Raw genomic sequence first — 72,089 nt, 5'->3', positions numbered from 1 at the left:
GTACACAAAAACAACAAATAATCTCATTTAAAAGTGGGGTACAGAACTAAATAGAGAATTCTCAATAGAGGAATCTAAAATGAATGGAAGACACTCAAGAAAGTGCTCAACATCTTAGCCATTAGATTAATGCAAATTAAAACAACTCTAAAATAAATAAAAATCACCGAAGGTATTTTATTTTGGTGGAGAGGATGTGGAGAAAGGTAACCTCTCCTGCACTACTTGTGGGAGGGCAAACTTGTTCAGGAACTTTGAAAATTAGTATGGCAATTCCTCAGGAAAATTGAAACCAGTCTACCAAAGATCCAGCAATCTAGTCTTGGGAATCTACCCAAAAGATGCACATTAATACAATAAAGACATCTATTCAACTATGTTCATAGCATTATTTGTAATAACCAGAATCTGGAAGCAACTTGAATGCCCCTCAACTGAAGAATCAATGGAGAAAATGTGGTACATATATACAATGGAGTAATATGCATCAGATAAAACAAACAAACAAACAAACAAAAAACCTGGAATCATTTAATTCACAGGCAAATGGATGAAACTACAAGAAACCATTCTGTTTGTGGTAACCCAGTCAGAAGAAGTGGAACATGGTGCGTTCTCATTCATATATGGATTTTAGATATAGAGCAAATTATCACTAGCCTACAATCCACACTGCCAGAAAAGCTAGAAAATAAGGAGGACTCTAAGAGAGACATACATGGGCTCCCTGATAAGGGGAAAGGGACAAGATCTCCCAAGCAAATTTGGAGAATAGAGGGCAGGGAGGAGAGATGGAGTTAGAAGAAAGAAAAGGGGATAAGAGGAGGGGAGAGAAGGACATGAGGGAGCAAGAAGATTCAGTTGGGGGAAGAATAGAGGAGAGCAAGAAAAGAGATTTCATAATAGAGGGAGCCATGATAGGTTTAAAGAGAAATCTGGCATCAGAGACAAGTGGAAAAAATATAAGTGGAATTCCTTTAGTTACTTTCAAATAGAACCACTTTGGTATTCAATTGGCTGTGTGCTATTCTCATAGTAGCAATCATTTAGTTCAACTTAGTTCTTTTCTTTAGTGCCCCAGCTGTGACAACCTCTGACTCTCACAAATGTATGTGTCTGCTTTAAACTGTGGTGTGCCTGGGCAGGCAGCCCTCAAAGAAACACATTGATTAAAGGGTCTGGCATCTATTAATAGAATCACAGATTGAGACCGAAGTGTTTTAATTCAATTATCCTTCAAGACCTAAGGAAGTGACTTTTATTGATCCTCCCAACTGTCACTTTGGATACTCACAAATGGAAACAAAATATTCTTTCCTCTCTCTGTGAATCTTTTGTGGTAACTATAATTATTGAATATTTGCTGTGTGTCAGGCAATTTACAGTCATTCTAAGAATAGAAGGCAAAAGCTTAGTAATAATATAGATATATAGATAATATATTTGTTATTAATAGCTAATAATAATGGGAATTTCCCCCATTTTGTAGGAAAATGGAAAATTAACTAGTATCCTTAGTATTTCAGGAAAGCAACTTTATAAACTGCATATCTGAAAATTCTATATCATATACTACAAAAAATGTATGTTCTATGTATATTTCAATATGCATATATTGAATATGTGTATTCAAACCCTAACCCAAGACTACTTGGCTACTTCAAAAGAGAACCATGAGGCAGCAGGATTTTTTTGACACAAATAGAATTATACCAGACACAGGATAAGCAACATGAATACTTCAGCAACCACTGATAGCATCATCACTAAAAATGTAATTTTTCTCCATAATATAAAGATATAGTTTATTTCTTTTCATCTTTCTTTGTCTCTTTTTTTATTTTGCATATTGATCCCAGTTCCCTCTCCTTCCTTCCCTTGCTCCCTCTCTTTCACCCTCCTATGCTCCCCAAGGACCCTCCCATGAAATCCCTCCAGACTCCACAGGTAGGGTTACGCTTTCCAGGAGGGGTCCTCAAAATCTGTCAAATCATTTGGGGTAGAAACTAGGCCCTCCCTCCTACCTGTAGGTTAAAGGAGTAACCGTACATGGGAGTGTGCTTCCAAAGTCCTTTTGTGCCCCAGGCATACATCCTGTTTCCAATGTCAGAGGTAACTTAGAATGACCAGGACACTGAAATGATAGCCATGTCCAGGGGGTCAGAGTAGGTCCAATGATGGATTCCCAGCTATCACTCTGGGGGTCCATTAGCTCCTCCTTGTTCAGGTCAGCTGTGTCTGTGGGTTTTTGTAGCCTGGTCTTATCCTCTCACTCTCCATCTGGATTCCAGGTATGCTCAATGTTTACCTGTGGGTGTCTGCTTCTGTTTCTATCAGTTACTAGATGAGGGCTCTATGATGGTGGGTAAGTTAGTCATCATTCTCATTATCAAGAAAGGAAATTTATGGTAGCCTTTCCACTGTTGCTCATATTGGTAGTTGGGGTCAGTCTTGTAGATCTATGGACATTTCTGTAAAGTCAGTTTTCTCTTCAAACCAATAATGTATCCTTCTTTTATGGTATCCCTCTCTCTCTCTCTCTCTCTCTCTCTCTCTCTCTCTTTCATATCTATTCCTTCCCTGATTCAATCTTCCTAGTCTCATGTGCTTTCCTCTCCTCCCCTTCCCCTTCTTTTTCTCCTAGTTCCCTCTCTACACACTGCCACCCCCACTCTCAGTATGCTCAGGATATCTTGTTCCTTTTCCCCTCTGTGAGAAAGGCAATGTTAATAGCAAGGTAAATAAAGTACGGTTTGGGATCTCCATTGCTGGGCCACGCAGTTAACAAAATGTATATGAAGACAGTTTCCATCATTCTGCTGCATAAAAGAAACACATGTAAGCTTCAAAGACAGATATTACCTCAGGGTAAAGGGTGGGGAAAAGATGTTCAAATCAAATGGACCCAAGAAGCAAGCAGGTGTAGGTATGCTAATATCTAACAAGTTAAACTTCAAGCTAAAATCAGTCAATAGAGATGAAGATGGTAATTTCATATTCTTCAAAGGAGAAATTTATCAGCAAAAAGTTTCAATTATGAACAACTATGCCCCTAACACATAGTTACCCACATTCTTAAAATAAATGCTAATAAAACTCAAAGCTCACATAAAACCTCACACATTTACAATGGGAGACTTCAACACCAGACTCTCACCACTAGACATGATCACCAGACAGAAACTTAACAAAGAAACAAAAAAACTAAAAGAAGTTAGGTCCAAATTGGGTTTAACAGACATCTATAAAACATTCCAACAAAACACAAAAGAATATAACTTCTTCACTGCTTTACATGGAACCTTATCTAAGATTGACCACATACTTGGCAATTTAACAAACTTCCACAGTTACAAAAAATTGGAAGAGTCCCCTGTATCTCATCAGACCACCATGCTTCAAATTTGGAAGTAGAACACACCCTACAAACTCATGAGAGCTGAACAATGTGCAATTGCACCATACCTTGGCCAAGAAGAAATAAAGAAAGAAATGAAGGACTTCCTAGAATTCAATGAGAATTCAATGAAAATACATGAACTTATGAGATACCTTGAAAGCAGTGCTATGAGGGGAGTTCATTGCACAAAGTGTCCATATGAAGAAAATGGAGGATAGTCACATTAGAGAATTAACAGCACAACTGAAAGCTTTAGAACAAAAAGAAGCAAACTCACCCTTGAGGAATAGACACCAGGAAATAATCAGTATGAGGGCTGAAATAAATAAAGCAGAAACCAGGAAAACAACATAAATAATCAATGCAACAGAGTTGGGTTTTTTTTTTTTAATTAACAAGATGGAAAAAACTTTATCCAATCTCACTAAAAAGCAGAGAGAGAACATGCAAATTAACAAAATCAGAAGCAAAAACCTGTAATCCACAAGATTTGAAAATACAAGGGAAATAGATACATTTCTGGATAACTATTCCAAAATTAAATCAAGAACAGATAAGCAACTTAAAAAGACCTATAACCCCTAACGAAATAGAGACATTCATCAAAAGCCTCTCAACCAAAAAAAGCCCAGGACCAGATGGTTTCAGTGCAGAACTCTACCAGAAATTCAAAGAACAGCTAATACCAATACTCCTCAAATTGTTCCACACAATAGAAGCAGAAGATTCATTATCAAATTCTTTTTACGGGGCCACATTATCTTGGTACTCAAACCACACAAAGACCCAACAAAGAAAGAAAACTAAAGTCCAATATCTCTCATGAACATTGATGCAAAATTACTGAATAAAATACTGGTAAATCGAATCTAAGAACCCATCAGAAAAATCATCCAACATGACCAAGTGGGCTTCATCCCCGGGTTGCAGGGATGGTTCAACATATGAAAATCTATCAATGTGATCCACCATATAAACAAACTGAAAAAGAAAAACCACATGATTATCTCACTAGATGCTGAAAAAGCCTTTGAATAAATTCAACACCCATTCATGATAAATGCCTTGGAGAGATCAGGGAGAACAGGAACATACCTAAACATAATAAAAGCAATATAAAGTAAATCAATAGCCAACATCAAATTGAATGGAGAATAGCTTAGGGCGATTCCTCTACAATCAGGAACAAGACAAGCCTGCCCAGTCTCTCCATATCTCTTCCATATTGTACTTGAAGTGCTAGCTATAGCAGTAAGACAAGAAAAGGAGATCCAGAAGTTACAATTTTGAAAGGAAGAATCAAATTGTCACTGTGTGCAGATTATATGATAGTTTACATTAGCGACCCCAAAACTCTACCAGAGAACGTATACAGCTGATACACACCTTCAGCAAACTAGCAGGATACAAGATAATCTCAAAATAAATAAATAAATACAGAAATAAATAAATTAGTAGCTCTATTATATACTGACAACAAAGGGGCTGAGAAAGAAATCAGAGAAACATCACCCTTTACAATACCCATAAACAACATTAAGTATATTGGGATGACACTTGCCAAACTAGAGAAAGAACTATATAGCAAGAACTTCAGGTCTTTAAAGAAAGTAATTAAAGAAGATCCCAGAAAATGGAAAGTTCTCTCATGTTCTTGGATAGGTAGGATAAACATAGTAAAAATGGCAATCGTGCCAAAAGCCATCTACAGATTCAATGCAATGCCCGTTGAAATCCCAGCACAATTCTTCACTGACCTTGAAAGGATAATAATCACCTCTATATAGAAAAGTAAAAGACCCAGGACTTCTGTGAGGCAAAGAACAAAATTGACAAGACTATAGAGCAGCCTACAGACTGGGAAAATATCTTCACCAATCCTACATCTGACAGAGGGCTGATCTCCAATTATATAAAGAATTCAAGAAACAAGTCACCAAAACACCAAATAACACCATTATAAAATGGGGTACAGAACTGAAGAGAGAATTCTCAATAGAGGAAATAAAAATGGCTGAAGAACATTTAAGAAATTGCTCAACATCCTTAGCTATCAGTGAAATGCAAATAAAAACAACTCTGAGGTACCATCTTACTCCTGCCAGAATTGCTAAAATTAGGAACACCAATGACAACTTATGCTGGAAGGATATGGAGAAAAGGGGAACACTGTTTCACTGCTATTTGGAGTGCAAACTCGTACAGCCATTTTGGAGATCAGTATTGTATTTCCTCAGGAAAATGGTAATCTAAACTGATTACAGGACCTGGCAATTCCACTCTTAGGCGTATATATATATATATATATATATATATATATATATATATATATATGTATATATGTATATATATATACATACACATATATATACATATATACATATATGTATATATATGTGTATGTATATATATATACATATATACACATCACTGATACACATCCATTCAACAAAGACATCAGATCAACTATGTTTATAGCAGAATTATTTGCAATAGCAAGACTCTAGAAGCAACCTACATACCCCTCAACTGAAGAATGGATAAAGTAGATGTGGCATATTTACACAATGGAATACTATTCTGCCGGAGGAAAACAAAAACTACCAAAAAAAAATTGAATCTTAAAATTAACAGGTAATGGATGGACCTTGAAGAATACATTTTGAGTGAGGTAAACCACTCACAAAAAGAGGAACATAGCATGTACTCACTTGTGTAAGGATATTAGACATAGAGCAAAGGATCTCCAGCCTATAATTCACACCTCCAGAGAAACTAAGTTGCAAGGAGGATTCTTAGAGACTCATACAATATTCCTCACAGAAGAGAATAGAACAGATCTCCTGAGCATTGAGAGTGGGGGGGCTGTGAGTGGAGAGGGGGTAGGATAAAAAGAAGGGGAGGAGAGGAAAGCATGTGGGAATGGGAAGATTGAGTCAGGTAAGAAATGACAAGAGAAGAAGAGACAGACAGACAGAGAGAGAGAGAGAGAGAGAGAGAGAGAGAGAGAGAGAGAGAGAGCATATAAGAGGGAGCCATTATGGGTTTCAAGAAAAAAAAACTGGCTCAAGAGAAATGTCTAATGTCTAGAGACCTACAAGACTGACCCCAACTAACAATTTGAGTAACAGTGGAAAGGGTACCATAAATGCCCTTCCCTGTTAATGAGATTGATGACTAACTTATCCATCATCATAGAGCCCTCACCTGGTAACTGATGGATACAGAAGCAGACATCCACAGCTAAACACTGAGCTGAACTCCAGATCCACATTGGGAGTACAAGACCAGGCTACAGACACCCACAGAGACAGCTGACCCGAACAAGGTAGAGCTAATGGAGGTAATGGAGACCCAGACTGACAGCTGGGAAAACAGCATTGAACTAACTCAGACTCCCTGAAAGTGATTTTCAGTTAGAAGGCCTGGGCAGTCTAAGGGACCTCTGACATTGAAACCAGGATGTATCCCTGGTTCACAAAATGACTTTGGGAACTCTATGGAGAGATACTCCCTTAACCTAGAGGCAGGAGGGAAAGCCTAGTCCCTACTCCAAGTGACTTGACAGTTTTAGATGACCCCTCCAGGTAGGCACCACCCTACATGTGGAGTGTGTATGGGGCAATGTGATGGCAGGGTCGTCAGGGGAATGGGAGGGTGTAAGAGAAGGAGGGAGGGACGGATGGAGTGGTAACTGGGATTGGTATGTAAAATAAGAAAAAGAAAAGATAGTATGGTTTATATGTGATACTTCCAGTTAGAGGACATATATGAACCATTGTGATTCGTTTGGACTCTGTTCTTTTTCCTTGAAAGACTTACAGAAGTACAGTAAAGGTGACTTCATTGAAGGATTTTAGTCTTAACAAGACTTTGGGGAAGGAGACTCTCCATTCTAGTCATTCAAACCCCATTAGATCAGGATGTTTCTTTTAAAGTTTCATCCTCAAACTACAAGCATAGCAGATTTGTACTTTTCTGCATGACCCATGAATTTGTATAACTTCAAGTGACTCCATCTAATTCAGTGAACCATAGAAGACTTTCCAGAAGTGTAATTGAGCTGACATTCAGAAGGATGGGAAGATGTAGCCAGACAAAAGAAACCTGTTTGTGAACAAGAGAATTTCAGACAGATGAATGGGCAAGTCTCATGGTAAGCTCTCTGTCTCTTCTTTCATTTTAGTCTCAATGTTTATTGTATGTTAGTACCATGTGTTTGTTTGATGTGTACATAAAAGTATGCTTGTTTTTTGCACAGAATAGGTATTAGGGTAGAGGACAACTTTATGTCTCAGTCCTCAACTTCTAACCTTCCAACCTGTTAGAAACAGGGTATCTTATTCACCATAGTGTCTACTGGGTTACCTGAGCTAAGAACTTCCAGGGATTATTCTGTCTCTATTTTCCATCTGGGAATGTATGTCTTTGGATTATTGATATTCATTACCACTCAAGGTTTTCATGAATTCTGAGGATCCAAACTCAGGTCCTCATATGTTGATGGCTTGTGTTTATCCACTGCTCAGTCTTGTCAGTTATAGAAGATGTTCCTAGTGAGAATAAGGTATATCTAAAATATGGAAAGTACTGTATACCTAAAGTAAAATATTGAAATTGTAAAGTGAAAGAAAAGAACTGGGCTTGATCATGCAGGACCTGGGGACAAGGTGAGTGATGTATGGGTTAATATAACTACAAAGGGTAGTCATTGAAATGTCACTAGTGTAGAAGGTTTGGTTCTCATTGTACTATTCTAGCTAATATGCCAAGTATGAATCATAAGACATATGGACAGGAATTCATGGAACTGAAGAGGTAAAATGTCAGAGGCCATGACCATTGCAGCAGATGACAGACAGTGTTCAGATATCAGCCCAACAGAGAATTGATTCCCAGATGGAGGTTAATCCTGTCCAAACAAGGCCTACAATACCATCAACTCTGAAACTGGTTATTCACTTTTGCTAAAGCAGGTTGATGTCTCCTCAATACCTGCATTGTAATCTCATATGATATGTATATGTAATCTCACGATTACATGTCAACCTTATGGGCACTGTGGATAGTCAGAAAGATTACTTTTCACTAAATTGCATGATTTTGATATGTAAAATGTATCTAATAAATGCTTCATAATTGGATGTATTTGTTCCATGAGGACTGTAGACAAATAAAAAGCAGGTCTTATTCCTTTTGTTCATACTAACTATACACAATTATATCATTTTTACTTCAGAGCAAATTCAAACTAATCAAAAGGCTTTTTTTTTTAAGATCATAAGTTTGTAACTTTACAGCTATACAGGTATCTGCCAAGGTTGCTACATAAACCACCCTAAGAAAAACATGCCACATCTTTGATTGCCAAGTCTGACAACAATAAACCCACATCTCAAAGTTTTCACCATGCCCCCCGAAGTCTTGAAATCTTTTCCCAGTCATAATCCTGAAATCTTGAAACCCTTTTGTTGTCATGGTAAATGGCTTGGCTCTTTATTTGCTAAGCCTAGGAATGTGCATTTTACCAATGAGAGGTAATACTTAATTTTTCCTTATTGCTCAAAGCCTCCTGGAAAGGAGATAAGTTTGGAGGCTAAGAAGAAAAGTAGCTAGGAGAAGGAGCTAGGAGGAATTCTAGAGTTAGAACAGAAGAATTAGAATAAAGATGGAAGAATGCATAGCCTTGTTCAGAACAGATGGTATAAGAGAGTTCATTTACCCTCAGATACCAGAAGAAAAAATTCCTTTTGCTTGCTGTAGTGTCCAATCTGAACCCTGAAGAGGACCTTGGGGCTGGATCCAAAAGGCCCTCCATAGTAAAATATACAAATATCAATCATAGTTGTGACATAACAAAGCTTTGATGATTATTAAAATACAATTTTCAAAGTTAAATTTTAGCACTCACAAGTGTTATGACAGTGTAAGTACACTAATGTACAATGCATGTCTATTTTTTGCGAGATAGTCTCTATAATCTTTTTATGGCATGATTTGTTTTATGTGTATGGTGTACATGTGTGTGTATGTTCAATTGTGTCTGAGTGTACTCATATGTGAGTAAACTGATGCACATATATGCATATATGTGTAGGCCTAAGATTACTGTTCGGAACCTTTCTTAATCTCTGTTCCATTTTATTCCATGATATAGGTTTTTACTATGGGGCAGGCTGACTATGAGATTATTAAATATCCATGGCTTTCCTCAAACTCATGATCTTTTTGCCTCAATATACTAATTGTTGGGGATAAAACATGACTTGAATCTGTTTTTGTGGTCTACTACCTGGTAAAGTCTGAAGAATGGTTTCTATATTATTTAGAATAAAATTAATTTTGCAGGTATTGGAGTGATTACATGGTATATATCAGAGCTATTAGAGGAGGATTCAGTTTAAATTATTTTCTGTAGAGATGAGCACCAGTTGCTTGAAGTATGATGCCCAAATTCACACAATGAAAAATATAAAATGATTTTTATCTTTTTAGTAGCTGCTTTTGCATCTTGAAATAATTCATATGTTATCATATTGAATATTGGATATATACATATCCAATACACTTAGAAAGACTAATAAAGGCATATATACATGCATATATATATATATATACGCATGTATATATATATATATATATGTCATTTTCTTTTGTGAAAGCACTACTTTTGTTATGTAAAAACTTTTATCTCTTTCTACACTTCTTTTTATCTATTTACTTTTGTTAAATTCAAAAATTGTTTGAAAGCATAAGATAATTACATAATTTTATTCTTTTTTTTTCCTTTCTCCCCTTCTCATGCACCCTCTTACCTCAAATTCAAGTCCTTGTTTTATTTACCGTGGTTTTGATGTTTATATCTTTATTTTTAATATATGTATTATATATGTTTATGTGTATAAGTATATTTACATACTTATAGATTTATAAATACAACCTGCTCAGTTATTTCATGTTTCCTATATCTATATGATCTCAAAGATCACCATTTGGTATTGGATAACCAATTGGGGTGCTCATTCTTAGAGAAAGTCATTCTACTCTTCTCAGCATTCCCCAATTTCTCTCAGATTTTTATCTAGATCTGACTCCATGAGCTTCCCTCTGTACATTTTAGCATGCCCATTGTGTCACCCTCTTAAAATCATGTTTAACCTTTAAGTCACTCCTGATGACAATTCTAAGAGTCACAATCTCACAGCAGAATTGCTGTTCTTCTGGTTCTTACAATTTTTCTAGTCCCTCAGTCAGGCTGATCTCTGACATGCAAGTACAGGAATTATTATGTTGTACATGAATCAATTATGGCTGGCCACCATACAGTTTCTTGTTCTCTACATTTTGATTGGTTGTTGCTTCCTCTAATTATCTCAAAGGGAAGTTTCTTTGATGAAGAGTGAGAACACTAAGGTGAGTTGAATAAAAATGCCTCCCATAGGCTCATAGATTTGAATGTTTGTTCATTTGTGAGTTCTACTACTTAATGTAGATTAGGAGGTTATAGCAGGTGTGGTCTTTTTGAAGGAAGTTGTTTCACTGTATGGTGGGCTTTGGTGTTTAAAAAGCAAAGCCAGGCCCAGTATCTCTCTTCCTACTTCCTGTGGACTCTCAGCTACTACTTCTCAAGCACCCTGTCTGGCTGTATGTGGCATGCTATGTACTATGATCTAAAATGACAATTGACTAACCCTCCCAAACTGTAAGCCAGCCACCACTAGATGATTTCCTTCATAAGAGTTGTTAAAGTCATAGCATCTCTTCATATGAATTGAACAATAACGTGTGTGTGTGTGTGTGTGTGTGTGTGTGTGAATATAAATATAATATTTAGAATGCAGGTAGGAATTATTTGGTTTAGTAAACTGTTAGTTTCTGTTCTTCCCAAGATTTTTGACTTCACAATGCCTGGATAGTTTGCTAGGTTTTTACTACTAAGCATGTTTTTTTTTTCATGTTAGGTTGGCCTTATTTTGAATTAAAGACCTATTCATAAACATTAAGGTTGGTTAACCTTTAAGGTTATTATGTCATGCTGGCTATTATTGTAGTTCATAGGCATCATAGCTGGGTAGGATTTTTGGTTGTTTTTTCCACTCAAGACAGGGTTTCTCTGTGTAGTTTTGTATAACAAGCTGTCAGCAAACTCACAGAGATCCACCTGTCTCTGCCTTTGAGTGCTAGGATTAAGGGCGAGTACATCACGCTAAATGGGAAAATTTCAGTTAAATATATATGTATATATGTTTATATGTATTATAAATGATTTTAGGTAAATAGAACACAATTTAACTCCTCATGACTTTCTCACATGTTCCTTAATGTCATTTCACTTTTTTCTGTATTTATCTCCCTCCACCTACATAATTACAGTTCCCCATTGTCCTTGTTTTATTTAAATTTGTGTGTAGCTTGTTATTATTTTTGAGTAGATTTTTTTAAAGTTTCTTTTGATTATTCCATACACAGTTAGTATATTTTCATTAGTTTTACTCTGTCTTTTCTCTCCAACTCTTTCTGAGCAACCCTCATGTTGGATTCACAGATCCTTTTCTTTTATAATTATTATGCACTCATATGTTTTTACAAATATATAAATTCAAATTGATGAGTCAATTTAGTGTTTCTTGTATAAGTATGATTTTTAGGTGTGGTCATTTGGTATTAGATAACCAGTTGGCAGGTTCATCCTTGTGTAAGAGTTTGAATTAACTTGTTATGATTTTGGAGGTAAAAGAAGCTGCTTTGAAATTGTATGCAGCTGTTTTTTTTTAAATTTATTCAGCTATTCTGTATCTTCTTTTTGTTAAATGTCTGTAATTAAAATAGAATCCCATCACTTTTTCCCCCACCCCCTTCTTGTAGTCTATCCCTGCTACATGCACTTAAATTTTTCCTATGATCCCCATGTTCATAGCCTCTCTTTTACATATTGTATTTGTTACTTAGGTGTGGGTGTGTGCACAAATTTTATACATCGAAGCCCCAGATGCAATTATACGATATGTTACCATAGAGACCAGGAAAGCATAAAGGTACCATGAGAGTGAAGGTTTGGAGGAAAGTAACAGACCTGAGCTCATATTTATTTGCAGTAGCAGATGCCCAGTCCTCATCAGCATGCTATGACAGACATTTTGCTTCTTACTTGACATCACACATTTTTCTTTCTGACATCTACAGTTCCTTTAGAATCTCTGTATCTGTCCTTTGAAAATTATTTCATCCCTATTGATAGCATCAGTGTAAAACACTTATGAGTCTTCTCTCTCTTTCTCTTTCTCTTTCCCTCTGTTATGAAAAAATTTATTAATATAATTTAACAAATATATTAACATCACTTTGATGGTGATTTTCAGTTAAGTATGTTATTAATTTTACATTGTGACTTAGCTATTAGTAACAATATTATTTTCCTAATTTGTTTCTAATATTTGTGTTGTATATATCTTTTTTAAGTTGAAAATAATTATTATGTAACAGTGAGTATTTTCAGAGCAAGACAATTGTAGGTAGCTAAAGATAAAAGTGCCTTCCAAAACAACAATATGATTCACATATAAATGAGCATGCAAAAAAACCTACAGAGGTTCAAGCTAGGCAATATCCCAACACTAAAATGGTGAAATAGTCACAGAGCTCCATGCCTAATGTAGAAGCTAAATGCAACTGATATCTCCTGAGAAAATGTTTTCTTCAAAGGAGTGTATATGTATTTAAATTTGATTAATTGATTTACATTTCTACGGTAGCCACTTTGCAGTATCTATTTCCTATGAAGTATCATGAAAAGTAAATCGTTCAATACTGACTGTAGCAAGAACAATGCTTAATAAGTGTCATTTGATCTAAATATTTCTTGAATTAAAGAGGGAGTAAGGGAATTTTAAACAATTTAACTAGTGGATATCTTTTCATAAATTTACTTCAGTTTCTCATGAAAATCATAATTTCATAATCAGGGACATTGGTTAGTATTACTATTAATGCCTATGCATAGAACTGAAAGGAAGAAATCATCTACTTAAAGAATGAAAACCGGTTAGATGCAGATGGAAACCTTCTGAAGTCATCTTTTGATGCTAAAGTAGGTAGTTTGGGTGGAAAGATGCTATGGTGGTACCTTTGACTAATAACAATATAAAATAGGTGAACCTGGAGCACATTAGTTACATGAAGTAGGCCAAAACCACATAATCATCACATTAGAAGCTGAAAAATCCTTCAAAAAATTCCAACACCCCTTCATGATACAGGTCTTGGGGAGATATAAGCAAGATATGTAAACATAATAAAGGCAATTTACAACAAACCAAATAGTCAACATTAAATTAAATGGAAAATCAAAGCGATTCCACTAAAACCAGGAACAAGACAAGACTGTCTTCTCTCTCCATATCTATTGAATACAGCAGTAGAGGTTCTAACAAAAGTAGATCAAGTGAATACAAATAGGAAAGGAAGAAGGCAAACTTGTGCTATTTGCAGATGGTATGATAATATACATAAGAGAGTCTGAAAATTCTACCAGGGAACTCCTATAGCTGATAAACACTTTTAGTAATGTGACAGGATACAAGATTAACTCAAAAAAATTACAAGCCTTCCTATATAAAAATGATAAAAGGACTGAGAAAGAAAACAGAGAACATCACCCTTTAAAATAGCCACAAATAAAATAAAATATCTTGTGGTAACTGTAACCAAACCAGTGAAAGACCTGTATGACAAGAAATGTAAGTATTTAAAGAATGAAATTGAAGAAGATATCAGAAAATGAAAAGATCTCCCATGCTCTTGGATAGGTAGGTTCAACATAATAAAAATGGCAAGCTTACCAAAATCAATCTACAGATCCATGTCATCCCCATCAAAAGCCCACCACAATTCTTCACAAATATCAAAAGAATGATATTCAACTTTATATGGAAAAAAAGAAACCCAGGATATCTAATAGCTAAAACAATCCTGTACAAACCAAAGAACTTCTGAAGACATCAAAATTCCTGCCTTCAAGCCCTAGTATAGAGCCATATTCATATAAACAGTTTGCTATTGGGAAAATCAAACAAACAAATAAACAAACAAAAAAACAGACACATGAACCAATGGAATCAAATTGAAGACACTGACATTAACCCTCACACCTATGAAGAGTATGTGCTTTTTGATCTTGAAAATGTATTTAACATCTTCATGAACAGAGATTACATGTAATCAGTGCAAATGAAAGCCATACATGCAGTAATTGCAGAATTTTCAGTGGTGGAGTCCAGGAATTGGTGCCATAATTGTGATGGTATCTGGTGGCTATGCATGTCTTCATCACCTCACCAGAGCTGGTCAGTATATTTGTAATTGTTCTTTATGTGTGTGCCTGTTGGTTAATTGACTTCTGACACTGAGGTACCTTCATCCATGCTTGCAAAAGAGTGAGAGTGCTAACACATTGTAGAATGATCATATCTAAAAATATCTGAACAAATTTAGAAATTTCTCCTTGCTTATTCCTTCTTTTATCTATTTTGTTAAAATATTAAACCATATTAATCTTATGATTAAATGATTAATCTGAAGTAGTCTGTTATGCCTTAGTTAATGTCATTAAAGTATAGTTAATATCTTAGTTAATTCTACAGATTTATTTTCACTTACCTTTGATGATTGAGGGTTTTCTATAATATTCCAGGCACATAGTAATTTACCTTTTGTAGAAATGTCTCAGTTATTACAATTTAAGTTAATATATGAGAGCAGGAAGTAACTCTTTAAAAGCCTTTCCAACAGCACATCTCCTATATTAGAAAACCAAGGCCAGGAGGAGAAATGAGCAGTCTCTAACTATATTCATTAGAGGCCAATTCCTCTATCTGGGTTCAGTGGTTTCTCTTCATACCTCTTGCTTTCTCCCAAGCCATCAATAGCAGGCCCTAACTATTAGAATCTTTCCTTTTAATGAGCTCAAATTTATCTTTCTGAAACCTTCTTGCTTCACTGGTCCCTAAAAATGAAGGGACTTGAAGGATGAGGTTAATCTTTCTTTGATATGATCACTATTATTTACTTAGTTCAGCTTTTCTGTCATGTCTTCCCAAGCATGAGCTTTTATCGTTTTTTTCAAGCTTGTCCTCCAGTCTTGTCACTTTCTCAGTCAACTGTTCTCTTCTTGACAGTCTCCTGTTTGTATTGTGCTTTAGTTTTCCTAGAAACAATTAGAGGTGAACTGGATGCTAATGTTGTGTTTTCATTAGCTATAAACTGTTGCCAAAGTCCCCACAAACAAATGTTGGAATTTGATATGTTCCATAAAGTTTACAAGGAACTTTGTTAAGCTGGAGACATTGGGATGAAGATTGTGTCTACAGACCTCTTCTTATAGTAATAAATACATTCTTACAATATATTATCTTTCTCTTCACAGAGTGTTCTTTTCTAACATTTCTTAGAATTTCATAGAAGTCATTTTAGCACGTTTACCCTTATTTCAACCATGTGTATATTTTTTAAGGCTATGGTACTCAACTGGGGTGATCTCTAAGCCACACTGTATATTATAGTCACCATGGGTCTTTGGTTCTGAGTATCTCACCATTTGTGTCTCTGTGAATTTGTGTCAGTTCTTCCTGTTTCTCATGTTTTGTTCCTTAAAATGAATATATGAATGTAAAGGGGGGATAAAATATTTTACTGAGGTTTTGTGGTGGTTAAATTACATCTGAATCAACAGAGAACACCTTTGTTTTTTAGTTATGTCACTATATATTTCATATCATTTTTAAGTGATTTTAAGTGTTTTGAAAGCCTCCAGCTCTATCTCATGTATAATGGAAGTCTCAGTTTTATTTCTTTAAGATATCCCGTCTTTGACAGGTCTGTGTGTCCTCTACTTAATTAGTCCTTGATTTGGATTGATAGAATCAAACATTCTGTACCATTTCAGGATGCCTAAGAAGAGATTCCCTTGAGCAACTGTTATAAAAGCCAGCCACCAAGACATCTCAACATGATCTTTTCCAATAATGAGCTGTTTCTAACTTTATCCACATCATAGGCACTCAGCCCATTAGCTGGTTTGAAGAACAGGTTGGAACACTAAAGACCATTATGTGTGATCATTGATTTATTTTAAAAGCTGCATCTGGGGATTTTCAACCCAGCAGGTAGCAGCAGACAAACATAGATGTCTTTCTTCAGTTGAATATCAAGATGACCTAGTTTAGGTTAAACTAAGGCACTTGAAAAGATATGGTTTCTTGCTTTCAAATTTCCAAAACAACCTCTTGCCAAACACCTTAAATTAGCTTCCACTCAAGTACCATGACCCATGACCTCTTTATTAAAAAAAAAAAAAAACAAAAAAAACAAAAAAAAACACTTGTTTTCCTTTTATCCTTTTCTCTAGTCATGGCTTGTCATGGTCCTTCATAGTTGAGGTCAAGGGAGTAGCTGACTCAGGAATTTTACAATATGATATAAGTATTGACCCTTTTGTCTATCCCCTGATATAATAAAAAAAAGACTTCTAAAGTTTGAGAAAGTATCATCTCCATACTCACTTCTTGCTGAACACAGGGGTGGTAGGTTTCTCAGTTTTTACTAAATTATAAGCTTCTTTGAACAAACATAAGTAAACATATGACTGGTAATTTCTCACTGCAGTGAACAATATACATGGAATCATCAATACTTCAGTAAGCACAACTCAAAATTACCACCTGGTAGTTGCACGGAGACTGAGCACTGGTGCTACTACCTATGGTTCCTGTACCTCATCCAAGCTTGAAAACCTTGATGTCACAACAAAGCATGCTTTATGTTATTGTGAACATTGTAGAGTGATCTTACAATGGCTATCTAATATTTTAAAGGGGACTATTAAATATTTTTAAAACCTCTTTTCTTCAAATTATTAGCAGACCCATTCTATAATGAATAAAATATTCAGAGAAATTTGGCCTTATAGGAAGATTTTATGCCTAAGCATCTCAATATTTTAAAGTTTTGTTTGTTTCTTTGCTTTGTAGAAAATGAGCCATTTATCAAGAATAAAAAAAAAATACTTCACAAATTATTCAATGGTCTATCTAGAAACCATATAAAGACGGTATTAGTTCCATTTTAAAGATTAGTAAATTAAATTTTAAGGAGATTAGTTTTCTTAAAGTGATCCACTTAATGCAGGGTGGAACCCAGTTTCTCATCTAGGAAGGGGGCATTGGCACTTATGATCTTTCTCTGAGAATACCTGTTCCTCAGTGGAGGAAATTGGGCACTCCTTGGTTTCTTCCCTCACTTAATCTTTTTCAAGTTAATAGCACTTTCAAACCAGCTGTGTGCTATATCTTCATTCACATGAAACAGAGAAGTGGAATAATGATGAAATCCACTGTGGAGGACTGTGGAATGAAATGACTTCTTGAGCCTAAAGATGTTCTTAGCAGAGTTTGGTTTACAGAGCCACAGAGACAAGTAACAACAAGTAATGAAAAATGAGTCCATGAATTTGAAAGAGAACAAGGAGGGCATAAGAAAGGGTTTGAAGTGAGAAAAGTATAAGAGATTTAATTATAATCTCAGAAAATAAAACTATAGCCATGATTGTAATTCAGTATAATTCAGTATAATTCAGCCCTTCCACACCCAGGAAGACTCTTTTGGGTATACACACTTCCTCTGTAGCAAGAAAGTCATTACTTTCAAGGGAGCAAATGCTGGAAATGTGAGCCATACCATCACTCTCCCCTTCCTAATATTCCTTGGCTGTTCAAAGCATAGGACTTCTCAAGGTGGCCTTGTTATCTTAGCCTTCTTTTGCCCAGTGCCTTCCTGACTGTTCAGTTGTCAGAGTGAAACTGACAAGCTCTGATAGACTGAGAGGTTTCCCCAGGGAATCTCTAGCCACCTGTTCTCTGCCATTAACAATCACAGTGTGAGTGCTGTGCAGTGGCTCCTCACAAGTGAGGCAGGTCCTTGCCTCACATCCAGGCTTTCCCTGGTATCTGCAAACTGACAGGGCAGCACAGCATGTCTCTCTTGTACAACAGCCCAGTCCAGCCAAAGATCCTAGCTACCAAATTAGGATTCTTCAGGCCTTCAGCTGTTCCCTGCTGTTCCCATATCTCTAACTTGCCTACTATATTCCTGCATATTCTGTTTTCATTCGGATGTCAGAAGGACTCTTAGGGAAAATCCCAGTCAAACTGAGAAGGACCATGTGAAACTTTGGGGTGAGAGGACTCAAAATGGATCCTCATTTTCCCAGGCAAGGTGTAGATTTTGCTGTTAGAAATTATTAAATAGCCTGTCTAAAATGAGTAATATAAAACATGATGTTATTTATGTTTAAACTGAGAGTAGTTTTTCTTTTTTTCCTTTTTTTGAAATAAATTTGTTTTACATGTCAATCTCAGTTCCCTCACCATCCCATCCTCCCCTGTTACCCCCACCAAACACCAGCTCATCCCCTTTCTGCTCCCCAGGTAGGGTGAGGCCTTCCATGAGACTTCAAAGTCTGTCATATGATTTGGCGAAGGTCTAGGCCCTCCCCCATGTGTCTAGAGAAAGAGAGTATCCCACTTTGTGGAATGGGCTCCCAAAGTCCATTCATATACTAGGATTAAATACTGATCCATTATTAGAGGCCCCATAGAATGCCAAAGCCTCCAAACTGACACCCACATTCACGGGGTCTGGGTTGGTCTGCTGATTTCCCAGCTATCAGACTAGGGTCCATGTGCTACCCCTTGTTCAGGTCAGCTGATTCTGTGGGTTTCTCCAGCCTGGTCTTGACCCCTTTGCTCATCATTCCTCCATCTCTGCAACTGTATTACAGGAGTTCTGCTAGTGTTTCGCTGTGGGTGCCTGCTTTTGCTTCCATCAGCTATTAGATAAAGGCTCTAGGATGGCATATAAGGTAGTTGTCAATCTCATTATTGTGGGAGGGCATTAAAGGTAGCCTCTCAACTATTGCTTATATTGTTAGTTGAGGTTATTCTTGTAGCTCTCTGGGCATTTCCTTAGTGCAAGATTTCTCCTAAAATCTATAATGACTCCCTCTATTATGCTATCTCTTTTCTAGTTCTCTTCTATTCTTTTCCTTTCTTAATCTTCTTGTTCCCTGATGCCCCCCTCTCCCTTCCTCTTTTCCCCTTCTCTTTCTCCTCACTCCATCTCCCCTGCCTAAAACGTTTGGTGATATCATCTTAGTCCTTCCTGTGAAATTCTTCTTTCCAGTCATTCTTCACAATAACAGCTTATAGACTGCAGCTCTGTCCCACGCATCCAACACTGGTAATGCTGATTGCATGCATTAACCCTCTACACAAATTTTTTAATCTATAACAGAGAAAATTGGTATCATTCTCACAGGTGGTTTTGAGAAAAAAAAAATGGCCATGATTTCCAAAAGATAATGCCATATGATTGCATACCTGGCTCTGATATCCTGTCAGTAGAGGTTTTCCTTATTCCATCCCCCTTCTCTATCATGATACTTTGGGGTTCTCCATTTATGAATTTCTCAACACCTGTCACTTTTGGAAGGAATTTTGTTGTTGAACTTATAATTGCTTCAGTTTCCTGGGTCTGCATCTGTTTCTGTCCATGTGCCTCAATCAAAACCCCCTCTCTTGTCCTGTATTTACTTTTTTCTGTTCCCCTTTGCCCCCTACTCTCCACTATGTTCACAGCAGTGCCAGAAACAGATAGGTAATAAATTAAAATTGTGAATGGTGAAGAATGAGTTTTTTGTAGTTGCTGCAACAAACTGTCATTAGATTGGAAACTTTTAATAGCCAGCATTCATCCCCTTAAGAGTTCTTCAAGACCCAAAGCTAAAATAAGTAGCACTAAGCAAAAGTCAAGGTGAGACAAGGCTGTACTTTCTGAGCTTTCTGGCTTATGGCTGCCATTGCTTGGACAGCAATATTATCCCCTCCTGTACTGAGTGTGCTAATCCCCTCTGCTTTTTCATAAAGAGGCATACAACTACATGTAGGCCCATGCATGCTCCAGGAAAATCAGCTCATCTCAAAGTCCTTAAAGTAATCATTTCTAAAATGTCCTTTTTATTCCTAAAGTAAGGTTGACAGGTTGCAAGGATTGGGATGTGGATATGTTTTTGAGAAGAGGCATATTCTTTCCTTTGGGTTAAGTCTCAGCAGATCTTCCTTCTACCTTCCCTTTGATGTTCTGTTATCAGTTAATATTTACTATCTTTTTTCCCTATTATTCTATTTCCTATATTCTTCTTTACTCCTTTTCCCCTTTCTTCCTTTCTCTGTTCTCAAAGAAAAATTTAGAATATAAATAATCACTTCAATGACTGCTTTGTCCTACGTTTCCCTACTGGCTACTCAAAATGAAATGGTAGGCAGCACATCCACCAGAGCCAACACTAATGTTGAGAACAATATGCACTTGTAATATCATTTTATTTTAAGGCTATAATTACCATTAGTTTGGAGCACTTAACAGTACTCTTCTTAATAATGCTTAGTAAATCCATAAGTAATTATCACAGTTAACCTGTGTTTTGGTGAAGAGGACCAAAATAATTATAACAGTAATCTAAGATGCCAATTGCTAGGCAATTATTCAGCCACCCCCTAATCATTAACCCATTTTACCTGCATGATGAAGTAGATAACATTTCAATTAGAAATCAGTGTATATTACTTAATGTCCTTGAAAAGTAGCAAGATAGGGGAGATATCACACACACACAAATCTACACCAAAAAATCTTCACTAGTGTTTAATTGATTAATCACATTGTATTTAATTCACAAGATGGTAGGGTAGTTTGAATGGCAGATTATTTCAATTAATTTAACAAAATTTTAACCTCAATAAAGACACACAAAAGAGGAGTAAATTCTCCATTTTCAGTAGAAATGTAGTCACTCCTCAGACAACTGTTATGATTTGAGTGTAGAAGGATTTTACAATTGTAGAGATCAAGGAAAAAAGGACAAGAGGGTTTAAAGTCCCAATATGGATGGAGATCACAAATTTCCCTAGACCCTACACCAAATGACTTGACAAATTTTGATGATTCCTCTGGGAAGGCATAACCATCCCTGTGGAGTGGTGGGGGAGGATAAGATGGGAGGGGGCACCAGGGGTATGGGAGGGATAGGGAACTGGGATTGATATGAAAAATAAGAACTATATACATATATATACATATACATGTATAAACAAATTTCTGTGTTCTAGTTTAGGACTTCTAGGAAGGTGGCATCTTTTGATGGAGAGGTTGACTACAAATATTTCAAAAAGGCAGGATAATATTATTCAACAAGAATAATCTAGATCAGATCTGTCTGTCTAAAAAGAGGTTTTAGGATTAAAAAGGCTAATTAGGCATCATTAAGTAGGCACTTGGCACTTCTTTCTCTTATTTATCTTGTTGGGCACAGGGGTAAGCATACTCAATATTGATGAAATGTCATGGGCTCTGAATGTGATCTCCTGATGATCCAGTGGACTCATTTTATTCTGGCACTAGGGCCTGTATTTATACAGCAGACAGTGAGAATGTACAGTATAAAACTAAAATTGAAGGTGGTTTTGTTGAATAAAGAAGAAATCGAGAATCTGTATTCACTGGCTCAGAAATCTCAGAAGGCTAACACAATCCTTTCACCTTGCTTCCAACTATTGCTTGTGATCAGAAAAACAGAAAGAAATATATTGCTAAGGTTACAGAGGGTTGTAAGGAACATATGAACTTAACATTCTTATGCTGGCAACTGAGGTAAATGTTTCTCTTAATCATAACAGTAACAACTTTTCATTTCTTTGCCTAACTACTACTTCTATATCTGCTAGTATTGTGAACAAAATAGTGAAACATCAAAGCCCTTTAGAAGCAGATGAAGTCCAAAGTGTGATTTGTTGACATAAATAAGGCCTAGGTAAAGAACCCCATTGCCTGGATTAGGCTCAGATAAATGGCAAGACTTCCCCTGATCCAAGTACAAAAGTTGACAGTGTGTTACAGCCTGAGACTGCTTCTCTACTGTGAGTAAATATATATGTACAATTATACTAGTTTTCTGTCTTCTTCTTCCATGGAATACTTTTTCCCCAAGCCAACTCCCTAGAACAAACTAAAAACAATATTCTACAGCTATCCTAAAGTTCCTTATCCTCCTTCGATGACTGGTTAGCCCTTCTTCCTTGTAGCATACATAATAAACACACTGCAGCTCTAACTCACTTAGTAAGTTTCCTCTGTCATAATGAGCACATCCTACATGATCTCAGGTGTTCTATGTGTATGTGTATGTGTGTTGCTGTACTTCATTTACATATACTGAATATATAAAGATTAAGTTGTTCTTATTTTATAACCTTTCTAAGTTTGCTGCTCAAGTATGGCTCACGGAGTTGAAATTTGGATTAATGTTTCAAGCTTATTGTCTCCTCCTTTATAAAATATTGGTGCTTTTCTTATCATTTGCTGCAAGGAGTAAATTACTTAATGATATGTGGAAATTAAGACAACAACATTCTCAAATATGCTCAATACATGGTAGCCATGGTTACCACATGTCTTTATTGTTCAAAGAAGGAGGAGCATGCATTCCCAGTTCCCTGCATGGAGGCATATCTAAAACACTGATCCAAATGATTGTCTTAGAATAAGATGTTACTCACAACAGGGACTCTTTTTACTGAAAAGATGGACTAATGTGCCCCTTTCCACTGTATGCTCCTTCCTCCTGGCTTTGTGCCTTCAGTTGAAAAAGCCAGTTTATAGAGTACATGAAGTGTATGCACAGTCACACAGTTTTTTTATATTTTCCTCTTTCATCAAAGAATTTTTCCAAATAAAATCCCTAGAACAAAGAGACGTAGAGCAGTAATCTACAGCTGCCTTGAATTTTTGGGCCAGATCGCCATCTCTTCAAGCAAATGCATCAATATTCCACTTGGCATTTATGAGAAAGAAAATTTAAAGATTTCCAGTTCCATTCTTTTTAACAAGAACTCAAATTCAACACCAATGCCCTGTTTTATCTTTCTTAAAAAGAGTTGTCTGTGGACAGGAAAAGCATAGTATCTTGGAAAACAAAAAATTGAAACAACTGATCTCTCTGTTTTCTTTACTTGAGAAAGGGTGATGACTTTTCTATCTTGTGCCAATCCTCAAGTGGGAAATGAAATAATGTGAGAATGTCAAAAAGACAATAGTAAGTTTATGCATTGGTTAGATGAAGTTAACTTGACATAACCCAACATCACCAAAGAAGATTGAATTTCAGTTGAGGAATTAACGTTATCCCAGTGGTCTGTGGGACATTTTAGTGAGTCATGTGGGAGGGCCCAGGCCACTGTAGACAATGTCATCCCTGGAAAGGTGGTCCTGTGTTGAATAAAACACGCAATCTGAGTCAAACATGGGTGAAAGCCATTAAGCAGCATTCCTCTATGGCCTCAGATTCTATTCTGTTCCTATGATGAGTTGCTTTTCTGCCTTCACTCAGTAATGGAGTATGATACATTGGTGGACTTTCACCTTCAAATTTCTTTTGATCAGTATTATATGACAACAAGAGAAAGGTAAACTAAAATGATTCATCTAAGAGATTCAAAGTGGGGAGGGGCAAATAATTGATTTGGTCTAGGATAAATCCCAGTTCATAGGAAGAAGCATGTATACAAGTTTTGGATCAGAGACAATACTCAGACCATGATGGCTTCCTTAATTGCATTTTGCCATTGGGGAGTACAATTAATTGTTTTGTTTTGCTTTGCTGTTTTGGGTCCTGTAAACATAATGATATTTTATTTTATTTTTTAATAAATGTATTTACTAATTCCCATTTTCCTGAGGAACTGCCATACTGATCCCCAAAATGGCTGTATGAGTTTGCACTCCCACCAGCAGTGGAGGAGTGTTCCCCTTTCTCCACCCTCTCCAGCATAAGTTGTCATTGCTGTTTCTAATTGTAGCCATTCTGGCAGGAGCAAGATGGTATCTCAAAGTTGTTTTGATTTGCATTTCCCTGATAGCTAAGGATGTGGAGCACTTTCTTAAGTGTCTTTCAGCCTTTTTGATTTCCTCTATTGAGAATTCTCTTATCAGTACTGTACCCCATTTTTTAATAGGGTTATTTGGTGTTTTGTTGACTAGTTTCTTGACTTCTTTGTACATTTTGGAGATCAGCCCTTTGTCAGATGTAGGATTTGTGAAAATCTTTTCCCAGTCTGTGGGCTGGCATTTGGTCTTGTCCACTGTGTCCTTTGCCTTACAGAAGCTTTTAAGTTTGATGAGGTCCCATTTATTAATTGTTGATCTCAGTGCCTTTGCTCCTGGAGATCTGCTCAGGAAGAAGTCTCCTATAGCAATTTATTCAAGACGACGTACTACTTTCTCTTCTAAGAAGTTCAGTGTGGCTGGATTTATGTTGAAGTTTCTGATCCATTTAGACTTGAGTTTTCTGCATGGCAATAGACGTGGATCTATCTGCAGTCTTCTACACACCATCATCCAATTGTGTCAGCACCATTCATTGAAGATAATTTCCTCCTGCCATTTATCATAAAAGGGTGTTGAATTCTGTGGAAGGCTTTTTCAGCACCTAACATGCTTAGCTGTCATGGCAGTGCAAATTAAAACAACTCTGAGATACCATCTTGCTCCTGACAGAATGGCTAAAATTAAAAACACCAATAACAACTTATGCTGGAGAGGATGTGGAGAAAGAGGAAGACTCCAATACTGCTGATGGGAGTGCAAACTTGTACAGCCATTTGGTTATCAGTATGGCACTTCCTCAGGAAAATGGGAATCAGTCTATCACAGGACCCAGCAATCCCCCTCTTAGGCATACTTTCAAATGATCCACATCCATGCAACAAAGACATGTGCTCAACTATGTTCATAGCAGCACTATTTGTAATAGCAAGAACCTGGAAGCAACCTAGATGTCTCTCTCAACTGAAGAATGGATAAAGAAAATGTGCAGAAAAAAAGTAATGGAATCTTGAAATTCACAGACAAGTGGATGGGACTTGAAGAAGCCATCCTGAATGATGTAATCAAGTCACAATAAGAGGAACATGGCATATACTCACTCATATTTGGATTTTAGAACTAGAGCAAAGGATCACCAACCTACAATTCACACCACGAGAGGAACTAAGAAATTCATATAAAGTTCCTCACAGAAGGGGTAAGGGACAAGTCCCTCCAGAGCACATGGGAAGTGGGGGGGCAGCAAATGGAGAGAGAAGTAAGAGAAGGGGAGGAGTGGAAAACATGTGTGACTAGGGAGATTGAGACAGGGTAGGAATAAAAGACAGAAGAGAGAGAGAGTGAATGAACGTAAAAGAGGGAGCCTATTGATTTGAAGAGAAAACTGAACCTAAAAGTCTAGAGATCTACAAGACTGCCACCAACTAACAATTTGAGCAACCATGTGTGGATAGGCTACCATAAATGCCCTTCCCAGATAGTGAGATCAACATCAAACTTATCCACCATCATGGAGCCCTCATCTAGTACCTGTTGGAAACAGAAGCAAACACCCTTAACTAAACACTGAGTCCAACTTTAATACAGATACAGAGGGAGAGGACAAGACCAGGTTGCAGAAACACATAGAGACAGCTGACCTGAACAAGGAGGAGCTAACGGCCCCCCAGACTGATAGCTGGGAATCCAGCATGGGACTGACTCAGACCCCCTGATTATGGGTCTCATCTAGAAGGACTGAACAGCTTGACCTCAGACAATGGAACCAGGAAGTATTCCTGGTACACAAAAGGACCTTTTGGACACATCTCCCACTTCCTAGAGACAGGAGAGATGTCCTATTCCCTACTTCAAATTACTTGAGAGATTTACATGACCCCACCTGTATGGCATAGCCCTTCAGGTGGAATTTTGGTGGGGGGATGGGAGGGGAAGGTGGTCAGTGGGCTTGTGAGGGCGGAGAGAGTGTAGGAGGGAGGGAAGAGGGAGAGGGAACTGGAATCGACATGTAAAATAAAAAAAATAAATTAATATATTTACTTATTTTATATCAGCGCCACAGTTTCTCCTCTCTCCTATCCTCCCATTCATTTACCCTTCCATCTCACCTCTGTTCCACACCCAAATCCTTTCCTTCTTTGTTTCTGTTTATGAAAGGGCAGTTTTCCCAGGAGTATCAACAAATTTTGGAGAAATTTGCAGCAAGACAGCACCTTCCCATGTATTAAAGCTAGCTAAGGTGACCTAGTTTGAGGAGTAGGGTCACAAACACCTATAAAAGATTCAAAGCAGCCCCTGTTGCCACTGTTGGGAGTCCCACAAGACTAACATATATGCTGAGTGCCTAGGTCAGTCCCATGCAGGCTCCCTTATTGTTGGTTCAGTCTCTGTGAGCTCCTATGAACCCAGGTTAGTTGATTCTGTGAGTTTTATTGAGGCGTCTAAGGATTGAATGAGCTCACTTAATTTTTAAAGAGAATAAAGAAGAAATGTGCAGGATGAGAATCTGGGAAGAAAGACCTATTGGATTTTACAGATTATGTTGCAGTGTATAGGTGCCTCAGGAAACACTCTACACAAGACCATTTTCAATGCAGTGACAGGCGACCTCTGAATACATAAGGGGTAGAGAACACCTATAAGTAAAGAATATTCAGAAAGGACATAAAAGATAATAAGATAATTATATCTACTTTGCAACTCAGAGAAAGACATTTTGAAGGGCTTCATTTATGTTACGGTTTAAATAAAGAAGAAAAAAAATTATGGTCTCTTTGTTGATAAACTCAAAAGAAATTTTTATGTACTGAATTACACTAAAGCAGTGTGTGTGTGTGTGTGTGTGTGTGTGTGTGTGTGTGTATTATATATGTATGTATGTATGTATGTATATACAAGGGCCAAGTGGGTTTCCATACATCATAGTTTTAAAAGTATAAAAGTGAATTCTAGTTTATAGTCTGGTAAATCAATGGTAAAAATCCCACTATTCATTGAAAGTTAAAAAAAAAGGTGGGCCTTTTATCATAAATCTCTAGAGTATAAGGTACAAACCCAGACTCAACAGCAAAGGAATCCATTGAAATCTTTGAACATAGTATCTTATTTATTATTACTCAAGTCTCATAGCAACTCGTATCTAAATCTCTCTACAAAAGAAGAACTAAAGGTCTCAAATTAGGTACTTTCCTGAAATCATCAGGTGTCCTCCCCCTGTCCTAGAAGAATAGCTCTGAGTGACAAAAAGCTGCAGTAGTGACTGAGATGATCAGAGATGGGGCTAACCCACAGCATAGTTCTCCATTTGATAGCAATTTACTTTACTTGAGAGAAAGATGGATCTGTTTTCTTGACTTAAAACATTGACTATCCAACCAAGTATGTTATACCAGCATGCTGTAATAGTAAACCTTGATCTAATCTATCTTGATCTATCCAAACAATTTGTTGTGAATATCATGCATTGTTTGAAAGAAAGAAGACTCAAGGTTAATTTTGCATAAGGATTTCTTCCTCTATTTACATTCAGATTCAGTTTCTTGAGTCGTTCCCCAAAAGGTGTTCTTTGAGCTAATTTTATCCCAAAAGGATAAAAAGCATTCAAATGTCCATTTCTTTTTTTAAGTTGAAGTGAATGTTTACTATTATTTTTTATTATTTATTTTTCTTATTTTACATATCGATCCCAGTTCCCTCTCCCTCTCTCCTTCACTCTCTCACTCCCTTCCTCTCTCGTACCCTCCGATGACCCCAAACACCCTCTCCTCCCATTCCTCCCCCCCACTCCACATGTAGGGTGATGCCTTCCAGGAGGGGTCATCTAAATCTGTCAAGTCATTTTGTATAGGGACTAGACCCTCCCTCTTACCTAGATGCCCCTCAACTGAAGAATAGATAAAGAAGATGTGGTACATTTACACAATGGAATACTATTCTACCCCCCCCCCAAAACAAAACAAACAAACAAACAAACAAAACAATGGAATCTTGAAATTCATAGGCAAATGGATGGAACTTGAGGAAACCATCCTGGATGAGGTAACTCAGTCAGAAAAAGGAGAACATGGTATGTTCTCACTCATATATGGATTTTAGACATAGAGGAAAGGATCACCAGCCTATAACTCACAGTGCCAGAGAAACTAGGAAACAAGGAGGATTCCAGAGATTCATACGAAGTCCCTCACAGAAGGGGAAATGAACAAGATCTCCTGAGCATATTGGGGGGGTAGTGAGTGGAGAGAGAGCTAGGAGAAAGAGAAGGGGAGGAGAGGAAAACAACTGTCACTTTTCAAGTGTGTCTGATGGGGAAGGAAATTAAATACAGTTGCTTGAGATTGAGGTGAGACTAAGTCCAGTCTCTTAGTAACTCAGACTACTACTGAGGCACTACATTATTTGCTCTTTGGAATTAAGTCTCCTTTTCATCATTACTGGGCTCACATGAACCCCCCAAACAGCCATGTCCTGTGGCTTCTTGCTCTGATCCAGCTGCTGCCATAGCCATCAAAACTAGATAACTGTCAAGACTCAGCATTCCTGGAGTACTCTTCAACCTGGCAACCCAAGCTCACACCCGCCCCAGAGATCCTGACTACATTAGCAGAGGCCTCTGGAAGAAACAGCAGAGGAGAAAGAGAGAAAATTTTGTTGTGCAATATGCACTAGCTCAAGTTTTTGAAATCCAGTTCACTGGTTTCCAGAATAACATTGAAGTGACAAGGATGAGGCTGCTTTGACATGTAACCCTGAGGTGTCTTGATGGGGATGGACAGCTTATTGTACAGAGGCCTAATTGAAGCTGGTGGCTTTATAAATGAAAGCCAAGTGCTCTAAGCTAAAGGGAAAGAAATGGTCCCTGGGCTTTACTGTCTTGATTTCCCCAACACTAGCCAATGAATTGCCATTTTAAAGGAGCTACACTTGCCAATGAGGTTTCTGTTGTTAGAATTAACTCCTGGCATCTACTATCCAAAGTTCCTAGCAAGATGCAGATTATATTAAATAAGGCAAAGAGGCCTATAGCTTACCTACAGCTGCTCTAAGGTACTAGGCAAAATAACCCTGGACAATAAGGCATTCTAACTTCCTGAACCTAGAGCCTTTCTGCAGAGGGAGTACCCAGGGATCAGAGGACTACAGAAAAATCTCTCTCACTCAAAATCTGTCCAATATTTTAAACTAATTTGAGTATTATATCAGGTGCACTGCATAGCAGTTTGTACTCCAGATATAGAGATGCAGAAACAAATGAAGCTTGAATTCCCAAATGATACTCAAGGATGGTGAGTAACAGAATGGAACTTGAACAAAGCAGTGTTATAAGTATTAAGACATGTCTGCAGTGAACTGAGGATAATGGGGATTTATTCACAGAAAGTCCAATGGTCATGCCAATAAATGGTAATAACAAATGATAACAATGATGAGGAGAATGAGATATATGATCATATGAGAGAGTTTTAGTCAGTCTTTTGAGAAAGCAATGTTTGCTTGTTTTGGATGCTCCCCGGGCACTTCACACCTTTCTCCTGTTCTAGCTGGGATAACCTCTATGCTTTCTCCCGAATCAAGGGAGGTTCCAATGGTAAAATGTAGACATCTTTACACTCTGAGTTATAAAATCCATGAATAGAGAGAACATTCAGGCTATGGATAAAATCTCTTAGAGATGATGGAGTAGAGGAAAGGACCCCATGAAGAAAAAGAAAGTCGAGGAAGGCCATTGCTTTGGGATGGTATGATGGTGAGACCTAGGCACCAATGGCCTATTGAAGCACAGAGAAGATGAGGAAAGAAGCAGCCTGAACGCTATGGTCCTAATGTTCCCTCCAAATGGTCATGTGTTGTCAAACTGAATTCCAGAATTGTGACAATCACATTTCAAGTGGGAAATTTGTAAGTACTGAAAAGGGTGAGAATGGCTTTTGAAAGAATAGTTTTCATCCTTTTTTTCTTCCCAGTGTGATACCACTCTTCCTTGTTATGATGAGAAAGATAATCCCTGGAACTATAAGGAAATAAATTCCTGTTCTTTATAAGTTTTCCAATCTAAGTAATTGTAGAAAAATGCTGCAATCCATGTAGCTGGGACCCTGACATTGTAACAGGTACACTAAATAGACAAATTACTGCAGTAGATTATGTCACAGGGATTAGTGAGTAACCAATGACCTGAGGCCAAATGGAAGGTTCCCTGATCTACTTCAACTGCATTCTAGCAATTAAGGTTTGGAGCCATCATACAAATAATCAACCTCATCTTAGTCCAGTGCTTTGAGAGAAAGAGGACGAGAGGCTATGGCTAGGAATAGATATATAGATATATAGAAGAGATAAGATTATCTTCAGGAGAATATAGTGCCCCCCTTACTTTCCTCCCTTTTTTGCCTTGCCCTACTCACATGACCTTTGACTATCTCAGCATGTTATGAGCAGATGTGTTCCAACTGATATTATTAGGCTGGTCTTCTGAAATTCTCTAAGTCTGTAGGAGTACAAAACTTCTTACAACTAACTGATCATAATCTTCCTCCCCTTGAGCTAAGATCTCAAATACACAAATAAAATGTATACATCTCCAGCTCCAAATCTAATCAGCATAAATACCTAGCTACCAATAATGTATATTTATATAAATACACACATATATATATATATATGTATATTTGCAAGAAACAACTGTTATGCTTATGTGACTTTTATATGCTATCGTTTTATTTTTGAGGTGTTTCTCTTTGTTTATTATCACATAAAAAAGTAACTGATAACCTCAGTTTTACTCTCATGAAATAAAACTGGTAAAATGAACCATGAAAATGGAGTCTTCAATGTGTTACTGATACTTATTTTTGAGATGTATGTCTTCCTCTGGAACAAAAAAAAAAAAAGAAAATAAGTTCAACTGAGGATTTTCTCTCTCTGGGAAAACTCACATGGAAAGCAATCACTGAGCAGTACCCATCCACATTAATTTTATTTAGTAAGCAAATAGTGAGAATCCAAAAGATTAGGACAGAAGTCCCATTGCAAAAGTTTGGAAGAAAGAAAATAATTATTTTTAAGGTTCTCTGTCTTTACTCCTAAATGCAAACCATCATAATTGCTACTCTATAGTAAAATTATGTGTTGCATTCATCTCAAAATTATTTACTAAGCATCATTTGTATCCAAATTCTAGTCTCTGTGATATACTGGTGGTACAATAGTGGGAATAAAAAAGAAAAACATACATGGAGCATATGTTTGATGAGATTAGCAATGCTACTAAAGTAAAATATCCACAATAATTAAACAACTACAACATTTTTAAATTGCCATAAATTTAAAATACATCAAAGACAAATGTGTTTGGCATTATTTTAAACTATTAACATTTTTACTAGATACTAAGATAAATCAAGCAGCGTTAGTCCTAATGGTTTCAAATATCATCATTAGACAGTACACTGGTCTCATTGGCTTGTGTTGCTCTGTTTTAACTTTTGATTCTGTCTCTATTTCTGCCTTTATATGTCTATCCAATAGAAAAATGGGTGGGGAGCAGTCATTTTATTAAATGAGTAGTAAGAACTTGAAAGTGTTTCTGACAATATGATGGCAAGCCAATCATCAGCTGGATGGTATTACATGAGGATTTTAGTTTTTAGCGCTGAGTCTTTTGTCTGCCATTCTTGATGAGTCAGAATGAGGTCTCATACACATCAAGGTGATGATTTCATAGAGGAAGGCATTTATGTAAATCCACCCAGCTGTTTTCTCATTCTGAGGTGAGGAATGTGTATGAAAAGGGGCAGTGTTGAACAGCATGTTGTCCACATAATCTTAAATGGAAATCTGTGGAATGTAATCCAGTGGATCACAACAGAGGCTGTCTGGAGTCCCATGGGATATAGCATCTTAGTCCAATATTTTAGTGTATTAAAGTAATTGGGATGTATTAAAGAGGGGTACAATATTTATATGTAGGTCACTGGGTTTGGAAAAGTCTCAGCTGCAAAGTAATACATTTGTAACTAGATAAATAAATCCTACTCACCTCCAAACCTCTGCAATTATTTTGCTTCATTTTCAAGAAAGTCAGTCCCAAAGAATCATATACCTTGTCTTTCTACTGTATTGAGCTATGAAAACTTGCTTCCATGTTGTAACACTGACATTGAAAATGTTTCAAGGTAATAAATTTGAGTTTAGCCTCCCATTTTAAGGTGCAAACTTTACACACACACACACACACACACACACACACACACACACACACACACACACAACCTACATTTCAATAGTAGCCAAAATTATGAGAATAAAATCAGAGAGGCAGCACTGTTTCATGGAGTTATTTTTAATAAAATAATGGCTATTTGCTTTGAAAGGGACCTTTGTCTAATGACTTCATATAAGTATAGGACTTAAATGAATGACAGATATAAGCCTCATTTCAGAAATTAGAACATTTTCATATTGTTTTTTTCTTTCTGTCAACTTGGGTTTGGCTTAACTGAAAACTATCTTACTGTGTTGGTATTACTAGCATCAAAAGATGAAAGGGTAACCACATACAGTGTTTAACAGTGACAGACAATACTACCTCCATCTCAGTTTCAAATCATAGTAAGTAGTGATATTACCCTTTACAGATAGAGGATTGAAGCTTAAGTTTCATGCAAGTTGAGCTAGTACACGTAGCAGATCCAAGATTTAAAATCATCATCGTTATTTGACCTCCAAAGCTCATGCTATTCTACTGTGGTATTTTTATTCTAGGACTTAATTATCAGTATACAAAGAATGTAAACAAAAATTGTTAATAGAGTTTCAGTCCTCTCTTGCTCTTCCTTCTCCTCTGCATTCTCTCCCTCTACTCCTCCTTACCTCTTTTACAAGCATTTGAAGGTATTATATGCAGTTGTTGGTCCAATTGGATAGTGACTCTTTATATTTTAGTAGCTTTAAACTTTATTTATATTTTATTTATATTTTAGTAGCTTTAAAGGTTCATTTCATACTTGGTCTTCTGAACATGTGAGGACAGTTGCTCCTGAGCACTTCCAACTCTGCAATGGAAGCATGGAGAGTAGTAACCACAAAGTCAGGGAGAATAGAAAAACACTGACTATTGCAAGTACTCCTATTCTTTGTCCCTGGTTGGTCCATTAGCTTTAAAAATATAGTCACACATAACATTAATGGTGAGAAAAAAAAACAACTATAAGTTACACGGAAAGAAACACTATGAAAAAAATTAAAACAGTGAAAGGACAGAGATGGTTAATATCATTGGGAAGAACATATAGCTCAGAAAATTCTTATAAGAGAAGCATATGGAAGGAATCATTATTTTAAACTCTAAATGGGGTTTAATTTTCGAGCTATTTTCTGTAAAAGCCCAGTGAGTTTTGAGTTTTTATTTTCATTTCTGTGAGACATTGTTCTGTGTAGCATCATTCATCTAATAAGTGTGAAAACCATAGATGGTAGAAAACATTGCGATAGTATCAATTAGACTCAAGGGCTCCTTGCCCACTTACCCATATGAAGCTTTTAAGTAGCACGGGACTTTTGCCTCAACTACTCTGGAGCCTGTCTCAGGAAGAATGCTTGAGAACAGGTGTTTAAGGACAACTTAAATGTTTCAATGAGAACCATCTTGATAACAAACACCCAACACCCTCCACCCATCCACACACACTATGTAACCAACTGGAGCTGGTTGCCTAACATTAGGAAAAGCTTTCTGTGTAGAAATACACTGTCCCTCATAGAAAAAAAAATTATTTCACAAGTATAAACAAATTCTTTGCTGCCCAGAATGTGTGTATACATGAAAGAGGCAGAGACAGAGAGTTAGTTCTAAAGACATTTTATTTCTTATTTCTGACTGGAGACAGAGGAGCAGTCTAAATTATTTGTCTCAACACTTTCTATAGGTACATAAGCAACATTAACTTGAAGGTTAGTTTTTAAATGGCTCAAATCAGCATCTATCATCAGTCTCAGTTCTGGGAGAGGACACATTTGGAAGCATGTGCGCACTGCTCACATGCACACACCAGATACTGAGGACAGATAAAAGAGTCTAAATCCTTAAGTCCACTCAGCTGCACAGCAGGATGGCCCCGCCTTAGCTTGAAATATCAGTAGAGTAGTTAATGGACATCATCCTCTTTGTGCCAACCCAGAAGACTAGAGGAAGCTGCCATTTATTATGCCTTATTCTTGGCTTTTCTGAGTGTATCTATAAATGTTAAATGAAGACTATTCTGGAAAGGAAACAAAGTGCTCCTGGGTTTCTCAAAGAAATGGATGGTCACATTTTTTTCTGCCTCAACGGTGGTTTAATCATCTTCCCAGTACAAAATGTAATTTACTAAAAAGCCACCTTTCAAAGGTGTCTGCCAAACATCATTATGTAAGGAAAAGATAAAAGCAAACTTTCTCTTTCCTTCTTTCCCACTTTCTCACTCTTTCCTCTCATCCTCCATTTCTTGTTCCTTTGCTTTTAGCAAAACAGGACATGAAGGTTAAGGGCAATCTCACTCAGTATTTTTCTTTCTTTCTTTCTTTCTTTTCATTCATTCACTCATTCATTCATGCTGTCTTTCTTTCTTTTTTAAAGAGTTATTAATTTATCATGTATACAGTGTTCTGCCTGCATGCCAGAAAAGGGCACCAGATCTCATTACAGATGGTTGTGAGCCACCATATGGATGCTGGGAATTGAACTTAAGACCCCTGGGAGGACAGCCAGTGTTCTTAACCTCTGAACCATTTCTCCAGCCCCCCCCACACACACTCAGTAACCCTTTTACAGCACTGCATTTTTAAAATCATGCTTTCTTCTCAAGAAGGCATATATGTCATTGCACAGTTTTCTGTTCATTATTGTGTCTGTTCCAGCTTGAGACTTTATGGTTTTGACATGGTGTCTCACCCAATAGCTTAGTCTTCAGATTTTTACTTCCAGGTGGAACAATTTTTACGGGGTACCCAGAAGGGAATTAGATAGAAGTAGCTCACACGGCATGGATTCTTAAGAGTATGTTATCCTTGGACATTTTGCCTCTCTTCTATCCTTTCCAACATGAACAATTGCTTTGTTCCACAACAGATAGTCTGCCCAATTTCATTGAATCAAGTAAGCATGGCTGAGCCTTTTGAAACTGTGCTCAAGTAAATCTCCTTTTACTTGGTTTTCTTGGGATTTTCTTATCTACATAAGAGTAACTAATACATCATAAAGTACTCCTTGCCTCGATGCTAATACTGCTTGAATATGTCCTGTGCATTTATAATTGTGCCCTGAAACTCCACAAAAAAAGTTATTAAATGGGGTAAAGCTGAAAGAGGAATAGGAAAAAAACATATTTAACATATTTTAATTCTCCAGAAAATATATAATGCATCTATTAATGACTAAAGGATTTAAAAATAATTCCCCAAGAGCTTATCCTTCACATTTATAAAGTAAGGATTTTGTGTCTGAACTTCAGGAAAGTCCATTACTTCTTTAAGAAAGGAGTACCAAAGATATGTATCAAAGGGAAATGTTTACCAAAACACACTACAAATTTCTCTCATCGCACTATCTCTATAGCCCTGTATCTACTGAGCTTGCTATTTCACATGTGGTATTTAAGTACTTGTGAAGATAGACAAAAGGATTATGAGTTGCTGGTCAGCCAAGTCTATATATTAAATTTGAGGCCAGCCTGGACTATATAGGGAGAACTTGTCTTTTAAAAGCTATAAAGTAAAAGATGACTTTCCTGGGTCTACCTTCTTGGGTCTGCTGAATGAGTGATATGTGTACACTGGGAGGAATGACCAGAAGGCTGCTGTTCATTGAAGGTGTAGAGGGAGCTTAGATATGCTGGGTCTCTTAAATAGTGGATTGGAGTCAGAGGTGGAGAGAACCATCACAGTATATGGTTCACAGGTGGAGGGAACCATCACAGTTTATGGTTCAGTTCTGCTGTAAAAGGACATTATAGTAAATTCAAATTTTCTATTCCATTGTGAAAGTATTTGTTGATACTATCATAATTTTATTCATTTAATTTGTTGGCTTAATGCAGGCACATGCATTCCCTTAATTGCCCTAGGCCTATAAATATTAGAACCAAATTCCTTCTTCTAGATAGATTTTTCTTGTTCCACTCAGTCACCTTGCCCTCTTGTTTCACTAGTTATGGGTTAATTCAACTTCATACAATAAAGAAACCTGGGATCTTCTCAGGCATAACTGAAATTGAGACTCAAGTCTTAAAGTTGAGAGTTTCTGGTTGAGGCTGCCTGTTTTCTCTAGAGACATTTTCACTTTGCCACTTGTCTGGGGAGATTTATTTCCTTCTCCACAATGTTTCTGCATCACAGTTTATGGTTCAGTCCTGCCCATCTCTATGGTTGTCTGAAAAATTGGCCCATGCTAGTCAGTGAGACTGAACAGGCAGGGCATACCTATGTAGAGGTGAATTATGAGATTTTTGATTTAGGACACAGTCTTGGCAAGTTCAAAATATGTACAGCTCATCATCCAGAAAATCACAGAACCTTAGTCATCGACTACCTGATCTTATCACAGATAAAATCTCTCCTCTAGGAATGTCTCCCCTCTGTTCTGATGATCTTTCAGTGGACAGACATAGCTTATGATTGTGTAGATAATCTCCATTATTTTAAATGAACTGATGGACATTAGTTTCATGTTTACAAAATTCCAAAGTAGCAATAGCTACCTGGGGAGGAAGCCTTATGTCTTAGTTAGTATTTCTATTGCTGTGAAGAGATAACAAAACTACAGCAGCTCTGATAAAGGAAAATATTTTATTGAGGTTGCACATTTACAGTTAAAGAGGGTTAGTCCTTTATCATGGTGGTGGGAAACAAGGCAGCATTCAGGCAAATATGGTGCTAGAGACAGAGCTGAGAGTTCTTACATCTTGATTCACAAGGAAATGCAAGTGGACTGTATAACTGGGCATGGCTTGAGCATATATGAGATTTCAATGCCAACCGCTATAGTGACACACTTCCTACAGAAAGACCACAAGGAGTCCAACGAGGCCATACCTCCTAATAGTGCCACTCCTTTGTGGGCCATTTTATTTCAGACCACCACACCTTACCAAGTTCATATGAAAGGAAATGTGTCCCTGTTACTGGTCCTCATATAGCCAGACACCCTTGCTTAGCATCTTCTTCATTAGGTACCAATTTTTTTTCATTAAAATAAGCAACAGTAAAGACAAAATTAGTTATAGACAATCAGACATAATATAGACAAGGACTGTGAGTGCAGATATGCCCCTTCTGCCTATTTAAGGTTCCCTAACAGGTGAAGGCAAGCATGTTGCAAAGGAAAATCTTGTAGACTACCTATCTATTCTCAGTGAACTTCCTTCCGTGAGATGCCCACTGTAGCCATCATGCATACCACATTTTACATTCTTACTTTGATCAGGTTTACCTGAAAGTGAAATTTATATGGATGAAGTAAATGTTTACCATGCACCATGAAAACATGATTATAATTATTTTCTTGCATTTCTAACTAAATTAAATGTAGCAAGAATAATAAAATCCCAGAGACAGATATTGGGGTTCAGGCTGAATATCAAAAAAAAGCAAAAACAGCCATCCACAAGAAAGTTCTCACCTCTCCCAATGCTCAGACGAAAGGGGCAATCCTCTGAACCTTGGATTGCATCTCCCAACTTCACTGCTCCTCAGACAAACTCAGACTGCTCTCTGTGACTGCACTGAAGTCCTGCCTTATATTCTCTCTAGTCCTGGGATTAAAGGCATCAGATGTTTCTCTTTTAGGTTGATTCACTCTCATGTAGTCCTGGAACTCACAGAAATCCATCTTTCTTTGTCCCAAGTGCTGGGATTAAAGGTGTGGCCACCAGTGTCTGTCCTCTAAGGATAACTACTGGCTATGGTATGTGTAGTTAATTAGTGGCTTAGTTCATAACTAGGTATGTGGCTAACTAGTGCATTAGCTCTGCATTCTGACATTCAGGCAACTTTTATTTGTTAGATTACAAACAATATATTGCTACAATTAAAAATAGAGACAAACTAGTTAAATGTAACCTGGCCATCACATCCATCAGTTGTTTCTAATGTAATCATTATAAATTCTTAAACCATGTGTAATGACACACATTCTTTAATCCCAGTACTCAGGAGCAGAGTCAGGTGGATCTCTGAGATCAAGACCAGATTGGTGTACAGGGAAATTTTCAGGGTAGGAAGGATTATAAATGGAAAATATCTTAGAAAATTAAAAAAATAAAATAAAATGCCAGAGTGAGTCTCTCGGTATTTTCTACCCACATAAAATAACATCCTTAGTTTTGTCAAATTTCATGTTTCAGAATTATACTCATGGTCATGATAAATGCCAAATAAGCTTTATAACTTTGCACATACATCGGTTTGGCACAGAATATAAAATCTTACGCACCAGTGTTAGCTCTTTCTGGTAAGCATCCAATTAAATTTTGACCTACAGCAAAATCTTGTAGAGCACACAGAAAACAAACAGTTGTTATGACCTGTTGCCTAACTAAATGTTCATCAGTGCTGGCTTCCGTTAGCCCAAGAAGTATGGTTTTACACAGTGACATTCAGAGTGTTATAAATGGGTTCTAAATGGCATTTTATTCTCTAGCTTTCATCTCACAATTTTTGCATATGAGTTACGCATATCTGGTTTGTTTTGATGTCACAACAGTTTGACATAGTTTTATGAATCCAACCTGCTTGCTGATAAGATTGTTCAAATTTTAATAGAAAATGTCCAGTGTGCCAAGTAGGGAGTTCCTAAAAGAATTCAAAGAGTACAATAAAATAAATACTTAACAGTGTATCAATTTCTGGACTTAGTTACAATGACCCACTGATTTAGATATGATATTATGTTAAGAAGTGAAATGTTGCAGGGCTGTCATCTGTTTATCCTATAACCAGGCACTGAGCTGCAGAAGATAGAACTTTATTTATATATGGACAAAGGATAAGATGGGCTGGCAATACTGTTATACGTGAATGCAGCTTTCTGTCTGATAGTAGACTTGACTGCAGGTGGCAAAGAAGGGAACTATTTTGGAGGATATATAAAGGAAACTGCAGTCCAGCAAAGTACAGAACCATAATATCAAAGGAACAAAGGTAAAAATGTGGAAAATGAAAGTGTATCTGTGCCTAGGAATACACATTGTGCATATGTCCAAAGGGATGACTCTAAAACAATATAACTGACCTTGGATTATTAAAGACCTTGCCTGCTAGAATAATATTTTTTTCCCAAGAAAATGTAAGAGTATGCTGTGAACAAATTTACAAATCACTAATGAGGGTTCCCTAGAATGTGACCACACATTAGAACTAACAATGTGCTTCTGGAACAGATGAAGATTAATGTAGAAGATAAAATGAAATATTTAGAATCTTTAGGCCATGGACCATTCTCAGAAAGAACCAGTATTTTTTGGTTCTTTCTTCCAAGTTTCCCTATTTTATGTAAATTCTGATCTTAACACTGTAATATTGTATCTTAATCTAAACTTATCAAGTGATAATACTGTCAGAAAACAGAAATTGACCTGGTGGAATCTTGAGCAGAGATCAGCAAATACAGCTTTATGTATTTTGTAAATTTCATTGAAGCCAAGTACATTTGTTTTTGAATTACCCATGGCTACTTTTCTACTAACAGCATTATGCAGATGGGTGCCACAAAAACTTCATTAACATATTTCAATCTTGTGTATTTGTGTATGAGAACAATATATATATATATATATATGTATATATATATATATATATATACACACACACACACACACACACACACACACACACACACACATATGTAAAGATGCTATGGGGGAGTCAGTCTCATAGAGCTCGAACCAAGGGAGCAAGGGAGCAGTAGACCAACTGCATGCTGCTTCATGCCACCTGAATGCATCTTCACAACCCAAGAAAGCTTTAGAGCAAGAGAGCAAGAGAACCTTCCCCCTCAGCTTATCAATTGTCAGGTAACAGACAAGACAATGCCCTAAATCTTGCTAGACTAAAATTCATTGGCTACACCAATTATAATCCCATAATAATTTGTGTTTGTGTGCAGTTATGTGAATGAGTTCAGGTAGCCCCATGCTAGGACAGGTGGGAGATGGTTAAATTAGAAACTCCTTAGTGATTAAATAGTTGAAAATAAGGTATTCCTGATTGAACAGAGACCTACATGGGACACCAACCTTCCAAGACCCAAAAAACATTGCCAAAGAAGAGGTAAAGAGTATGTAAGTGTTAGGGAGTAAAGAGGAGGGCCATGAAGACATATCCTCTAGATGTGCGACCATTAGAATCATGAACACACATCTGTGATTGCCTATGCAAGACTTGCACAGAATAGAAGAAAGGAATCCAGACAGGGGAGAATGAGAGTGACTAGTTGAGGTGAAGTGCATCAGCCTGCATTAGAGGGCATGAGAGAGGGTGATGGAGATGAATATGATTAGGAGTCATTATTTGGGTGTGTAAATGCATTAAGACCAAAAGAAAATCCCTTGTTAGACAAGGAAATCCATGTACAGGACCCAAAGGAGGTTTCATATGGGAAGTTGTAAGGTCTTGGAATGCATAGACAAGTGTGACACACTTAGAAACATGGTTTCTTCTATGTTGGGTGACATGCTTGTATAGGTTATGCCTGTGCTTTCCAGGGCGTCACAACTTTATCTGCTGCAAGGTACATATTAACATAGTCAGCTTCTTTCTCAGATACAAAATCATATTTCATCAGTGGGAACAAATTCTGCTTACACTCCAGGGAAAACATACCATCAATCTGTAACAGGGGTGGTAAGAATGTTGTTCTCCTTCACAAATGAATTTGGAGAAGGTGTATGACTTGCCAGTATTCCAGAGTTAGTGGAAGACACTATATTTCCAGTCTATTTTTTCTCTTCCCATTTTTCTAAAGTATTCACAAGTAAAAAATATCATGTCAGAATATAAAATGAGGTGAGAAGAAATGACAAGGACTGGGTTCCATAGCCATTTAAAGCATCCTCAGTAACATGAAGGCAAGCTCATATGGAAAAGAATACACACATGCTTCTTACACAAATATGAAATGAAAAAAAAATGATACTGGTTAGAGACAATGGGTGAAGGAACTTAGATTCAAAATATCCAGGTCCTTGCAATGATTATATTTGTGAATACAAATTATCAAGAAAGAAGCAAAGTATCTGAGGCCCACACATAGTCCTGTGGATCACTGAGATATGCTAGTGCTTAGATACAAACTCACCTGTAACCAATTTATTTATTTATTTTTGCTTATAAATCAAGCTACATGTGAATGATGTTTTCAAATCACTAATAAATTTGAAATGTGTGCTTGTTACACAAGAACTTAGAGCAAGTAAAAATCAATTCAATTAAATTTTAGGAAAAATAACATCTTTTTACACCTTCCTCTATCTACCCCTTCCTGGGTTTTACATATCTGATTTAAACTGTGATATTCAATCATGCACAGGAATAAAAAGTAAGAATTTCCAAAATGAACCCAGAGTTCACTTATTTTTATGTACTCAGAATATGAAAATTTGTTAGTTTACTTATTTCTGTATGTGATTTATTTATTTCATACATACACCATGCATGCTGTTATCCCAGGATGAATTTGCCTTGTCTTTTTTTCTAGGTACTTATGATACCAGCTATGAGCAGGTTCTTATTGGAAAAATGGAGCTATAAGCATCACAGAGACCTGGGAGGATATCTTTCATTTTCCTGTTATACTATTATTTTTAAAAATTACTTATTTTTTTATTTTACATGTCAATCGGAGTTCCTTTCCTTCCCTCCCTTCCTCCCTTTACCCTGTCTGCCCTCTCACATGCACTCTGACCACTCTTCTCCCCCATCCCCCCCCACCCCAATTCTACATGTAGGGCAATGCCATCCAGGTGGGGTCAGGTAAATCTCTCAAGTCATTTAAAGAAGGGACTAGGACTCCTCTCCTGTATCTATGTTAGGGCAGTATGCCTAACCTAGATGTGTCTGCAAGGTCCTTTTTTTCACCAGGAATACATTCTGGTTCCACTCTCTGAGGTCCCTTAGACTGCTCAGTCCTTCTAGCTGAGACCCATATTTAGGGGGGCCTGAGTGAGTCCCATGCTGGATTCCCAGCTATCAGTCTGGGAGCCCGATAGGTCCTCCTTGTTCAGGTCAGCTGTCTCGATGTGTTTCTGCTACCTGGTCTTATCCTCTCCCTCTACATAAGTGTTTGCTTCTGTTCCCAACAGGTATTAGATGAGGGCTCCATAATGTTGGAGAAGTTAGTTATTGATCTCAGTATCCTGGAAGGGCATTTATGGTAGCCTTTCCACAGTTCAAATGGTTAGTTGGCGGCAGTCTTGTAGGTCTCTAGACATTTCTTTAGGCTTCAAGTTTTCTCTTCAAACCAATAATGGCTCCCTCTTTTATGTTCTCTCTCTGTGTCTCTTTCTGTCTCTCTGTCTCTGTCTCTGTCTCTCTTTTCTGTCTTCTATTCCTACCCTGATTCAATCTTCCTATTCACAGGTGCTTTCCTCTCCTCCCCTTCTCTTTCTCCTACTACTCTCTCCATTCACTGTCCCCCCTACTGCCTGTGAAAAATGATTTTTGACAAAACAGCTAAAAGAATGCAATGGGGTGAAGAAAGTATCCTCAACAAATGGTGCTGGCCCAATTATATGATGGTGTGTATAAGACTGCAGATGGACCCATGAACAAACCTCAACTCCAAATGGATCAAAGACCTCAACATCAATCCAGCCACACTGAACCTCTTAGAAGAGAATGAAGGATGTACCCTTGAACAAATTTCTATAGGAGACCACTTCCTGAACATAACTCCAGGAGAACAGACACTGAGATCAACATTAATAAATGGGACCTCCACAAACTTAGAAGCTTCTGTAAGGCAAAAGACACAGTGGACAAGACCAAATGCCAGCTCACAGACTGGGAAAAGATTTTCACCAAACCCATATCCCACAAAGGCCTGATCTCCAAAATATACAAAGAACTCAAGAAACTAGACAACAAAACACCACATAACCCTATTAAAAAATGAGGTACAGAACTGAAGAGAGAATTTTCAATAGAGGAAAACAAAAAGTCTGAAAGACACTTAAGAAAGTACTCAACAGTCCTGTGGTAAACTAATTCCCATTTTCCTGAGGAACCGCCATACTGATCTCCAAAATGGCTGTATGAGTTTGCACTCCCACCAGCAGTGGAGGAGTGTTCCACTTTCTCCACATCCTCTCCAACATAAGTCATCACTGGTGTTTCTAATTTTAGCCATTCTGGCAGGGGTAAGATGGTATCTCAAAGTTGTTTTGATTTGCATTTCCCTGATAGCTAAGGATGTGGAGCATTTTCTTAAGTGTCTTTCAGCCTTTTTGATTTCCTTCATTAAGAATTCTTTCTTCAGTTCTGTACCCCATTTTTTAATAGGGTTATTTGGTGTTTTGTTGACTAGTTTCTTGAGTTCTTTGTATATTTTGGAGATCAGCCCTTTGTCAGATATAGGATTAGTGAAAATCTTTTCCCAGTCAGTGGGCTGCCGTTTGGTCTTGTCAACTGTGTCCTTTGCCTTACAGAAGCTTCTAAGTTTGAAGAGGTCCCATTTATTAATTGTTTCTTTCAGTGTCTGTGCCCCTGGAGTTATGTTCAAGAAGTGGTCTCCTATACCAATTTGTTCAAGGGTACCTCCTACTTTCTCTTCTAAGAGGTTCAATGTGGCTGGATTGATGTTAAGGTCTTTGATCCATTTGGACTTGAGTTTTGTGCATGGTGACAGACATGGGTCTATCTGCAGTCTTCTACACACCCTCATCCAATTGTGCCAGCACCATTTGTTGAAGATGCTGTCTTCGCCCCATTGTATAATTTTAGCTGTTTTGTCAAAAATCAGGTGTTCATAGGTGCATGGATTAATATCAGGATTTACAATTCGATTCCATTGGTCTACCTGTCTATTTTTTGTGCCAATACCAGGCTGTTTTCAGAACTATAGCTCTGTGGTAGAGGTTAAAGTCAGGAATGGTGATGCCTCCTGAAGTACTTTTATTGTATAGGGTTGTTTTGGCTATCCTGGGTCTTTTGTTTTTCCATATAAAGTTGATTATTATCCTTTCAAGGTCGGTGAAGGACCCGGCAATCCCCCTCTTAGGCATATACCCAAAGGATTCACATCAATGCAACAAAGACATCTGTTCAACTATGTTCATAGCAGCACTATTTGTAATAGCAAGAACCTGGAAGCAACCTAGATGCCCTTCAATTGAAGAATGGTTAATGAAGATGTGGCACATCAACACAATGGAATACTACTCTGCAGAAGAAAATAATGGTATCTTGAAATTCCCAGGCAAGTGAATGGCACTTGAAGAAACCATCCTGAATGAGGTAACCCAGTCACAAAAAGAGAAACACAGTATGTACTCACTCATATATGGATTTTAGAACTAGATCAAATGATCACCAGCCTATAATTCACATCACCAGATGAACTAGGATACAAGTTGTATTCTAAGAGATTCATATAAACTCCCTCACAGAGCTGGGAAGGGACAAGTCCCCCAGACCTCAGGTAAAGTGGGGGAGGACAGCTAATGGAGAGAGAAGTAGGAGAAAATGAGAGGGAGGAGAGGAAGGCATGTGCGACCAGGAGGATTGAGCCTGGTTAGGAATGGAAAATAGGAAAGAGAGAGAGAGAGAGAGACAGAGATAGAGAGAGAGAACATAAAAGAGGGAGCCAATATTGGTTTGAAGATAAAGTTGAACACAAAGAAAGGTCGAGGGAACTACAAGACTGCTCCCAACTAACAATCTCAGCTTCCGTAGAAAGGCTATCATAAATGCCCTTCCCGGAGAGTGAGATCAACAACTAACCTCTCCATGGAGTCCTCAACTAATGCCTGTTGAAAACAGGAGCAAACACCCATACATAAACACTGAGTCGAACTAGAACCCAGACGCAGATGGAGAGGACAAGACCATGCGGTAGAAGTGCATAGAGACAGCTTACCTGAACAAGGAGGAGCTAAGGGCCACTAGACTGATAGCTGGGAAGCCAACAGGGGACTGACTCGGACCCCCCTGATTATGGGTCTCAGCCAGAAGGTCTGAACAGTCTAAGAGACCTCAGACAGTGGAGCCAGGATGTATCCCTGGTGCACAAAAGGACTTTGCAAACATATGCCCCATGGAGGGATAACTGCCTTATTCTAGAGATAGGAGAGAAGCCCTAGTCCCTACTTCACAGGACCTGTCAGATCTACATGACCCCAACTGGATGGCATTCCCCTACATATGGTATTGTGGTGGGTGGTTGGGAGGGGAGGGTGTTTAGAGTGCATGGGAGAGTGTAGAGAGGGCAAAAGGGAGGGAAGGAGGGAGGGAGGGCTTGAGGGGAGGGAGGGAGGGAGGGAGAGGGAACTGGGATCGACATGTAAAATAATAAATTAAAAAAAAAAAAAAAAACACTTTAACTCCAAAATTTAAGTTGAAGAACAAGTTACTGGGGAAAAGTATTTCTATTTTTGTTCACAGAAAATGAAAAGATGTGGATTCCTTCCAGACTAATGTGGTTTGATCACACCAGACCGCCTGAAACAGAGTACAAGCTGATCCTACATTCCAAACAGCTGGACAAAACAGCCCTACAGACTACAGCTAGGATATCTGAATCTTCTTTGAATCCCCCAAGACAGCGCCCCTTACCAGCAGGAAGTAGTTTGGAAAGAATGACGCCCAAATTCCCAAATATTGTGTATAAATGTTTGTTTTCATTTAATTGGACTTTGTTATATAAAATTAAATAAAAAAATAAATAAAAAAAAAGAAAGTACTCAACATCCTTAGCTACTAGGGAGATGCAAATCAAAATACCTTTGAGATACCATCTTACTCCTGCCAGAGTGGCTAACATTAGAAACACTGATGACAACTTATGCTGGAGAGGATGTGGAGAAAGTGAAACACACCTCCCCTGCTGGTGGGAGTACAAAATTGTACACCCATTTTGGAGATCAGTACAGCAGTTCCTCAGGAAAATGGGAATTAGTTTACCACAGGACCCGACAATCCCCCTCTTAGACATACTTTCAAATGATCCACATCCATGCAACAAAGACATGTGCTCAACTATGTTCATAGAAGCATTATTTGTAATAGCAAGAACCTGGAAGCAACCTAGATGTCTCTCAAGTGAAGAATGGATAAAGAAGATGTGGCACATCTATACAATGACATACTACTCTGCAGAGAAAAAATGATGGAATCTTGAAATTCGCAGACAAGTGGGTGGCATCCTGAATGAGGTAACCCATTCAGAAAAAGAGGACCATGGTATGTACTCACTCATATATGTATTTTGGACCTAGAGCAAAGGATCACCAGCCTATAATTCACACCACCAGAGGAACTAGGATACAAGGTGTATTCTAAGAGATTTATATAAAGTCCCTCACGGAAGGGAGAAGGGACAAATCCCCCTGTTATACTATTCTTATCAGCTGTGTCTCATGCCACATAGTGCATATCTGGTTAAAAGTAATCAATTTTGTTTCTAAAATACAATTTTGGTTGTTCATATCTATGAGTTATATAGATATGTTTTCCCACCCAAATTATTGTACAAGTATTTGCTTAAACAATGTAAATTTATCTTCTTATAGTTCTCGTTTTCAAAATATTAGCCTGAATTCTACCTGACCAAAATCAATATTATGATGCATTTTACTGCAGAGACTTCATTTACTTGTTCTTCTAATGTGCAGAGTCAGCCATCTTTTCTTGGCTAACATCCATTTCTAACATCTTGTAAGTGATCAGACAAAGAATATTTCTCACATGTGCTGTCAATTCCACCTCAACTTCTACCTTGACTTTTATGTTATGTATATTTTCCACTTTTAACGTTCTTAACTTGACCAGTCCAGTCCCTACTGTAAAGCCAATTGATTCCAAACCTTTATTTATATCTGTCATTTTAATTTGATTTGGCCATGTAAGAACATATTTACAAGGTCAAGGGCCATAATGAAGAAGAAACTCTTGTCTTTCACAACATTATACATTGGTTAGGTACATTGTTTCTGTTTACTCTACCTCTTTGTAATCACCTTCACCACAAACAATATGGGGATGAATGATATCTGCCCTCGTCATTGCTCTGAAGTCCAGTGCTTTGCCCTGTAAACAGTAACGTTATATTTATTTTTGTTAAATGATTGTAGTTTGGAGATATCTGCTTGAGGATCCTTTAATAGACTATAGAAAGCATTCACATTGGAAAAATAAATGCTCGTTAGCTATGTTTCTTACACATTCCGAAGAATAAATATTTACCATGATAAATCCACACATTGTCACTCTTCTGCTATCTTTCTGTGCCTCTTCCCCATATTCACTGGCCTTTTCTTTCATTCAAATAATAGTATTTTGCTTTCATGTTTAAATTAGTTTCAGACTCATTTTTTGCTCTTCTGACTCAGTTCTTAGAGTCTTGGTCTGTGTTTCTCTCAGTCTGAAGGCCATTAGGGAGTTCTACTAATGCTTCTCCCGTGATTAACCAACAGTGGCATTTTATCAGGCTCTGAATCAACAGGTATGTATGTCATCTAAGCTGATAGGCCCTTCCAGAGGCTGGCTTGTAAGACATAGTTCTGATACAGTAGTGTCTCCTACTTCATGCACCAAGCTGCCTGCTCCTCCAGGAGGAGTGGTGATTGATCCCAGACCATGTTATTTGCTTATGCTGATCATCTAATGAGCAACTCAACTGCCTGGTAATTGGTTTTATTGGCTTTTCCTCTGTGCTGCATGGAGTATAAACCTCTGAAAGTGTTTGTCTGTTTCCAGTGCAAATCACTTTCCATTTTTTGTTGCCTGATAAGCTTGTGAGAAAGAACATTTCAAGTGCATAATCCAGGAGCCCCATCATTAGGGAGGATTTCATTTTCTTATCTAGTTCTATGTGTTTCTAAGCAATTTGTGCCTGCAATCAATAGCTTATGATCTTCTAGAATCTTCTAGAGGAAAAATACATGTGCAGTCAGTCCCTTTTTTTAATTGTTTGTCTCTTTGAAAACACTACATTTTGTTTGCAGGGTGAACTTCCTGCTTCTTTGGGAAGCACATGCCCTCTGAAGAAAGGGCTCTGATTTCCTATTGCTTCCTGGGAGTTTCACATCATGCATTCCAATTATGTTCACTTCCTGGTATCCAACATTGCCCCTTCATGCCCACAATGAAAGAAAACAAAATGAAGTAAAGTAAGCAATCAAACAAAATCAAGATCAACAATAACACAATAACCACAAGAAACCCAATAAGCCAAACCAAATAAGAATCACACTTTAAACAGGAAAATCTCTTCTCCTTCAATAATCCTTGCTCTTCATCATCTTTTCATCTGTCCTGATGTCAATGGAGGCCTTGGTATTTTGAATTGTGTGCCTTTTTGTCCCATCAGCTTGACCGGCAACTGTTCATTGCAATGAGTAGTTGCTCTGGTTCAGGCACTATGATTTTGGCTAAACCATCCTAACTGAGAGAAGAAAGCCTGCCTGGGTCCCTGAGCCTAGGTTAGTGGCAGCACATACACATCAGCCTGGTGTATATTCCTGCAGATGGGGCCTAGCTGAGGCATTCTCAGGAATCAAGAAGAAAGACAGCCAGGGACCCTTGGGGCACCTCATTTTAATAAATAAAGGGGGGGATAATTTGGAGAGTTAGAGAAGCAAAATGGTTCATATGCCATAGAAGGCACATAAAGAATGAAAGGTTGATGGGGAGGATTGGGCCGATGTTGGGATACATTTTGCCACCTGAGTCAATGGTAAGTTGTAGTTAGTGAGAAGGTAGGTCTGGGACCATGTCAATGTCCAGATCAGGTAGATACCAAAGGCCATATGTGAGTACCTGGTTCTAGAGTAGCCAGGGTCTGTGTTTACTTTCATGTCATCGAGTGCCATGCTGATTCTAGTGGGCTGGGCTGCCTCCTGGGGCCAAGATCAGGTACACAAGCCATAATGCTACTGGGGTCATGCTGAAAGTGGTGGCTTTTTTATACCATCAAGTATATTATTTTTAAAAACTCTTTAATATTTAATGTTGAAAATTTTATGTATGTATATAATGCATCACAATTCTTAATGATCACCACTTGAAAAATGTATAGAATTTACATCACATACTCAAATTTTCAATGATTCTCAGCACATTAACAATATGAATAGGTTCAATATGCTACCTTGACCCATGATGTTAGAGAAGGCCCATGATTCTGAAAGGGCAAACCTAAAGGAGTAGGACTCTTTAGGAAAGAATTAAAAATTTACCATGAAAATATAAGTGATTTAAAATATTCAAGAAATTGACTCTAAATCTGCATGGAGCTTGCTTCTTGTGTAGTAAAATAGAAAACTAACCACTCTATAGGTGTTATTGAGTCAATACGCAGTCTTCTTTTTAGTATCTCTACTTTCTAGTTGCATAAAAGCAAGCAGCTTTGCATACATTTACTTACTACAAAACAATCTTTACATTTATAAAATAACTTAATAGCTGTGGAACGAAGAGGCAGCCATTGGTATAACCTAGTACATGATTTATCAAGGTTAACTTCCTTCTCTTCTACTTTATCAGATGTTGTACTGTTCTTAGCTTTAGTTTCTCTCATGTTTTGTGGGTAATTTTTAAACTACATCAGGACAATCCATACCCAACACCCAAAGCCTCTGTTGCTTTTTAAACATAAAAAGCTGTGAGTTTGTATGAGCTGTGAGTTTGCTCTTACAAATTAATCTTTGGAGGTCACAAGCAAAGAGTAACAATCTGGGGAAAGGACCCAGAGACAACTGGACCCTTCTGTAAACTTCTGAGCTTTGCTAAATATCATCCTGCATCACTGAAGATAGGATGCCAGGTGAAGAGTAAAAATCTCCTCTCCTTTGGTATTCTACAGTCCTAGCCTCTACATTGCTTGTTCAAGGTACTACTGTTAGCAAGTACTGAATGAAGCCAAAACCAATCAGACTCTAAGAAGTGTGATCTATATCTCTCCACCTAATATATAATCCTGCTTCCTTTCTAAATCCAGCTACAGTGTATTATAATACAAAGAGAATGGATTCTCTTCCTGCTATGTGGTTCATTATATTTAAAGGAAACTCTGCAATCATAGAATATTTCCTGGTGGGAAATCAGCAATGGAGAAAGAGACAGCAGTTCTGAGCCATAATCTCGAGTTTCAGGAAGAACACAGACAGACAGGGACTGCTAAGACTTTTGGCTTTTGCTTATATTCAATAGCAGACAGATTTATTTTTGACATATCTGAGGGGAAAGGATCTCTCATTCAAAATAAACAGATGGTTGGTAAACACAACTATTGAAATGAAAAATATTAAACAACAGTGTTTATCACATAAATTAGAAAAACCATAATTCAGTAATTTAAACATAATAATATTTGTAGTGGCATAATGTATATTGTTGTTGAGATGAAGTAAGACAATTGGAAAATTGGTATTAAAAATGTAGTAGTTGTTACAGCCAATAGGACTCAAAGAAGCTATGATAATTAAATGTGATGCTCCAGGATATTGGACTGGATCGTCAAACAGAACCAGTTTCACTGTAGGTGAAATCTAAGAGAATATCAACAAATGGCAGATTCTATTCACTAATATATCAGGATTCCTTTGTATCAGTGGTTCTTAACTTGTGGGTGAGTCCCCCTATTGGGTTGCATATCATATGTCCTTCATATCATATATTTATATATTACAATTGATAATACTACAAAATTACAGTCATAAAATAGCAGCAAAATGTTTTATGGTTGGGGATAACCACAGTAGACTGAACAGTTTTAAAGGGTCAAATCATTGGGAAATTTGAGAACCACTGCTTTAGATGTTATAAAAATGTACCATAGAATCATAAGCTGTCAACAGTAAAGGAAATTAGGTGGACATGTGAACACTCTATTTGTTATGTGAAACAGCTATGTAAGTTTAAATCTCTTATAAAGTACAATTGAACAATAACTAGAAAGGACACTCAGTTTACAGTTTGTCATGCAAGGAGCTTGGTATTTATTCTAACAGAAAATACAAAAGCTGGCAAAACTGAAGAAAGAACAATTCTTCAACCTTCAATGAGGTGGTGTCTAACACTGTCTAACAGTGACGCCAACACTGAAGAAGCACTGACACATAAAGAAGATGGTGATTCAAAATAATAGATATCTCATAGAACAAGCTGCAATTGGAAAACAGCAACACAGAACATATAAGAATTAAGAGTTCCAGAAGGTTCCAATCATGGCTCACCAATTGTATGGTGTTCCAGGACTCAGTTCTGTTCTTATAGTGAATATAAGAAGGAAAAAAAATGCTAACATTTATTCTAGCTGGGGTGATAGTAAAGAATAACTATTCTGAAATATATCAGTGTATCCTGGAATTCAGTACAAAGTGCCCTTCATTTCACTTAAGCCAAAGTGTTAATTAAATGAGAAATGAAGTCAAGACTAATTAAATAAGTATATTTTGTCATCAAAACCATCCTTTTACTTATAGAGATGAGGTTTCTATGGAAAAGAATATATGATTCTGATACAAATCAAAAATAGTTCATGGGGAAACATTTTCATTTCAGACAGTGACAACAGCATAAAAATGTAATCAAGAATGAAGCAAGATGTAGGCTATTATGTAGAGGTAGAACAGACCAGAGCCTCAGAGCATATAACATTCTTCATTATTTATGCACATAAAAAGTGTTGTATACAAGAGATGAAAATTTTGTAAACTGCAAGGCAAAATTAATGAATCTATGATAGATTAAAAATGCAATCCTACTATAATAGGATTAGACAGAATCAGCCACCAGAAAATTATTAAGGACGTAAGTGAATTGAACAGCACTATCAATCAATTACATATAATTGACATCTACATAGTTCTTCATTCAATATTAGCATTAAACACATACTTATCATGCTCATATGGGCCATTTGGTAAAAAAAAAAAAAGCCACATTCCCTGCTATGGAAATATAACACATTAACATATTTAAAACTCAAACAAAAATCATAGAACATTTGACACACAATAATGGGACTCAATTAACCTAAGTGACTCATAACTTCCTTTATGTTAGTAAGAAATCATGAACAAAAATAGAACTAGAAAATCTCAAATAATTGAGTATCATATCAAATACTTTAAATAATATATTTGTCATATAAAAAAGGTGCAAAAATTTTAAATTTAAATTAAAAATTACACATAACTCAATCAAAGGAAATAATAAATCTATAATCAACCAGGGAAGCATAAGAAATGGAAAAAGGTAAATCAAAAAATAGAAAACTAGTAATCAAAAGTACAGCAGAAATCAAAGACATTGAAAGAGAAAATCAAAAGCTACTTCATTTCAAAGATCAACATAAACAATAATAATAGAGTTGTAAAAAAGAGAAAAAATAAAAGACTAATATCAAAAGTGAAAAGGAGGCATCATGTAAGTTTCTAAAAATCAATTTTAAAATAAAAATAAACACAGAAACACAGATATTGTGGTAGTTTGAATGAGAATGCCACCCATAGTCACATAAATTTGAATTCTTAGACTTAAGGGAATGGTACTATTTGAGGATTAGGAGGATTAGAAGGATTAGGAGGTATAGTCCCACTGGAGTAGGCATGGCCACATTGGAACAAGCATTCACTGAAAGAGAGCTTGAAAATTTCAAAGTCCTATGCCAGGTTAATTTTTTCTATCTATTTTTTCAGATCAGAATGTAGCTCTCAGATACAGTCTTAGTGCCATACATGATGCCATGCTCACTGTTGTGATGAAAATTGACAGATTCTCTAAAACTATAAGCAAACCAACAATTAAATTATTTCTTTTATAAAAGTTGATTTTTTTGTGGTGTCTATTCTCAATAATAGGGCATTATTTAAGACAGACAGGAAGAAAGAAAATAAGGAAGGAAGATAGGAAGGAATGTAAGAAAAAGGGAAGAAAGAAAGAAAGAAAGAAAGAAAGAAAGAAAGGAAGGAAGGAAGAAAGAAAGAGAAGGAAAGAAGGAAGGGAGGAGCAGAGGGGATATGTTAGTGTACATTTGAAAGCTGAAATGAATCAATTCATTAAGAACACAGTCAAGAGATACTCAAGTTGATTCTCTGAAATCAGCATAAAAGGTGTGACCATGGGAACTCTTATGAAGGCAAATGTTTAGTTGGGGTTGGCTTGTAGATTCAGAGGTATATTATTGTAATAGTAGGAAACATGGTAGCATAGAGGGAGACATGATGATTGAGAAGGAGCTGCAAGTTCTAAGACTTGCTCAGAACTCCCCATGCTCCCAATTTGCACTGTGGATCTTGTACCTTTCCCTGGTGGAAGGGAGGTTTCATGAAAATCTCTTTTAGGGTGCTCCTTGTTTCCTAGATTATCTATGGTTGTGGATTGTAGGCTGATTATCTTTTGCTCTATGTCTAATATCTACTTAAGTATGAGTACATACCATGCTTGTCGTTTTATGTCTGGGTTACCTCACTCATGATTGTTTCTTCTAGTTCCATCCATTTACCTGCAAATTGCAAAAGGTCATTGATATTTTTACAGATGAGTCCATTGTGTACATGTATCACATTTTCTTTTTGTTTGTTTGTTTGTTTTTAATTTTACATATTGATCCTGGTTCCCTCTCCCTCCCTCCTTCTCTCCTTTCCTCCCTCCCTCCTTTTCTCCCTCCCTTTTTCCCTCTCTCCCCCCTTCACATGAACCCTGACCACCCTCCCCTCCCATTGTTCCCCCACTCCACATGTAGGGTGATGCCATCTAAGAGTGGTCATCTAAATCTGTCAAGTAACTTAAAGTAGGGAATAGAACTTCCCTCCTGTCTCTAGGTTAAGGGAGTATCCGTCATGTGGGATGTGCCCATATGGTCCTTTTGTGAACCAAGAATACATCCTGTTTCCACTCTCTGAGGTCCCTTAGACTGCTCAGGTCTTTTAGCTGAGACCCATGTTCAGGGGGTCTGAGTCAGTCCCATGCTGGATTCCCAGCTATCAGTCCAGGGGGGGGGGGGGAGCATTAGCTCCTCCTTGTCCAGGTCCGATGTCTTTATGTGTTTCTGCAGCATGGTCTTGTCCTCCCATTCTGCATCTGGATTCCATATAGATTCAGTGTTTAGTTGTAGGTGTTTGCTTCTGTTTCCAACAGGTACTATATGAGGGCTCCATAATAATAGTGAATGAGTTAGTTGTTGAACTTATTACCAGGGAAGGGCATTCATGGTAGCCTTTCCACTGTTGCTTAAATTGTTAGTTGGATTCAGTATTGTAGGTCTCGGGACATTTCTTTAGGTTAAGATTTTTCAATCCTAAAGCAGCTCCATATTTTCTGTTCTCTCTCTCTCTCTCTCTCTCTCTCTCTCTCTCTCTCTCTCTCTCTGTCTCTCTCCTCACTTCTATTCCTCCCCTGACTCAATCTTCCAGGCCTATGTGGTTTCCTCTCCTTCCCTTCTCTTTCTCCTAGTTCCCTCTCCACTCACTGTCCTCCACATTTCCCCATATGCACTGGAGATCTTGTCCCTTCCTCCTTCTATGAGGAACCTTATATGAATCTCTTTGAATCTATCTTGTATCCTAGTTCCTCTGGTGTTGTGGATTATAGGCTGTTGATCCTGTGCTCTAGGTCTAAAATCCATATATGAATGAGTACATACCATGTTTCTCTTTTTGTGACTGGGTTACCTCATTCAGGATGGTTTCTTCAAGTGCCATCCACTTGCCTGCGAATTTCAAGATTCTATTGTAGGTTTTTTTCCCACAGAGTAGTATCCCATTGTGTAGATGTGCAATATTTTCTTTATCCATTCTTAAGTTGAGGGACACCTAGGTTGCTTCCAGGTTCTTACTATTACAAATAATGCTGCTATGAGCATAGTTGAGCACATGTCTTTGTTGCATGGATTTGGATCATTTGGGTATATGCCTAAAAGGAGGATTCCTGGGGAAGGATATTAATCAACTTCATATGGAAAAAGAAAAGACCCAGGATATCAAAAACAACCCTGTACAATAAACGTACTTCAGGAGGTATCACCATCCCTTACTTTAAGCTCTACTACAGAGCTATAGTCCTGAAAACAGCCTGGTATTGGCACAAAAATAGACAAGTAGACCAATGGAAACAAATTGAAAGTCTTGATATTAACCGACATACCCACATTTTCTTTATCAATTCTTCAGTTAAGGAGCATCTAGGTTGCTTACGGATTCAGGCTATTACAAATAATGCTGCTGTGAACATAATTTATCAGATGTCCTTGCCGTATGAGTGTGCATGGATTGAGTATATACCCAAGACTGGTACAGCTGGGTCTTGAGGTAAATTGATTCCTAATTTTCTGAGAAACTGCCATACTGATTTCCAAAGTGGCTATGCAAGTTTGGACTTTTACTAGAATTGGAGCAGTGTTCAACTTACTGCACATCCTCTCCAACATAAGGCATTTTTATTTTAGCCACTCTGACATGTGTGTGAATATATCTCTGAGATGGTTTGATTTGTATTTCCTTGATAGCTAAGGATTTTGAGAAGTTCCTCAAGTGCTTTTTGACCATGTGAGATCCCTCTGTTGAGAACATTCTCTTTAGATCTGCTCCCCGTTTTTAATGGGAATATTTGGTGTTTTAGTGTCTAGTAACTTCAGCTTTTTTTTTTTTTTTTTTATTTTGGAAATCAGCCAATTATCAGGTGTGGGGTTGGTGAATAAAAAAAAATATCTAAAAATAAAGTCTGTTAACAATAAACAACTACCGGAGAAGCTATGAATGAGTATAGTTGTTAAATGGAGGGGAAAAAAATGCAATGAGTTCCAGAGGAAGAATAGATCAGTGGAACACTTTCTTAAGGGTCTTTCAGCCTTTTTGATTTCTTCTATTGAGAATTCTTTCTTTAGTTCTGTACCCCATTTTTAATAGGGTTATTAGATGTTTTGTTAACTAGTTTCTTGAGTTCTTTGTATATTTTGTATATCAGCCCTTTGTTGGATATAGGAATGGTGAAAATTTTTTCCCAGTCTCTGGGCTGACTTTTGGTCTTCTTGACTGTGTTCTTTACCTTACAGAAGCTTCTAAGTTTGAAGAGGTCCCATTTATTAATTGTTGCTCTCAGTGTCTGTACCCCTGGAGTTATGTTCAGGAAGCATTTTTCATTACCAATTTGTTCAAGGGTACCTCCTACTTTCTCTTCTAAGAGGTTCAATGTGACTGGATTGATGTTGAGGTCTTTAATCCATTTGGACTTGAGTTTTGTGCATGGCAAAAGACATGGGTCTATCTTCAGTTTTCTACACACACTCTTCCAGTTGTGCCAGCACCATTTATTGAAGATGCTGTCCTTGCCCATTGTATAATTTTAGCTGTTTTGTCGAAAATCAGGTGTTCATAGGTGTGCGGGTTAATATCAAGATTTTCAATTCTATTCCATTGGTCTACCTGTCTATTTTTATGCCAATACCAGGCTGTTTTCAGAGCTATAGCTCTGTGGTAGAGCTTAAAGTCAGGAATGGTGATGACTCCTGAAGTTCTTTTATTGTATAGGGTTGTTTTGGCTATCTTGGGTCTTTTCTTTTTCCATATAAAGATGAATATTATCTTTTCAAGGTCAGTGAAGAATTTTAATGGGAATTGCATTGAATCTGTTTATTGATTTTGGCAAGATTGCCATTTTTACTATGTTTATACTACCTATCCAAGAGCATGGGAGATCTTTCCATTTACTGATATCTTCTTTAATTTCTTTCTTTAGAGCCACAAAATTCTTATTATATAGGTCTTTTACTTGTTTGGTAAGCATTACACCAAGATACTTTATGTTGCTTGTGGCTATTGTGAAGCGTGATGTTTCTCTGATTTCTTTCTCTGTCTCTTTGTCATCTGTAAAAAAGTAGGGCTACTGTTTTTTTTTTTTTTTTAAGTTATCTTGTATCCTGCTAGTTTGCTGAAGGTGTTTATCAGATGTAGGAGTTCCCTGGTAGAGTTTATTGTATTGCTTATGTAAACTATCATATCATCTGCAAATAGAGACAGTTTCACTTCTTCCTTTTCAATTTGGATTCCCTTGATCTCCTTTTGTTGTCTTATATATAGCATTAGCTAGAACTTCCAGTACAATATTGAAGAGATATGGAGAGAGAGGGCAGCCTTGTCTTATTCCTGATTTTAGAGGAATTGGCTTCAGTTTCTCTCCACTCAGTTTGATGTTGGCAGTTGATTTGCTGTATATTGCTCTTATTATGTTTAGGTATGTTACTGTTATTCCTGCCCTCTCCAAGACCTTTATCATGAAAGGGTGTTGAATTTTGTTGAAGGCTTTTTCTGCATCTAGGGAGATAATCATATGGTTTTTCTTTTTCTGTTTGTTTTTATGGTGGATCACGTTGATAGATTTTTGTATGTTAAACCATCCCTGCATTCCAGAGATGAAGCCTACTTGGTCATGGTGGATGATTTTTCTGATGTATTCTTGAATTCAGCTTGCCAGTATTTCATTGAGTATTTTTGCATGGATATTCATCAGGGATATTGGTCTGTCATTTTCTTTCTTAGTTGTGTCTTTTTGAGGCTTGGGTACCAAGGTAATTGTGGCCTCATAAAAAGAGTTTGGCAATGTACCTTCTTTTTCTATTTTGTGGAACAGTTTGAGGAGTTGTGGTATTAGTTCTTCCTTGAATGTCTGGTAGAATTCTGCAATGAATCCATCTGGCCCTGGACTCTTTTGGTTTTAAGGCTTTCAATGACTGCTTCTATTTCATTGTGGGTTAAAGGTCTATTTAAGTTGTTTGTCTGTTGTTGATTTAATTTTGGTAAGTGATAGTTATCCAGAAATTTGTCCATTTCCTTTGAATTTTCAATTTTTGTGGAATACATATTTACAAATTATGACCTGAAAATTGTCTGGATTTCCTCTATTTCTGTTGTTATGTTCCCCTTTTTGTTTCTGATTTTGTGGTTTGACTCCAAAATTTAATTCTAAGAACAGGTTACTGAGGAAAGGATTCCTATTTTTGTTTCAACAGAAAATGAAAAGCTGTGGATTCCTTCCAGTTTAACATAGTTTTATCATACCAGACCCATAAAACAGCATCCCATGTGATCCAACATTAAAAACAGTTGGAACAAGGCAGCCTTGTAGATTACAACTAGGATATCTGGGTCTTCTTAGGATCCCCATTATAGTGCCCTCTACCAGCATGAAGTAGTTTGGAAAGAAGGACAACCAAATTCCCAAATATTGTCTATACATGTTTGTTTTCATTTATATGAGGTTTGTTATAAATGGTTAATGATCACAATTAATCTCTTTAAAATTAAATAGGGGATTATGACATAAATATGATTACTTTGTTTTGGAATGGACTGTCATTTATTGATACAAAGTTAAGGTCAATTTTATGATAAGTGCATTTTTCCTCTTGTTTGGGTATTGTGTTTATATAGCTCATTTGAAAATGTAATGTATAATACAGTACAGATATTAGATAGTTACCTTGATATACAGTAATATATTTGAGATGGATAAATATCCTTCAAACCTATCAAAGACCTACAGAATATGGCATTAAAAATTGTTTTGGGTTTTTCTTAACATTGAGGCACAAGTGCTATTGGCAAGACCACCTTTGTCAGAAAGGAAGATGAACCTCAAAGAAACTCATTATGAAGTTTGCTTTCAATGTGGCAAGACTAGACATTTGTACAAGACACTGCTTGTCTGTTGTCATATTCCCCTTTTGGTTTCTGATTTTGTTAATTTGCATGTTCTCTCTCTGCTTTTTCGTTAATGTGGATAAAGGTTTGTCTATCTTGTTGATTTTCTCAAAAAACCAACTCTTCATTGCATTGATTTTTTGTATTGTTTTTCTGGTTTCTATTTTGTTGATTTCAGCCCTCAAGTTGATTATTCCCTGGCAACTACTCCTACGGTGTGAGTAAACTTCTCTCTGTTCTAAGGCTTTCAGTTGTGCTGTTAATTCTCTTATGTGACTATCCACTGTTTTCTTCATATGGGCACTTAGTGCAATGAACTTCCCTCGTAACACTTCTTTCAAGGTGTCCCATAAGTTCGGGTATGCTTCCTCCTCATTCTCGTTGAATGTTAGAAAGTCCTTAATTTCTTTCTTTATTTCTCCCTTGCCCCAGGAGTGGTACAATTGCACATTGTTTAGTTTCTATGAGTTTGCAGGTTTTCTGCTAGTTGTGTTGTTGTTGAATTCCAATTTTAAAGCATTGTGGTCTGATAAGATACAGAGGACTATTCCTATTCTATTGTATCTGTTGAGGTTTGTTATGCCACCTAGTATGTGGTCGATTTTAGAGAAGGTTCCATGTGGAGCAGAGAAGAAGATATATTCTTTTGTCTTTGGATGGAATGTTCTATAGATGTCTGTTAATCCTAGTTAAGACATAACTTCTGTTAGTTCTTTTGTTTCTTTGTTGAGTTTCTGATATGTGGTCCTCTCTAGTGTTGAGAGTGGTGTATTGATGTCTCCCACTATAAGTGTGTGAGGTTTTATATGAGCTTTGAGTTTTAGTAGTGTTTCTTTTATGAATGAATATGCCTTTCTATTAGGGGCATAGAACTAAGACTTTGTGTTGATGGATTTCTCCTGTGATGAACATGAAATGAACGTCTTCCCTTTTGATGAATTTTGGTTTGAAATCTAACTTGTGAGGTAATAGGATAGCCAAGACTGCTTGCTTCTTGGTTCCATTTGATTGGAAGATCTTCTCCCAACCCTTTATTCTGAGGTAATGTCTATCTTTGAAACTTAAATGTGTTTCTTGTATGCAACAGAAGGATGGATTCTGTCTTTGCATCCATTCTGTTAGCCTGTGTCTTTTTATAGGTGAGTTGAGGGTGAGTAAGGACCATTGATTGTTGATGCTTGTTTGATTTAGGTCTGTTGTTGTCGTCACTGGTATTGTGAATATATTAGTTCTGCTTTACCCTTGGTTTCTGGTGTATTTGGATTATCTGTTGCCGACATTTTTGTGGGTGTAGTTACCTTCATTGAGTTGGAGTTTTCCTTCCAATACTTTCTGTAGGCCTGGATTTGTAGATATGTATTGGGAAAATCTGGTTTTGTCATTAAATATCTTGTTTTCTCCATCTATAGTGATTGAGAGTTTTGCTGGTTATAGTAGCCTAGGCTGGCATCCGTGTTCTCTTAATACTTTTGGAACATCTATCCAGGACCCTCTGACCTTGAGGGTTTCCATGTAGAAGTCAGGTGTAATTTTGATAGGTCTGCCTTTATATGTTACTTGTCCTTTTTCCTTCACTGCTCTTAATATTCTTTCTTTATTCTGTATGCTAGGTGTTTTGATTATTATATGTCAAGGGGTCTTTTTTCTTTGGTTCAGCCTATTTGGGGTTCGGTATGCTTCTTGTACTTTCATGGGCATGTCTTTCTTCAGATTGGGAAAGTTTTCCTCAATGATTTGGCTGATTATGTTTTCGGCATCTTTGAGCTGGGCTTCCTCGCCTTCCTCTATGCCTATTATTCTTAGGTTTGGCCTTTGCGTGGTGTCACATATTTCCTGGATGTTTTGTGTTAAGGATTTGTTGGATTTATGATTTTCTTTGGTCGATGAATCTATTTCTTCTAGTTTATCATCTGTGCCTGAGAATCTCTCTTCCATCTCTTGAATTCTGTTGGTTATGCTTGCATCTGTAGTTCCCGATTTTTTGCCCAATTTTTTTTATTTCCAGCGTTCCTTCTGTTTGTGTTGCTCTTATTTTCTCTATTTCAGTTTTCAAGTCTTGAACTATTTCCTTCACCTGCTTAATTCTTTTTCCTTGGTTTTTCTGTTCTTTCTTTACTTTCCTTAAGGAATTTGTTCATTTCTTCCACTTTTTTGTTCGTTTGTTTTTTTTTTTTTTTCTTATATTTCTTTAAGGGATTTTCTCACATCTTCTTTGAGGGCCTCTATCATTTTTATGAAGGTAATTTTTAAGTCATTCCCTTTTGCTTCCTCTGCTTTGTTGTTGTGTTCCATTCTAGTTCGTGTAGCTTTCCTGGATTCTGGTGGTGTCATCCTTGTCTTTCTGTTGTTAGGTGTTTTCTTGTATTGCCATCTTCCCATAGCTTCTTCCAGTAGGTGTTGGTGGGGTCTCCCTCTCTCTCTATGGTACTTCCCTGGTCGGCTTATGTGGGTCAGAGATTCAATATCTGTAGCTCTGGGTGGTCGAAGGTCCCATAGGAGGTCTCTCTGCAGACAGGGTCCCAGGGATTGGGTCAGGGCTGAGGATCCAGTAGAAGATTCCTCTAGCCAATGGCTCTAGCCAATTGCTGGCAGAAGAGGACAAAGGCTGAGCTATAACTTGGGAAGTTTTTGCAGGATAGTTGGATCTCACTGGAAACTGGAACTCTCCAGCTTAGGCCTCTTTCTTTATCAGAGGCCCTGCTTTGGAGGTCAAGGATCTTGCTGGCGGGAACTCAGAGTGGACCTGTGGAGATAGGGGATCTCTGGGAGGGGCCCAGGAATCCAGTAGAGGACTGGAGTTGGGGTCAGAGACCAAACAGGTATAATTTACGGGTGGTTCTGCATGGATAGGCAAGTTTCCTTTGTTCAGAGTTGCTCCAATAAGTCTCCGAAGTAGAGTGGACTATTGTCTCCACCCTCTGTCCCAGTGCTCAACCAGAGCAGCAGAACAGTGGGCAGGTTAGGGCACAGGGTAGAATGGGTAGGCTCGTGGTGGGGATGGGTGGGGGTGTATCAGAGATCCAAGGGTGCTCTTGATGGGGAGCAGCGGGATCAGGGGCCAACCCAGGGAGCTGGGGGGAAGGGGAGAGGTTGTAGGGGAGAGGCTGCCCCAATTGGGCCCAGACTCACCTCTAGCCAATGGCTGGCAGAAGAGGACAAAGGCTGAGGTATAAGTTGGGAAGTTTTTGCAGGATAGTAGGATCTCACTGGAAACTGGAACTCTCCAGCTGAGGACTCTTTCTTTAGCAGAGGCCCTGCTTTGGGGGTCAGGGATCTTGCCAGCAGGAACTCTTATGATACCATTTGATTATGTCAAGTAACCACAGTGTTTGAACTAGCCTATTTGATTACATATCAGCCCAAATTATTGTGTTCATACAGTGATTGAATAGCATTAATGACACAGTTCACAGAATTTCTACTCAGCAATTGTTGATACTCACATGTATAAGGATAAATAACTCCCTTAGATTTGATTTATTAAATCCTATAGCAAACTCTATTCTTGATGGAGAAACAGCATTGACTTTGGAAATGAAGATGAGTGGGACTTTTTAAGAGTAAGTATGTATAGAACTGTTCCTAACCTGAACAATTCAAAGGACATTGCACATACTCAACAGAGGACTTAATTAGATACAAATACCATCAACTCAGTGTACATTCAACCCATCATTATTATATGTAGCATTGAAGATTTGCTAGTTTTGTTTAAATTTGCTTTATGTGTCCATATTCATGCTCAAGTTATCCACTATTATGGATATTAGATGACAGAAACTTAATTTGACTCTGGTGTTTAGAAGTGAAGCAGTTAGGATTAGAAAAAGTTTTCAGGAAAAATGTCTCATAACTGAAAGGATATCACATAATGAGAAGAGAGATAGAGATTAGGAGAATAAAATAGGCAAGATTAGACCATTTTTAATGTCACATCAAGCATCATTTGGGGGACTGAATTTTTCAGAAACACATTATTAGATGTTGCCTTGGACCTTGGGTCAAAACTCTGAACTAAAACAAAAATTTTCTTCAAAAATTAACCAACCTGGGGCAATGTGTTATTTACAATAGTAAACTGGCATATCTACCTGTGTTGTGACAGTCAACAAATGATAAGCCAATTTTGAATGGGGAAAAATACTTTGAAAACAGAATGACGTGTTCCAAAATCATGGTCTAAAACATAATAGACTGAGCACTTTGTGAAGCTAAAAACAGTGAGTCAATGCAGAAAGAAGACTAGAGAAATATAACTCCAAACAATAAGAGGCACATGAAACAGCTTGCTAGATGATAAATTTTGGTAAATTGGATGCCACAAATCAAACAAGAGACTACAACAATATCATCAAGTTTATCTCAAACTTTTTGTGAAAGTGTGTGTGTGTGTGTGTGAGAGAGAGAGAGAGACAGAAAGAGAGAGAGAGAGAGAGAGAGAGAGAGAGAGAGAGAGAGAATGTGAGAAAGACAGACTGAAAGAAAGAAAGACAGAGAGGGATAGAGATAGAAATCCTATCAAAGTATAAGCCAGATTTTAAAAGCCCTACCCTACACTGAGCCAAACTCCTGGAATCCAGTTGCAGATAGGGAGGAGTGATGAGCAAAGGGGTAAGACCAGGCTGTATAAATCCACAGAAATGGCTGACCTGAACAAGAGGGAGCTCATGGACCCCTGACTAATAGCTGGGAAATCAGCATAGGACCATCTCAGACCCCCTGAAAGTGGGTGTCAGTTAGGAGGATGGGGCAGTCTATGGGGGCTCTAATAGTGGATCAGTATTTATCCCTAGTGTACAAATGGACTTTTGGGGTACATTCCACATGCAGGGATACTCTCTCAGGCTAGACACATGGGGGAGGGCCAAAGTCCTGTGACAGACTTTGAAGATCTCCCATGGAAGGCCTTACTCTTCCTGGGGAGCAGATAAGGGATGAGATAGGGAGTCGGTGGGGGGCAGGGGAGGATGGAAGGGTGATGGAACTGGAATTGACATGTAAATCAAGACTGTAATATAAATAAAAAATATAAAAAAGGTACAACTCTAAGGTTCACTAAGAAAATGAGTATGTGATCTATGAATTATGATCTTAATTCTATCATTTTCTTTTAAAATGGGAACATTAATAATCACATGTATGTTATAAAAGTTGGAAAATGATGTTTAATATTAATAGAAAAAGATATATATAAGGAACTCATTTTATTTATTTCATTGAGCCAAAATTAGGAAAAATATTTTTTTGTGAAAATATGAAATAATTAAGGTGGCAAATTCGAAGAAAATATTTAATGACCATCCAACATTTGACATTGTAAAATGATACTGTTACTGTGATCACACTGAGAACTGTACAGTCTAGTTGCACAAAATAAGGAATAAAATATACATAATATTTCAAGTGAGTTTGAAATTTTGCATTGGACCACATTCTAAGCTATACTTATCTAGAATATGTTAGTGTTTATGCAAAGGAAAACAAAAAAGGCAAATTCTCAGGAGATAATGAATTTGGAAATAAAGCAGCATGTTGAATTGCTCAACAACTATTTACTGAGAAGAGACAAAATGCTACATTAATGGATGCCATGAACAAACCACTTTTTTTGGAGAAATTAAATGATAGTGTCCAGGATAATACATGAAGATTTTGACTCTTTTCCTCTTAGGTCTCTAGCCATGTGACATTCTTGGTCACAGTCTATACCACTAATCCTAGCCTTCAGACTTTAAGAAAATTTGGTATTCAGAAAAAAGCAGTGAAGGTGGTTCATCAATTCATAGAACTAGAAATAAACTCATGGTCAGAACTGGAGTAACTGTAGAGTATGCTGATAGATTACGTACACTGTATTGTTGGTATATGAGTCATTTGGGCCCCACAAATGAGGCATTTGTAGGATTAGCTAAAATGTTATTTGAAAGTGAATGACAAATTTAAAAAACAGTGTCTCTAACTTTGAAACTAAATGTTTATTGGAAAAAAAATCAACTTACACACGAGTCATGGACTTTTACTTAACAGAAAGAACACAGATTTTGTCACCACATTGAATAGGGATCTGGGTGAACTAATTTATTTAATTCAGTGTTGTTTTTAATAAAGCGTGTGGAATGAAATAGATTGTCATGAAGTGTATGTTTGTCTCTTCAGAGTAGGAATGGAGAATATAATTCAGGAAACTAGCACAGTGCCTGCCTTCTATGAAGTGCTCAGTAATGACTCTGTGCTATCTGTCAATCCATTGAAGTGATTTGATATGTGGAATCTTCTATCTAGAAAGTCTGCAAAGTTATCACAGCAGGCCTTGAAATCTCTGCCTTTGAAAGTGTGACCCTGTGATTTATTTGATGTTGAATAATTTAACAGCAGGTATGCATTACAGTCATAAAATTTGAAGCTGTGACTATTGCAAGGAGAAAAAGAAAAAAAAAGCAGGACATTTATATATAAGGCAATTGAGATGCAAAAGGTTGTCTGAATAGGAGGCCAGTAAATGACAGCAGGGGAATCTTAGCCATGATGTTTGCCTCCAGGTGTCTTGCTTTTCTGCAACACTAGCATTGTTATTATGATTTTAGTTTAGTAAGGTTTATTTTATGTGTGCTCTGTGCAGGGTATTCAGGTAGGGTACAAGTTATGTATATAAAATTTCCAAAATAACAGACTGTTTTATATGGTAAGTGAGCAACAAACTAATGAAAAGTGGTGCATGGACTCAAGTATTTTATAAAGGCAATGGTATAAAAATAAATATATTCAGTGGCTTTAGAATAGGAATGGTTTGTGTATTTATAGAGATTGGAAAATAAAGCTTATTTTGTAAAAGATAGAATGTGAGCAAGGGATAGAATGTTGATAGAATACAAGATAATACAGCCAAAGAAGAATAGTTCAGCCGAGTGCATGAATAAAAGTTTCCAGGGCCAGGGACATGGCTGAGTGTGTCATGACTGTAGGATATTGCTACAAGACCACCATCCTTGCTTGGTTTATAATGACTCACATGGTGGAAAGAGAATGACTCCCTCCATAATTTACAGATACTAATATTTAAAGAAAGGTAGAAAGACAGGAAAGGTGTATGGCCAGAAAGCATGATAGAAAAGGAGGAAGACATGTATTTTGTTTTGTTTTCTTTTGATTATTTTATTCCACATTTTCCCTCAGCAAACTTAGATGAAAAATGATAATTACAGGTACTTAGAACTTTGGTTTTGGTTTTACGTACAAGAACACATGACTCCTCGGTGTATATGTGTGTGTGTGTGTGTGTGTGTGTGTGTGTGTGTGTGTGTGTGTGTGTGTACACTGGGGGTGTGGGTGGGTAAATTGTTACTCCACTCAGGATCCAAGCAAGAAAAACAATGTTTCTGAATCACAAGTCATGTCCACAAAGAATGGATGAATTATCGTTTTGGCATTTTCTTTGTTATTTATGTCCAGAAATCAATCATCAGCTGAAGGGACAGAGTAATTTATAAGTTAGGAGGCATCCAATGCTTGTAGGGCTCAACTGGTATAACCTGTCCATGAATTCTTATGAAATTTCATGACAGTGGAAAATAATCTTATTACAGACTGGCATTAATAACTTGCCACATATTATTCTAACCTGCCATAAAATGTGAATTAAAAATTAAATACTGGCAGAAAATAGAAGTGCCCATAACCATACGAAACGATTTCTCCTTCCTTACCACCTCTTGTTTAATAAAAATAAATGTAGGTGATGAAATATATATAATGAAAACAAGTTAACCAAAAAGACCTGTCATTTTGATGGAAGAGGTTATTTGTTCAACAAAATATCTGAGCATACAATGCAATCTGGAAACCCAAAAGGGAGAGCTGAGACACCCTGTTTCCCAGCTTTTACCTTTCCTTGCCTGCCTTTTGGGCCAGAAGTAAGTATCTGAAGGATATTGATTAAAAGTGTAGACACGGTTTTATGAACATATTGTGCTTCATCAAACCAAGAAGGACTAGAAGGTGATTGTGCATCTTGTAAGGGCAACATTGAGAATGAAGTTCTTGTAACAATTTGCCAGCATCCAATTTTTCCTCTCCTCTCTCTCTCCTCTTTGCTGTGTTGCTTTCAAAATTTCTTTGAACAATGGACCCATAGTCAGGACATACTCTTACAGTCAGAATTATGGTAACCAAATTAGTAGATATCTGAAGAGGTATGCCAAAGAGCTCTTATAATAATAGGGAAACAGAATTGGTGAGCTGAAAAACTGGTTGCTGTTAGCAACTTAGTATATGCTATTTTACCTATTGGCTACATATAAATAGAGAGCATACTGGAAGCCATTTTGTAAATAAATTATCAAATCATGGTAAGTTAACTGATATTTAGATGTTCATAGCATCAACTTGAGTTTCGATATTGTTATTTCCACTCCCAAAAAAGTCTTAGTTTCATGAATAGGACCCTACATTTTAAATAGTGTATGACTTATCTGTTTTTTTTTTTATAAGAATAAGCTCCTTACTTTGTGTTCCTGGAAGTTTGAAAAGTATTTCCAAGGCTCTTAGTGTGTGGTTTTATGCTCCCTATAGATGCTGGGAAGAAGCAGTAAGCTACAGTCAGTCAGGTGATGGCAAAAGTATACTGCTGATACTCCCAGCTTTGTTGTATGCTATGCTATAATGGTTAGTAGGGCACGTATGCTGACTATTGACATGATTATTTACAGTTACTTGTGTGTTTAATCAAGATGCAATCCTACCATGAATTGAGAGGCATCCATGAAAACACTAGACATCACTGTAAAATCTTTTGAATCAGTAACTAATTGGAGTAGAGTATTGTTCTGGGAAATTGAAATCAACTGACAGTGTTTGGACCCCATTTATTTTTCAGTAGTGACAAATTCATAGTTATACTAAAAAGTTTACCCTATATGTACAATTCAATAAAATATAATTTACTTGGTAGGTAAGGACAAGTAGATCGATGGACTCTTTTCCACACCAAGTAGTCTATTTTTAAGCCAACCTTTTTCAAGTTTTTGCCCATCATTAAGACAGGAAAGTAAAATGTGCCTGGAGAGGTTGTTAATACCTATGTCACACCACAATGGAACAAAGCCAATGTGGTGTTCTTAAAACTACTTTCTCCTTATCTCATACACCTAACACACTCAAATGTTTCATTTTTTTAGTGGGAAGGGGTTGTATATTTGTTCCAAAGGCAAAAGGACAGTTTTATCATAATGAGTGAAGGAATGGGAACTCAGAAAAGCAACCAAGAGTCTATAGCTAGTATTAGTAGGGGTGTGTGAAAGACAGCAGAGGTCTGTTGTGTTGTTATAATTGTGAAATGGTATCTGCAAGCCTTCAAGTAACTGTGTTATGTGGCCAATGGCTCTTTCAAAGAACCATCTTTGTTGTTGAGAGACCAGTAAGAACACAACTGGCATAGTCCAGAGAAGAGATGATGAGAAAAGTTTATCTGTGATCAGTTCATTATCATTGGTACAGCATGGTGTCACTCTGTACCTAGGTAGTTTTATATCTGCAATAAGATAGATGTATAAGGACTGGATACATCTTATCCATTGCTCACAGTGAGATAAGCTGGAATGGTATTACATTCCTGCAATTTCAGCCACTTGAGAGAGACAAGATTTGGAAAGCAAGACCAGTCTGGGCTATGTAAGGAGTTCCATACCAATCTTGGATATATGGTAAAGCCCTGGTTAAAATGTTTTAAAGGGATTAGGGGTTGATAAGCAATCCATCTCCTGTCTCTTTGGGGATCCATGTCTTTCTTCAGTTCTAGGATGAGAAACTTGATCCTTCATTATTTATATTACAATTTCCCTTGACAGATTGTGTGTATAATAACTGTAGCAAATGAGCAAGCCATTTACAACCCATTGGATTTCCATCTGTATTTATTTCTAAGGAGAATAGGTGTTTAGTGGATGGTTGCTGAAGATTTAAAGAATGAATTCAATCATCAGAGAAGGAGACATACCCCAGTACAAACTTAGTTCAAACTTCTCATGTGAAATGTTAGTATCTGCAAAAGTATTCCAGTCACAAGAGAAAACAAATTGTATCAGTGATTAGAATGTCTATGAAAAAGACATAGGGTGTTGACACATATTCAGTACTGTCTAACTACATTGATACTGGAGATCAACAGTAGATCATCTGATGAAGTCAACACAACTTCTAATTTTCCAGGCAAATTAGGAAGAAGTTTTAAATTTTATTATAAGATATATCCTCTGAGAATTGTATTTTCTCTTACTCCTAAAGCTTGCCTATCAGGAAAGAATTATAAATCATAAACACTAAGGAAAACTCCAGTTCTATTGTGTATATATTCTTTCTGTTCTTCATCTTCCAGATTTCATTTATTTCTCTGTTTTACTGCTCAGTGTTTTTTGTTTTGCTTTCTTTTGTTTTAAATAGTTTGTGTTGCTTTACTGTTGCCCTTGTCTATTTCCTCTATTTCCTTTACATATTGAAAATTCATGTGGGAAAACTCTGTAATTTATTTTTCCTCATTTTTTTTTTTTATTTTTTACCCCATTTTCACTTTATTTTTTATTTTACATGTTGATCCCCATTCCCTCTTTCTGCCTTCCTCCCTCCCTTCCTCTCATTTACCCTCTCTGCCCCTAAATTTTTATCAGGACAGCTAATTTTTACTTTAACAGCTGTCTCAGGAGAGTTACCCTTCCCAACTAGTCTTGGCATATTTAATTGCTATTAGTAGCATGAAAATCCCAGCTCTTCTTGCTGCTGTCTGCATCCATATTGCTGTCTGCATGTAGAAAGCATTTATCATTTCTCAGAACAGCTTCAGAAGTAAGATCTGGGGTGGGATAGTCACCTACTTAATAGGGTCAAAACACAAGCACTCCTGTCGGAATCTGTTCTAATACTTTTTCTGTGAGAGGATCATTTTTTAGTCATGCTTATTGGTATATACCAATCACAGCCTCAGTCTTGCAGACTCCTGACTTCTGTCAATAGCTTGGCTCATTTGTAATTTGTGTGCTGTATACCCCCAATAATCTCACCTCTTTAGACTCCAGTGAACTACGTTGGAACACATATGATACTCCATGTACTCTTTAAACACTCCATTGAAAAACACTGGAAACTTCATTGATTATGAGAAGAATCCACATGCTTGCTTTATGAGAAGTAGGTGAATAGGTTCCACTGGCTGTGGAATATACAATGTTCAAATGTGTTTGCTACATTATGAACTTTGATCTTTGTTCCCAAATTAAGGACTATAATAATTGGAAACAGGTCAAAGTATTTTCTTAATTCAGTTCTAACTAGTAGAGGAAGTAAAAAGCATTGAGTACTGCAGAGTTGGCTTAGAGGTTACAAGTGCCTACTGGTAACTAAAGGACCAGAGTTTATTTCTCAACACCCATAATGGGTCTCACAAAAGTGTTTGGAGGTTTGGCACTAGTTTCTGATCCCCAAGGGTACCCAAACCTGCACATATGTACCTACTTGTATGCGCGCGCACACACACACACACACACACACACACACACACACACACACACACACCCTACCTACAGGAGAGAGAGAGAGACAGAGACAGAGAAACAGAGAGACAGAGAAAATCTTTTTTAAAATACTGTAAATGGAATTGATGAGTTAAAGATAGTAGTGGAATATGGTTTTTTCCTTACCTCCCAACTACCTGTTAAAAAGCTCCTTTAGTATTCAAATAGTTTGCCAAGAAAGGACAAAATGCTTCTGAAAATCAGAGACTTTCACCACACATTGAAGAATCTATTACAGTAACATGTTGAATATACTCCTCAAGATGTTATAGTGAAATACTATAGCTTAAAATTGATCATCCTCTTTTATACTACTGAATAAAGTTTGTCTTAAAGACATTAGGCCAAAAGTTTTGTGAAATGGGTTTTTAAATGTTCACTTACAATGTATACTGACACAGTAAAGCTGCTTCATCAAAACTGCCTTCATTTAATGTTTTATTATAACAGCACTATATTAATTTCTTCTATTTTAATTAAAAAGAGTTCTTTTTCATATACTATGATCTGATTAGTCGTTATCTTCCCCAAACTCCTCCTACATCCCTCTACTGCCTCTACAACCAAAATTCACACCATTTCTTTCTCTCTTTCATTAGGAAACAGTCATATAAGACATAAAAATAAGATGAAAAACCAAACAGGAGAAAAGGAGACAAGGGAAAATCACAAGAAACACATACAAGCAGCGGTAACATTCATTCTCACACAAAGAAATCCATAAAGAATAAAACAAGAAATCATGGTATATACACATAAAAGCTATGATGCCTTGATGAAACATTATGAATGATTACTATTTAATGTTTATTTTTTTTCATAGTGCTAATATAAAATCTAGTTTAAAAAAAAACAAGCAGGACTGCATTCAACTATTTAAAACATACCCTACTGATAGTACAATGTGTAAGGAGTACAGGTTTTTTCCTCCGGGCGCCACTCTTGTCCCACTGCCGCGCCAGCCCCAAATAACACACTGAGACTCTGTATTAGATATAATGCTGTTGGCCTGGCTACTTGTTTCTTATCAGCTAGCTCTATCTTAATTATTAACCCATTTCTATGTATTTCCACGTGGTCTTACCGAGAGCAGAGTAATGGCGGTTCTGTTCTCTCCAGGCTCTCCGTCTTGACTCCTCCTTACTACTTCCTCTTTCCTCCTTGTCTCCTAGTCCCTCCTATCTTCCTTTCCTATTGGCCAACAGTGCTTTATTTATTAACCAGTATGAGAAACATATACAGAATGACATCTCCCAT

Source organism: Phodopus roborovskii, unplaced genomic scaffold (genome assembly GCF_943737965.1).
Source record: "Phodopus roborovskii unplaced genomic scaffold, PHOROB, whole genome shotgun sequence".
Classification (NCBI taxonomy): domain Eukaryota; kingdom Metazoa; phylum Chordata; class Mammalia; order Rodentia; family Cricetidae; genus Phodopus; species Phodopus roborovskii.
Note: the sequence above shows the minus strand (reverse complement) of the source record.